Below are 72,089 nucleotides of genomic sequence, written 5' to 3' on the forward strand. Positions count from 1 at the left end.
CGCAACACCGCTGCATCTTATTGTGCGCCCGCCGGGAGATCACATGGACGCAATCTGCCGGCTACAGAAGAGAGCCACCGTTGCCGCCTGGTACCGCACCGAGGATCGGGAGCTTCGCGCTGAAGATCGGGACCCACACTGAAGATCGGGACACCGGAGGGTGAATATTACGTTTTTTATTTTTTTATTCGCTTGGCAGGGGGCAGGCTGTATACCTTATAGGGGCAGGTTGTATACTTTATAGGGGCAGGCAGTATACCTTATGGGGGCAGGCTGTATACTTTATGGGGGCAGGCTACATACTTTATGGGGGCAGGCTGTATACTTTATGGGGGCAGGCTGTATACCTTATGGGGGCAGACTGTATACTTTATGGGGGCAGGCTGTATACTTTATGGGGGCAGGCTGTATACCTCTTGGGGGCTGGCTGTATACCTCTTGGGGGCTGGCTGTATACAACATGGAGACTGGCTGTATACTACATGGAGACTGGTTGTATACTACATTGGGACTGGCTGTATACTACGTTGGGACTGGCTGTATACTACATTGGGACTGGCTGTATACAACACGGGGACTGGCTGTATACTACACCCTCGGCTTATACTTGAGTCAATAGGTTTTCCCAGTTTTTGGTGGTAAAATTAGGGGTCTCGGCTTATACTCGGGTCGGCTTATACTAGAGTATATACGGTAATAATTTTACATGCTTTGCGCAGCGCTGCGTAATCTGTGTGTGCTATATAAATAAAGAATTATTATTATTATAATATATCCAAACGACCGAAACAAAATAGGGGATTCATTAATAATTTTCATTTTGAGTTAATTTGAAAATTAAAAAAAAAAAGTACTATAACTGACAAAATGAAGCCTTTTTTCCACTTTTAACCCGAAAATAAATAAAAATGAAAAAAAAAGTTTAAACTTTCATTACCTTTTTATCTAGTTCTATGTGTCCTAAAAAAAAACCCAGCAAAAAATTTTAAGGTAACATGCAAAAAAAAAGTTATGGCCCTTAAACTGGCACATACAAAAATTTGCTAAAAATGCCCGGTCACTACAGCCTTTTCAGGCCGCATCACTAAGCGGTTAACACAGTGTTTTGTAAACGCAAATGTTAACAGCTGTTGAATTAGGGAAACCTCTCTTCAGCTGCTGCAATGCGTTTTATGTGAGCTCAGGCAATTTCTTCCTACAGCAATGTGTAAACTGTTACAGTTGGAGGACATCTTCTGCTGCTTTACTTTAACTAGTTCCTAACAACATAACACATATACATGAGCAAGTACCAGAAACAATGAGGTTCTAGAAGTTTCATAAACCCTTATCAGTCAGAGAGTACATGCTTTTTATGTTAAGACACACAACAGCTTTATCAGCTTCGGTGCGTTTTTCACGCGCATTTTTTAAGTCAATGGGAGACTCGAGCATTTTTCAAAGGGACCATGGTTCGGGAATAAAATGTTTTATTTAATTGAAAAAGAATGTCTTCTGATAAGTTAGCAGATGTATGCAAACATCTACAATCTATTCTTCACTGTTCCGTGCGTATATTATCTCCCGACAAGTTAGAAGATGTGAAGAACAGTGAAGAATAGAATAAAAACAGTGAGCACAGGATGATTTAAGTGAAAAACACAGTGAAGAACACAGTGAAGAATAGATTACAGATGTTCGGCACATCTGCTTACTTGTCTGAAGATACGCGCAGAATGGTGCGAACAAAATAGCATGTGAAGAACACTATATAATATACATCTGCAATGTGTTCTTCACACACATATATAGTGTTCTTCACATGCTATTTTGTTCACACCGTTCCACGCGTATCTCCCGACAAGTAAGCAAATGTGCCGAACATCTGTAATCTATTCTTCATTGTGTTCTTCACTGTGTTTTTCACTTAAAGAGAACCCGTCATGCAAAATAACCCCCCTAAACTAAATATATTTTCATAAACTGCCATTAGAGAGCATTGTCTCTATACCTTCAGTGTCCCTCTACATGCCTGTAAACCTAAGGAATGAGGTCCTAAAGCTGTATGCAAATGGCCTGTGAAATGTCCAATGAAGCATTAGCATATTCAAGCTGTCCACTCTATTCATGAGTGGGAGGCACAGCCACACCCCCAGTGCATGACTGACAGCCTGTATAATGATGTGAGGCTGTATAATGATGTGCTTCCTGGTGCTGGTGGCCACGCCCCCTGCAGCCTGTGTGTGCATGTGTGTGTATTTAGGAGGGATACAACAGCTCCAGGCAGCCATGTTACAGCAGAACATGTCAGATTCATGTGTAGCTGATGTCTGTGTCTCTCACCTGTATATTAGGAGGATGCAGCATGTCAGCAGATGCAGCACACACTAGCCATGCTTTACTATACATTACACACAGACATGAGCAGGGGGAGGAGAGGGGAGGGGTAACAGGGGTGACATCACTGCCTCTGACCATGTGACCAGCCTCATTTACATGATAAAAAATAGATGATTTTACAATGAATAATGTATGAAATAACTAGATAAAGGCTGTGATGGGATGCTTGTGATTTGCTCCAACAGGTAGTAGTGACAGGACTAGTGGCAGAGACCTGATGACAGGTGTCCTTTAAATGATCCTGTGTTCACTGTTTTTATTCTATTCTTCACTGTTCTTCACTGTGTTTTTTAAATTAAATGCTCGATCTCGAGCAGGGGAATTATTCATGTCACCTAGCAACCCATCCGTTTAAAACGCATTGCACTCGCATTGCTTGCGAGTGCAATACGTTTTTGATGCGTCTCCATAGACTTGAATGGGGTGGGAAAAACTCAAAACAAACGCAAGCATGCGCGTGAAAAACAACGCAAATGAGGAAAGACCCATTGGAAACAATGGGACAGAGTGTAATGCAAGTTCTACGCGTTAAAAGCATGCGCAGAACTCGCGCGTGAAAAACGCTAGTGTGGAAGGGGCCTTACTTCAGCAATCAAATCATCCATGAATGCATCAGGTTCTCTGTAACAAATACAATGGTTCAGCAGCATAGTGGTCCTTTACACCTCCAGCCAGAGTGTCTCTCGCAGAGCAGCCAGCCAGGGCGCTTGGTCCCTCTCCTAAATTGTCAATGGGCTTTTTGATGTCATTAAGAGACATTGTTATGTCATAATGGTGCCTTGTAATGTTATAATGGGAATGTGAGGCAATATGATGCCATAGAGAAGCTTTGTGATGGTACTGTGCTATCATAAAGAGGATTCCGGTGTCACAAGAAGGCTCTGTGATTTCATAATCAGCATTGGAATTTCATAAAGAATGGTTGACATCAATGTCATAATGGGGCTTTGTCCTGTCAACCTGGAAATTTTGATGTCATGCTTAGGCATAGTTATTTCATAATAGGTCATTGTGATATCACATAGAAGGGCACTCTAATGATACAATGGGCAACGTGATATAATTTAAGGACAATTTGAAATCATAATGGGGCACGGGGATGTCATTAAGTGTCATTGTCACATTGTCAAATCGAGTCATAAAGTTTCAAATTAATGTCAACATTGGGCTTCTGTGGTATCATAATTAGGAATTGTGATGTCACATAAGGACACTGTGATATAATCATGAGCATTTTGATGTCATAAATGGGGCAAATGATGCCATAATGGGCAATTTGATGTCATAATGGTGCATAGGGCTGTTACAATGTAAATTCAATGTTAGAAGGGGCATTAAGATGGCAAGATTAGGCATAGGTATTGTGGAATGACAATGGAAGACTGTGATGCCATTGTAATGGCCCAGTGATGCCACAAATTGGCACTGTGATGTCATTAAGGGGCATTGTGAAATCATAATGGGGCGTGGTAATGTCACATTACACCATGGTGAAGGCATTGTAATGTAATCATGTGGATTATTATATCTGAATGTCATTATGAGCAGTGTGACATTGATAAAAATAAATAAGGGGCATTGAGATGGCATAATGGGATATTGTAATGTCATAAAGGGGCATTATGATGCCATCAATTGTGATGTCACAATTCGAAATTTAGGACACTATTATGCTATCATGAGGCACTGTGATGTCATAAGGGGAAATTGTAATATCATAAGGGGCAATATAATGTCATTATAGGGCATTGTAATATCACAATGTGGCATTGTGATGCATTAATGGGCATTGTGATGTCAAATAGGGCATTGTGATAATTTGGTATTATGATATCACATAGGAACATTATGATGTCAGAATGATAAAATGTGATGTCATTGAGCATTCAGATGTCATAAATGATTATTGTGATGTTATAAAGTGGAATTTTAAGGTAATATCATACTGACCCCTAGAATAAAGATAAAATGTTACTTGAAACAAAAAAAATTGCTTGTAAATTAGTAAGTCGTCTGACATAATAAAATAAAAGGACATTTTGAAGATAATGAAAATATAAATCAGACATATGGAAAATGTAAGTAACTAATTTTGGTGATAAAACAAATCTTTTCAAAAGATATAAAAGCGACAAATGTCAGATGCGTCTTTATTAAAAAATCTAGAGGTGGGCTGTAAAAAAAAAAATATATATGTGAACTCACTCAGCTTCTCTGGCGCTCCCGTTCTCCCCGCCACGGTCCGTCAGAGCCGTGCCCCTGTTTGTTTAGGCCGTGCCTAGCATGCCCACCCATCCCTGTTACAGCGCCAATTTCACTATTAGCATGGATTTTTTGTGGGTTTTTTTTCTTCACACCATTTTCAAAGACATTAAAAAAAAATCCAAAAAGGCTATGGTTATTTATCAATATACCGAAATTCACAGAAGTAATGTTTAATGTTTTATTGCTGGAATGCAGCTAAAATGCAGCATGCTCAAATCCTTCTCGATAGTTCCAAAAAAAAAAATTATTTTAAAAAGTGACAAAAAATGCTGTTAAATACTGCAATAATCTTGGTAAAGCACTTGAAATTTATTGCACTTTTTATGTGTATTTTTTTAAAGCTGTGTGTAAAGGGAACCTGTCACCAGGAGACCCATTTTTAGCACTCCCCCAGTCCCCACAGAGCATAGTACATACACTGCCAAAATGTTTTTGTACAAAAATTAGGTTTTACAGAAAAAAAAATATGTTGTATATTACCTTTCAATACCATGTGCTGTGTTACTAGGCACTCGTCACCTGGGAGTGGCTATAGAGGAGCAGTTCCCCCTCTTCAAGTGATGGGTGTTTTCATATATTTGAAAAGGACACATGGAGGAGCAGTTTCCCAAGGGTGGGTGGGGGTGGACGGACTGCTACTTTAAAGCCACTTCCAGTGGACGAGTGCCTAGTCACACAGCACATGGTATTGAAAGGTACTATACAACATATCTTTTTTTTCTGTAAAATCTTTTTTTTTTTTTCATACAAAAACACTTTGGCAGTGTATGTACTATGCTCTGTGGGGACTGGGGGAGTGCTAAAAAATGGGTCTCCTGGTGAACCTGTCATCAAAAATTGGCCTAATAAACCACTACCAGTTTATTGTCAAGCAGCTGATTGCATTTAGATCACGTTTCTTTCATGGCCTAGCTTGATGGTAACATCCAGAAAATCAACTTTGAAGTGAGATGTAAGTAAAATGTATAAAGTCAGGGAGGTTAATACTGAAGTGAAGCTCTCCATGTCTTTGAACAACTCCTCCCATGTGATTGACATTATGCGCTGGACTTCAGAAGATACGATCAATTATGTCCCTGGACGTTCTAAGGCAGGGAAAGTTTCAGTGTTAAACCAATTTACATCTTGATTCAAAGTTGCCACCACTCCAGGCCATTAAAGAAACATCATCTAGAAGCTGCTCAGCTGCTTGACAACATATTGGTAGTGGTTTATTATGCCCATTTCTGATGACAGGTTCCCTTTAAGTCTTCTCACTATATAAAAAGTAGTTTGGCACAATAGTTTGGTTACACAGGGTAATCCACACTTCATACTGCATTTGGTGTAGAAGAATGAGGTTTAGGGCAGTGGCAGGCTGATGCAGGGGAGCCCTGCACGGATTACCTCATAGTAGGAGACATATTTCATCTCTGTGCAGACTCCAGCACGCACCATTGTCTGTGAGGCTCGGCACGCAGTGTAACCTAGACAAGGCGCAGGCAGCATCCTGCCCCAGCCGGCCAGAGCCGGGAGTGCTCCTCTATTAGGAGCTGTACGGTACGAGGGCTGTGACACATCAGGTCCTCCTGCCACTGGGGTTTAAAGTTTCAGCAGCAGCTCTGGAGAGTGAAGAGTGCCCGGGCACCTGACTGCTGAATGTGGGGCGGAAGAGCCTGGATGGAGTGCACACCCTGAAGAAGAAGTTGTGACTTGTCACCCAGGAAGCCATGCCTTATTGCTGTGCCCTGCTCTAGCTGCAGACTACAACCTCCCTGGCATCTGCCCCTCTGCCCCCTGACACACAGCCATGGCCGACCCCACACTGGACCTCAGAGATATAGAGATCAAGCTTGGGCGCAAGGTGCCCGAGAGCCTGGCAAGGTCCCTGCGGGAAGAGCAGAAGGATGCCCCGGACATGCAGTGCCCGCTCACCCCGACCCAGTCCAGCACCCTAGAAAGACTGGAAACTAAGCTCCAGCTCCTGAAACAAGACATGGTGAGTGTCAGCACTGGCACATGCCTGGCATCCACCCTAACAGGTGCCAGGCTGCCCATTGTTACTACCGCAAATATTTACTAAATTGGAATGTTAACATTTTCTACTTCTTGTCATTTGTAACAAATTGTAAGCTCTCTGTTTGCTGTCAGTGAATGGATGCATTCTTATTTCCCCGCTCCTGAGAAGATACCATCCTGACTATCTTCTAAATACATAGGACCAATAAGCTCTTTGCTGTTGCTGGTAGTTTGTTGCAATGTATCAGTGCAGATAAGACACTTGTCATATAGACTTTTCAGTAAGAACAATGAAATTCTCTATTCGCCAAATACATGCCAATAATTGCTTATGTGCGTTTAGTGGCAGTTCAAGGGCAGTGTGAGTTGGCTCCAACATTTATCAGGCAGTTTAGTTTGGATTGGATTGGTTATTCTGGATATTGTAGTGACACATAATATATTCTTATGGTGACCGCAAAAGAGAGACAGGAGACATCTGCTACAGATATTCCCCAGTTATGTCAGTTGCCTTGTAATGTCATTGATAATAAACTCAACTTAGTCCAAGCAGATTTTCCACGTGCAAATATGTGAGAAACACTGTATTTGTGTAGAGGGGCTCCTGGGGTCTGTCTTCATCCCTTTCATGGTATCCAGCGGAGGAAATATTCCCTCTCACATACCACTGACACAGAGCTGTAGGGATACACTGGCATACAGTGCCCATTAGCACGTGCTACACAGTGAAAAAAAGTTATGACAGCCCATACCAGGCAAAGGACAAATTTACTGACAGCAAGCAGAGTTCTTATAGAATGTTCCAATTTACTATCCGGAAGAACAGCTGCTTCCATGCTTTATGTTGCCAGGGGTGACTCGGGGTAGTCCCCTTACCCTTCTGATATTGAGGACCTTTCACACTGTTAGGTAAAGAAGAAAACACCTTTAACCCCTTAAAGCACAGTTTAGATTGCTATACTCAATAAACTTTGCCAGTTTGGCACAAAGGAGAAATAGAGAGACTCAGGTGGACCATATGTATTGGTAACACAATATCACCTACAGGAGAGATGCCCACCACCAGTAAGCACTGGGGCAGCACATATGGCGAGTCTTTCCCTCAGCCTTCAATAAGGTATTAGAGGCAGCATCATATTTCTTTTCACAAAGACTAAATGAACTGCAGCTATTCAATAGGTATGACATCAGAGGACAAGCATGACAGGGGCAGGTCATACATACTGAGTACTTTACTATTATATAGCTGTGTATACTGTAGATATATCAGCCATAACATTAAAACCGCAGGAGACAAGTGAAGTAAATAACATCCTAGGGGTGAAGTATCTGTGGCACTTTGAGGCTGCGTTCACATGTTGCATCTACATTGCATAAACAATGTGTTTACAAATGTTAACAAAAGGTAGAGGACCCGGGAGCAGCAAGGAATTGTCAGCTGTACTCACCACTACATGGCCTCCTGCACCAATGAACGCTTCCATTAGACTGTCAGCAGGGTGCCCTATGGCCCCAGGCTTTTCCACCTGATCTAGGCTTTTGGTTGAGATAAAAGTGGCTGCTCTTTATGTACATAATCAGTAGTGCTACAGATGAGAGGAGGGAACTGCTAGAGTGACCAGGAAACCAAGGCTGGGGAGTTGGTGGCCATTTCGGTGGAGTTGGAGTCAAAACTTGGTGAAATTCAGGAGTCAGAGTTGGAGTTGGAACTTTGGTTCACCAACTCCGCTGCCCTAATTTACAACCGACAGTCTAAATTTATCACTATGTCACTATTTATCACCGTGTCTGATGCTGGATGATGAACCTGGACTGGTGTAAAACTATTCGTACTTTGCACCATCTATTCGGTGGTCTAGTTTACACCAGATAACTGATCTAAAGTTTTAGAGCATCTGCTAAATTTTTGGTGCATGGATTGCTCCCAGTGAGGCCACTTCCCCTTTGTGGTACCAGTAAAATAGTGCCTAAAAAGGCCTAAAACCCTTAACAGATGTGACACAACCCATTTCCATTGCACAAATAACACTTTGAACTCTCTCAATTGTCATCATTGTGATCCAAAGAGGAGCAACTGAAGCAGAAATAAAAAGTTTATGCTGACTATGATAGAAAGGCTGTTAGAAGACATTACATTTTGCTGTGTATGGGACTAGGTAGCCATAAACCAGCTTCTTCAGTAGATACATAAGCTTTAGATTTGGTCCATGAAGCAGCAGAAGTAGGGGCACTGGTCTGATAAATCATGTTTCCTTATGCACACCCTATGCAATGTTATGTTAGGAAACCTTGGGGCACATTTATCATACAACGGCACTATGTGCGCCAGTTTATGATGGTGCCCCACAATAAGCCTGGCGGGGCATTTATATACCAGGTCTGACCTAGCATAGAATTGTGCCCTAGCCTGTACCTGAACGCCGGCACCGTCCCCTTCCTGCCCAACTGTCTTAGAGGGCAGAGTATTCGCAATTCCCGGCTGTGTGCAGGGCATTCATACCTTTTAAAAATGGAGTAAATCGGGCTTGTGACTTATGGTAGAGGTGGTTTTAGAGCCTATTGATACATGGGGGGGGGTTCTATTTTGTTTTTCTATTTTAGCTTCATTTTAAAGCAAATCTACCATTTTTATGCATTATGAGCCAAACATACCTTGAGAACGCCGTAGCTACACCGATGCAAAAACATATCTTGTTTAATCACTAAGCTGAGTGGTTTTGCTGACAAAACAATTATAAAATTATGATAATGAGTGTCTGTTGCTCTTGTGGCTGCCCCAGCGCTCTCCTCTTACCCTAATTATCCACACTTCTTGTCCTGCCCAGCATAAGCAGAGTATAACCTTACTATATGACCTTTGCAGGACCAGATGTTTTTTGGTTATGTCCTGACGTGTAAAACCATAAATTTAAAAAGACCATTCTTTCTTTTTCTCATGACTGTATGTAAATCTAGTCTAGGAGTTATGTGATGATGTTCACCATGAAATATTTAAGCAGAATGTTTCACATCCTCCGGATGCTTTTCCACATAAATCCCATATGAACAATTCTGTATGATGGGGCCTGGTTGCTCTGGTGAGAAGGTTTTCTCCATATCCCCTACAAACTTTTCCCAGGCCTGAAAGGGTGCTAGTTACATATTCATAGTCATTCAGTCATGTTTTCTATGGTCTTTGTGTTTGTCATCGACTATAATGCCCACTAGGAACTACTTTTTATGTAGACTCTACTACTAGGAAAACGTCATCAGTGAATGTACTAAATGAAGCCATAACTTAAAAATGACAAGTAGACTATAAAGTATGGCACATGTACAGTATCTGGTAACCCCTCTGGATTACTCAGTGTTTCCACAATTGTATTGTCACACTCTGCCATTATAATCCCCACACCACCTGCCGCTAATAATAATACAGACAGAGCTAAATGGAAATGAAAGCGGCAGAGCATAGCATCTAGATCACTGAGCTGAACATTACTAATAGCACTGTATTATTACTACTTCTATTACAGATTAATAAGAGGAGCCAAGACCTTTTTCAGGCACATACATTGTAAAATTGTAAAACCTGACCCATTAAACTACCAACACTCTCAGGTAGAGTATGATATATCCTTTCAAGAATTCCCAATTTTATATAAAATTTCATTCTGTTACCTATAAATAATACTCCTTCATGTAATGTGAAAAAGAGCAGAGAAGAGTTATATTTTGCCTGATATGAGTCACGTTTATAGGCTGCGAGGGAGCAGCACTTCATACGCTCCTTTCTTAATTTCAATAGTACCTAGAGGCATGCTTTTGGATCTTTCAGATCATATTGAGGATTGTGGTTTTGTGATCTTTTTATAACTGTGTGTATCTCAGGTCCTGTAGCTCATAGGGTGACAATACTGATGTGATCTGAAAGGTGAGAATTGTATATGACAACAAAAGCATGTTTCTAAGTACCATAGAACCAAAGATAGAAACTTCTGAAGTGACGCTCCCCCTGCAGCCTCCAAACTTGATCAATATCAGGGAAAATATGACTCTCCTCTGCTAATTTTCAGATTGGAGATTTTTTTATGGGTAATTGAACTAGATTTCATATAAGAGACAATTCCATACAATCGCTTTAAGGGTACTTTCAGACCAATGTGTGCCTGTCAGTTTGCTGCAGAGGAAGAGGAAGAAGCACTGCTCACCACCCCCCTCTCTATAGAGCAGCGCAGATCTGGCGTAGTAACACGACAGGACAAAAAAATAGTAGCCGTGTACTATATTTTGTTTTGCTAGATCACGATGCAGTGAGGCAACATGTGCTCACCGCACATTGACCGGTCGCCATAGGCGTCAATGTGGACCGATATCTGGCCAGATCAGAGTACTGTACATGATATAGCGGCAGTGGCATTCATGCTGAGACCCCCGCTGTTCTTAAGGTTAGCACATCAGTATTACAGAAAACCCCTGTTGCTGTATTCTCACCAGCACTTCTCTGCGGCCCACCCACAGTGTTAAGTCATCTAATAGATGGTTTGATGTAACGATGCCTGTCTCTATGATATCTTTAATACCACCCTTGGGTGTGGTGTAGAAGGTAAGGCAGTGTCTTTTTGCTGAGCGGTCTCTTTAACTACTTGGCTTAACTTTGACTGCCAAAATATTTGCTTGTCCTTTTATTCGTCATGCCTGTTTATATAACCTTACAAAGGGCTGCTTTGGGAGCACAAAATAATGTGGGTGTGATGTAATGCACAACTAAGAAGGTAACCTGCTACAACTGTGGATATATATTTTCACTGCAGCAAACAGAACCCTTTATATATAATGTCTTAGGTAATAACATATGGCGGACAACTATGTTTACCCTAGCAAAATAAAAGAAATCTCCAATCTTAAGCTAGCTGCAGAGGAACGTGTGCAGCCCATGGAAATTGACCCGTATGTTGGCTCCCTAGGATTGCTCACCTGCTGGCCAAGGAACTTGTCAGGTTTTACCCCACTAGACTAAAAGCCCCCTCAGGAAAGGTATGAAATGTGCTTTCTAAAATTCCCTCTTTTACGTGAAATCTCACCTGTTTACCTACAAAAAATCTCCTCCAAAGTCAGGCAAATATGACTCTTCTCACCTAATTTTTTCTCTTAGATAAGTCAGGTTCAGTGATTGAAGGGGGCAGGGCCAGCGTTAGGGGGCACCAAACTGGGCATTTGCCCAGGGCCCGCTGCAAGTGGATTTTTAAGGGCAGGGGATGTATTAATCCTTTAACACCCCTTGGGTGAATGTCCGGGTGAAGATGCTTATCATCTATGCCCTGTCTATCTATTTGTCTAGTTATCTATCTCTCTTATAATTTGTCTATTTCCTATCTATATATCCGTCTTTCTTACCATTTATCCATCTAGTTTTTTGTCTATTTATCTATATATCCTCTATACACCTATCTATCTCCTGTCTATTATCTATCCATCTATCAATTGATCTTCTATCTCTCTTCTACTGTATCTATTTAGCTATCTATACATAATCTACTTTATATTTATGCATCTGTAAATCTATCCATCCTCTATCTATAAATCTATATCATCTGTCATTTGTATCTTCTATCATCAATCTACCTATTATCTATTTCTCCTATAAAATATTTTGGGGCCAGATTTTCAGTTTTGCTCAAGGCCCCACTTTGTCTAAAACTGGCCCTGGGAGGGGAATTTCATTTCAAAAACCCTACAAAGACCAGTTTTGTGTTTGGAGGACCAGGAGCATCAATGCATTAGTTTAGAAAAGGGCAAAGTGTAAAACCAAGGTGAAACAGTTGAGGGGTATGTATCAAGACCAGTGCCCAGTGCTGTGCATTCCTAACTTATATGACAAGGCATGGGCCTTCTTATAATTTAGGTGCACAACCTCGGCAGGCCTCACTACAATTGACTCCAATAAGGGACTGGAGTTCATGAATCCAGGAGATGCTGATGGCCACATTTTTTCTCCTTTATGGCCACAACCCCCTTTTAATAAGTGCCAAGTGTTGTGAAAAACCTCCATTTGTGAAAAATGTTTTTGACAAAACAAGTGGTTTGAGCCTTTTTCTATGTCAAAAAGGCTTTGGCTTTTTTTTGCTGCCACTTACCTGCACAATTATGTCTAGTAGCTTTTTGCTGCAGATTTGCATTGAAGGGGGCTAGTTGGTGGTAGTTCTGTAGATTCTAGTCTGCCAATGTGGCCCTGGTCTGACACAACGATTTCAGTTTAGGGGAAAGAAGAAAACGCTGCAGATTATTTTTCCGCAATGTTTGGATGGGATTAATAGTAATCCCATTCTCTACACTGCTAATGTATTATACTGCGGATTTATTATTATTTGGTATACTCACATCTCCACGTGAACTGGTAAGGCAGGTTCATTGTGATTTGAAACAATCAGCTTCAGACATAAAATGACATGTAACTTGTGTGCCAAATTTCACACTTTTTATATTGATTAAATGAAATTTGTAGGCTACATTATATCGATAACATGTTCAATTAATGGACTGCGTGCACTGCACAGTAGACAGAACTGGAAGCAGACTGCACCTTCCATAATGTAGGGTTTGTGGAGGGTTACTGACAGCTCAGCTGCCATTGACATGATTTGGAGCCAAGCCTCTACAGCCGAAACACAATGGACAGCTGTCTGCTGCTGGCTATGTTCACTGAGTAGGACAGGCTCTAAAATGTTTTCAATGTGCCACGGATCAGTTGGAAAAACCGACATGTGAAAAAATGCATATAAATTAAAGGAAACCTACCACTTCAAAGTGGTCATTTTGACCTAAACCTGCCTTAACCTTGGGGTATGTAAGCTCATGCTGGAGGTGGTCTTGTTAAGGCACATAAATCCACAGTTTAGCCAAAAAATCTCAGTGCTTGGTCACGATCATAACAATGCACGCACCTTGCGTGTGTGAAACATCTCCCCCAACCCTCGCTCCCAGGAGACGGTGACCTTGACCAAGCCCCAATTGCCCTGTGTCAGAGGCCCAGGAGCGCCAAATGGGGTCATTTGCTTTGTGTAAAAATAGATTTTTTTGGGCGTGGACCCGTATAATTACACCTAATGCAACTTTGCAACATATAAAACCCCTCTTTAAATTTATCCTCCCTTTATATTTGGTTTTCCACTTTTATTTAATCTCCCAAATTTATACATAATCCTATCTGTACTCCTACTCCCACCCCTCCTCACATGGTGTGGTCCCTGTTCTCCATCCTCCTCATTCTGTGGCCTCCTGTCCTCCATCCACCTCCTGTCCTCCATCCTCCTCCTGTGGCCTCCTGTCCTCCATCCTTCTCCAGTATCCTCCATCCTCCTCCTGTATCCTCCATCCTCCTCCTGTTCTCCATCCTCCTCCTCCTCCTGTTCTCCATCCTCCTCCTGTATCCTCCTGTCCTCTATCCTCCTCCTGTCCTCCATCCTCCTCCTCCTGTAGCCCACTGTCCTCTAGCCTCTTCCTGTCCTCCATCCTCCTCCTGTAGCCCACTGTCCTCTAGCCTCCTCCTGCCCTCCATCTTCCTCCTGTAGTCTCCTTTCCTCCATCCTCCTCCTGCAGCCTCTTCCGGTGTCCTCCAGCAGCCTCCTCCGGTGTCCCCCAGCAGCCTTCACCTGTCCCCCAGCAGCCTTCACCTGTCCCCTCGCAGCCTTCACCTGTCCCCCCATTAGCCTTCTCCTGTCCCCCAGTAGCCTCCTCCTGTCCCCCAGCAGCCTTCACTGTCCCCCAGTAGCCTCCTCCTGTCCCCCAGCAGCCTTCACTGTCCCCCAGTAGCCTCCTCCTGTCCCCCAGCAGCCTTCACTGTCCCCCAGTAGCCTCCTCCTGTCCCCCAGTAGCCTCCTCCTGTCCCCCAGTACTACCTTCACTGTCCCCCAGCAGCCTTCACCAGTGCCCCAGCAGCCTTCACCTGTGTCCTCCAGCTCTCCCTGTCCTCTGTCCTCCTCCTGGCCCCCTCTTCCTGTGGCCCCCTGTCCCCTCAGGTTCTTACCTCTCCTGGTTCCAGTCATTCAGTCTTCTCCCGGGCTCCGACTTGACTCGCGGAGGGGGCGGGGCCAGCCGGGGCGGAGCTTACCGCCTCACATGACTTCATCATGTGAGGAGGTAGCAGGGGCTGGTCCCGCCTCCTCCTGGCTCCGATGCTTCCGCTGCTCTGCAGCTCTTATCTACGGGGCCAGGAGGAGGCGGGACAAAGCGGGGGAGAGGGGGGGAAGCCGTGACATTCTCCCAACCGCCCGTGACGCGTGTACAGAGCCCAAAAAAAAGGACTGTCACGTCAAAAACGGGACGGTTGGGAGGTATGTTTATGTGCATTAACAAGACCACCTTCAACATCAGCTGTCATAACCCAAGGTAAAGGCATGTTTAGGTCAAAATGACCATTTTGAAATGGTAGGTTTTCTTTAAAGAGTCAATATGCTACCTGTGAAAATCACAGATAGCATTCTGAGAATAAATGATGTGTGAATAAGCACGTAGACTGATTATAGGAAATTACTTATGATACCCGATGCCAGCACTATGATATAAGTTATATATCTATGTAGAGATTGTTTATGCCTAAAGTTTCCACTGCTGTCATATCCACATTAGTGAACACTTACCAGACATGCCAACCAATAACACAGTAAACACAGTAATCTCCAAAAAAAGAAGAACAACTAGTCTAAAAACAAACAGGTTAAGGGGAGGAAGTGTCCCATACGTAGTATGTACCAGATGACAGCATGGCATACACAAAACTGGGCATACTGCTATAAAACAGCTGTACAGTAATATGGTACCTATCTATCTGAGAAGAGGATATATTTGTGATATATATGGTTTACATTGCTTGGAACAAACGCAAAAAGGGGCACCAATTATTATTATAGCAACCAGGAACCATTTAAATTGTTTCAGACTTGCCATGCCAAAGGCAGCATGTATGAAAAGTTATGAAAAATATTTGAAAAAAACTAAAGCTTTTGAAACTCTGCCTTCCTGATTTTTTTAATCTAAAAAAAAAAAACAAGCCAAAAAAACACACATAACACTCTCTTCATTTGAAAATGCCTTTACAGAGTTTATATGCCATAAAGAAAGTGCCAAAATGTAGTCAAAAACAATATCCATATCACCATGTTTTTTGGTCAACCCCTTACCAAAAAAATGTACTTTACGTCATATATACCATAGCCGTATAACTACAGATTTCCCCACACAAAATTTTTTTAAGGAATTGAATCAGAAAAAGAACCTCATTAACCCCTTACTGATGTGTGACGTATCTATAAGTCACACATCGGCTCGCCCTGTATGGCGAGGACTCACAGCCTGAGCCCTCTCGATAGAAGGTGGGTGTTTGCTACAAATTGCACTTAAATCCTGGTGTGAGGGCGCCGCCACATTGGATTTGATCACTGCCCCCTTTCATTGTTTATGACAGTCTTGGGTCTTAGGTGATTTGCACATTGTAATAGATGATGTGTAAAATCCCCGTATACTGCCATACAGGTAGGATAGTAGGGTCTCCCCCAGACGAAGGCTCATTACGAGCCAAAAGGCGCTCCAGGGCAGCAGTCATCTCAGACATTGGAGCTCACTACCACTATATCTTGGTAAGGACTTAATTTTTATGATAGGTGGCCTCTTTACTAATCTTACCGCACAGACTTTTCTGTGAAATACACACTGAATGTAAACTACAGTTTAGTTGGCCATCTCACATACTTCCAGTCGTCCTTATCTAAAGATCTTATGTCTTCCAATATATGTCTGGGTATGACTGTTTTGTCTGTGGATCATTATCCTTGAATTGCATCTGTTTGTTACCACATCCATTTGCTATAATGACTAAATTAGGCATGTTTTATTGTATCAAATTGTGTTAATAAAGATTGGTAAATTTTTAACCTATCACAAGTATTTATAGTCTGCCCTTCCTTCTTCTCCTTGAGGGATACAATTGGGTATATAGCTATAGTTTCTTCTGGCACTGGACTTAGGTAGGAGTGACATGATGTCATAGAGCTGGTGTAGCCTCCAACACCCTCAACTACTGCAGATTGCAGTAGCTTTGAAATTCATGTCTTGATTTTAAAATCAATTCTTGGTATTACATGCAGATCCAATGTGCTTCTGAATAAGGTTAGGGACCCTTGTGTCTAGTAGATAGAGGTCAATTTCACACAAGTATATTACAGCCCCACTTGTACATAGATCTTACATCTGAGCATAAAAATTGGATCTTTGACACTTTTTGCTTTTATAGTTTTTGTACTCCCATCCTGTTTTTCTGTTGACAGATCTTTATGTAGTTGTGTTTTCTGTGGGACAAACTTTACTTCCTAGTGGCACCATTTTCTATTCTGTGCTATGTAGCTGGGAGCTGATAATATTTCTGGGAGGGATGCCTCGTCAGAGACATGTGGTCTAGGTCTACCTACTAACTCGAATTCTATCATCTATTAGTAAGTATGATCCAACTGAGGTGCTGAAAAGTCCACTTTCATTTTGGCTAATAGGAACTGCAGTTGGGCTGGCATAGCAGGCTGTAAGATGAATACAGAATGTTCCCATAGTACATTTTAGTGACAGGGCCCTAGCATACACATCAGATTATCAGATGGCACATGACGGCTTACAGCCCTATAGCATTCAATGGTTAAACGCTGATCCTGGAACATGTTTTCTTTAAGCAAACATTGAACAGTTTGGCATCACACATACACATTAGGGTTAAACCAATGAATGTAACATTCCAGGCACTCATGCAGACTTTCTTAACCCTTATTATTCAGAGTTAAATCCTGTAGCTAAATAAAAAATTAATAGTGAACAATCTGAAACATGCAATTTATCTGCAGTGTGTGCCCTCACTTGTGACAGAAGGTCACACAAATAAAAGTGTCTGTGAGTTCTCCTAACCTTGCCAAACCAACGTCACATAGTTCTATATAGGATGAGAGCCTACATTATTTATTGCCTCTGATTTTGTAATGTTAAACAGAAATGGTAAATGCACATTAAGAGGTATATTACAGTAGATACTATTCAGCATTCGGTGTTACTAAACTTATTACAACAATTTACTTTAGGTGATCACAAAGCCTTAAAGAGGACCTGTCACCAGATTTTGACCACCCTGACTAACAATGCCTTCTGATAAAGGGTTATCCCCATATCACCTAAAATTAGCTGGCAGTGGGGCACTGTATCTTAATTACAGAAGTTTTTCTCATATGAAAAGTAGGCTTCTGACTCATCTCTGGTATCTTTGATCTCCCTTTTCAAACTGGAAGTGAGCCACGCCCCATTATTCTGACCGACAGCTCTGTATCTCTACAAATCACTGCTCTGCCTCCTTCTACTTAGGGACTGTCTGCTATTATTTAACTGTAGACATATGAAGCTCTATATACAGATGGGAAATATTGTGTCAATTTTTTTACACGGTGCCTTGTTATATTCATGTCATTTGACTAGTGACATAATCGCAGGTCTCTCAGCCTTCTAAGAATAGCAAACTGTACACCATTTATGTGATTACATAAAATCACAGCAGCCTCCATGCTGTGACTTCATGCGGTCAGATACATGCATGGGGTACAGTTTGCTATTATTAAGAGGCTTAAGCACCTGAGATGATGTCACTCCGGTCACATGACATGAACTGTGACCAGTAAGGAGGCATAAGTCATGGGGAGGATTAGATAGGAGGGAACGGATGAGACGGACCCGTCCCCCTCTGATGCTAGGTAATATAAGGTGATTTATGGGGATGTAAGCAAAACTATTTTTAGCTAAAAGAAGGGTGTCAAGTTAATAGAGCTCTATAGAAACCTGTCTATGTGCAAATGTGATGACAGGTTCCCCTTAATTGGATTGTCCGTTCTAAGCAAGTTAGCCCCTATCCTCAGTGAGGGTCTCAGTATGGAAGATCACGAGATGACCGGAGCAGCTGGTCTCGCATGCGCATCCATCTCTATGGAGCTGACAGAGATTGCCGAGTATGGCACTTGCCAATCACTGTCAGCTCCATAGAGATGAATGGGGCAGCCTGGGCATGCTTGGCCCTCTTTTGTGGTGATCTTCGGGTACAACAATTCTCTATAAGACAAGAGCGCCTCTGAGCGCCTGTACAATAAAAGTCCCGCCTGGTCCCGTCCTACCATATTGATGTATGGACGAGTGAATACATTTTAGCACAAAGCATTCCAGTGATGTAGCCGGAGCGCCCCAGACTGATTTGCATAATTTTTATAACTGTATATTGTTACAATTGCGGCATATAGAGTTATAATACAGGAAGTCCTGAGGAGCATAGTTCCTCAGGTGCTGTAAAAACAAGAAAGATCTATACATAGATCTATTTTTGGGGATCATGAAAGATGTTTGTCTACTTTTTTAACTTGATGGAATAAACTTGACTGTTTTAAAGAAATGGAATAACAAGTGCTGTAATGCAACCTTTTATATCTACTCTTTGGAATATATGGTCATCCGACAAGATTCTCTAATTCCGTGCATCGGGGGCTGCAGCAAAAGGACTATGAACAGTAGCCCAGTGAGCGGTAGCCTTTTTTGTGTAAACTTGTACAACCCCTTTAAGCTGCAGAGTAATGCAGGGATAGAAGATGAAGGAACGAGTCATGGCTTTTATGTTCAAACACATGCTTTATTGTTCTAATAAGAGGAGGAATAATGATAATAACAGTGGCTTGTTTATGTCTTGTCAAAACTTGACATCAAAGTTTAGTAGCAGGTGTCTTTATTTTATGTGTCTTATACATAACTTAATGTCTATCATATGTCCTTACCATCACATATACTGTATGTGCGCACACCACTACAGACACATTCTTCATGGGTTATATTTTCATTACATGTTTGCCTAGTTGTATTATGTGACTCATTGTCCTAGAGGTATGTCTGTATTTTTAATGTTTCCCTTTGTGGAACATAACAGCTTTATTGTGGTTCTACAGTGGAATAAGATCACTTACATCCATCCTTGTTAAGACCAGATCATGTTTTGATAGCACACCAATTTTCATGCTTGGTTCTTCATAGAAATGCAGTGTTATGCTTGCAGGATACATTCTTCCCAGGCTGTGGTAACATAGTCGCGGTCTAACGTAATATCTGAATAATTACGGACATGCAGTTTCATATGAAGAGAAGTCCTTTCAACAGCTGAACAATAACCTCTTGGTGTCAGCTCTCGTTCGTCCCATTATCTTGTTCATTGGCTCGCATATCTCTTGTCAGGCTTCACCAGCCTCATCAGAAACCTTCCAAACGTATGAGCGCATTTCCAGTCCAAAGTCTTCCATTAAGTATATGCGTCGGGTCAAGGACAGAGCATACACAAAATGTAACACCATAATAAAATTACATTTTAATAGTGGGTATGTTGAAAGTACGTCAGTTAAGGGACTGTAATTGTTGAAATTATTACAAAAAATTCTGCAACCAATGGAGTTGAAGCTTGGCTTACCTAATTCAGGCTTACCTAATTTGGTATGTATATTGTATGTGTGTATTATTTTTTTCTTAACGAATAGTTAGAGCACAACTACAACGGTTACTATGCATTCATTATACTGTTTATGTGTGTATTCCTTTCTTCATAACACCCATGTAACCACTGGGATATATCAGCACCTAATGAATGTTCACAACCAGCATATTATATGCTGTTCTGAGAGAAAAAAAAAAAAAATTATGTTTCCATTCACAAGATAACCTTGGCATACCGTGCGTCAGTGGGGCCCTAGCGACATAATCAATATACACTTTTTTTTACACAATGAACTTTTTTTCATAAATGTGATGTGAACAAATCTGTAGTCATATTTAATTACTGGATGACAGGACTCAGGATGTCAGGAGTGATTAACACTTGTGTTGCATATGTAGTTAGTTAAGCAATTTGTTAAGCAAAGGCTTGATGTTCACATTCAGATAGCATTCACATGGTGCAGTTAATTAGTTAGGGCTAGTGGAGATGGTGAAGGTCTTCTTTAAAAGGGTATTCTCATCTGGGCATTCAAATTGAATTCAATTAATCTGCCATATCAATTTTATGCTATAAAAACATTTACCTGTGTGAAGATAATGTCCCATAGATTTATCCATATGGTCCCTTCATAAACAAGAGTGTTTTTCTTGGATACAACCAACGCTGCAGGAGTGATTGCTCAAAGAAACACTAGGTTATTGCATAGGAAAAGGCCAGGAGATACTGCATGTCCCACAGCCATTGTGTGGTAATGAACGCTGAAACCAGCTGATCGGTCAGGCCTCAATAGCTTATGTGTGGCCACTGTTACAGTACAGAGGTGGTTGTATCCAAGGGCAGCTATCTTGTTTCTAAGGGACAACATGGCTACATTTATATGAAATTATCTTCACACAGGTAAATTTTTAATAACCTGGAATTTAAAGAGAACCTGTCACCGCTGTTTGAAAAAATTAAGTTGCAGGCAGGTTCCCATAGAGCCCTTATAGCATAAGGGCAACCTTTCTTCAGCTAATAAAATCGCTGCACAGAAAAGGAAAAAATTTACATTTTGGTTACCAGGCAGAGATTCTAGCGAGTCGAGGTGGGTGGATACATACGTGAGTCCCACAGCTTGCTCACACCTCCTTTCCCTACGTCATCTGGCGAAAGGGCAGCCGTAGGCATATGTGCTATAATTCAGACCCTTGAACTTTCCTACCTTTTCCCACATTTCCGAAGGAAATGATTCAGCTCACTGCGGAAAGGTTGTACCCGGTGCACAAGTAAAGAAGGCTGAGGCTATATAAGGCTGACAGGAGATTGATGAAAGTACAGCAGGAATCCAGAACTCGAAGATGTACAAATGTGTTCTTTATTTCATAAAAACTGGCATAGCACGTCTATAATTCAGACACATTGTAACAAAAACCGATCTACGCGTTTCTGCATGTAGCCTTAGTCCTGATCTGAAAACATTGCAAAACCACACTTCACAGCACATGATATAATGAAGTATTCACAGAAAATTGCATGTTACAATACAACACATTTTGCCACATTTCAGGCTTCAAACATAGAGATATAAAATTGAATTTTTTGGTGAAGAATAACACGTGGGACACAATTGTAAACTGGAACAAAATGTATTATATATTTTGTAAAAAAAATAAACTGAAAAGTGGGATGTGCAATATTATTCGGCCCAAGTCTCCATGTAAATACACCTTCTCTGTGATAGTCTCTGGTTTCTGTTAAGAGTGCAGAGAGCATCATAAAGACCGAGGAACACACCCGGCAAGTCCATGATACTGTTGTGGAGAAGTTAACAGCCGGATATGGATACATAAAGATTTCACAAACTTTAACCCCTTCCCGACATTTGACGTACTATTACTGCATGGCGGGAGCTGCGTTCCCGCAATATGCAGTAATAGTACGTCAAACTTCTGGCCCCGGCTCCTGAATGGAGCCGGGGCCAGAAGCTGCGGGTGTCGGCTATATATTATAGCAGCCCCGGGACTGCCAGTGCCCGGGGCTGCGCGATCTTCTTCCGGGTGCCGGGTCCGTGCCTTCTGGCAGGACCCGGCTGTGACACATTGAGCATGCTGCGCATGCTCAGTGTGTCACATAATACAGTGTAATACATCTGTATTACACTGTATTAGGTGAAGAATAGCTTGAACAAGTGATCAGTGGATCACTTGTTCAAGCTAACCTGTAAAAGTAAAGAAAAAAAAGTTAAAAACACTGAATAAACACAATTTTTAATAAAAATAATTAATTAAATAGAGTTAAAGTCCCCTAAACACAAACATTCCCTATACACATCTAATAAAGTAAAAATACCTGAAAATCACCAAAACCCCCCACATATTTGGTATCGCCGCGTCCGTAACAATCTGTACAATAAGTCAGAAACATTATTGGACCTATACGGTGAACGCCGTAAAAACAAAACCCGAAAAACTCGCCAAAAATATAAATTTTCATAAAATCCCTTCACAAAAATGTTCTAAAAAGTGATCAAAAAAAGTTATGTGCCCCAAAATGGTACCAATTGAAAGAACAACTCAACACGTAAAAAATAAGGCCAAAACTAGCTCTGTCAACCAAAAAATATTAAGGTTAAGTTCCCGAAAAGATAGCGATGCAGAAACAAAAGAGATTTCCTCTATATTAGTTTTTCTCCAGTAAAATTGTAAAGATAAATGAAAAACTATATAAATGAGGTATTGTCGTAATCATAGTGATCTATAGAATGAAAATATTATAGTATTTTTAGTGTATGGTGTACGACCCCCAAAATATACAAAAAAAAAGAAACCCCAAATTGACAATTTTTTCCTCCATACATTTTCCTCCATACATTAAAGAGTTAATAAAATCTCATCGAAAAGCTACAGACCCACTAAAATGAAGTATTTGTAAAGTGCATCTCATGTCGCAAAAAATAAGCCCTTATATGTCCAAATTGCCAAAAAAATAAAGATTGTATAGCCAATAAAAAGTGCCAATGCATAATCTGCTCTGAATGGCGCAGCTTCCCTTCGATGCCCTGGCGTGTGCTCATACAGCAGTCACCACCACATATGGGGGATTGTTATACGCGGGAGGGATAGGGTATCAAATTTTGAGGAGCGTTTTGGAATTTTATCCACTGAGAATTTGTACATTTTATGAAAAACACATTCATTTAGCCAAATAAAATGTAATTTCGAAATTGCATCCGATTTTGTTTTAACCCCTGTAAACCAATTAAAGGGTTAACAAACTTCATAAAAGTTGTTTTACGTATGTTGAGGGGTGTAGTTTCTATAATGGAGTAATTTATGGGGTTTTACTTTATGTAGGCCTCTCAAAGTGACTTGAAACCTGAGCAGGTCCCTCAATAGCAGGATTTTGCTTTTTTTATGAAAATGTGAAAAATTGCACGTGACGTTCAAAGCCCCATAACATCTTACAAAAATAAGAGTATGCATAAAAAACCACGGAGGTATAAAGTAGACATTCAGTGAATGTTAGTTATTACGTTTTTTGGTGTTATGACTCATGTGTGGAAAAAGTAGAAAATTTTGAATTTCGAAAATTGCTAATTTTTCCAAATTTTCACCAAATATCTGATTTTCTCATAAATAAATGCAAAACATACCACCAAAATTTTTTAACTAACATGAAGTACCAAGTGTCACGAGAAAATGATTTCAAAATCACTTGGATATGTTAAAGCGTTCCAAAGTTATAACCATTTATAGTGACACAGGGCAGATTTGAAAAAATGGGCCGTGTCAGGAAGGTGAAAAGTGGCTTCAGCGTTAAGGGGTTATACATCCCATGGAGCACTGTGCAAACGATCATATTGAAATCGGAGGAGTATCAGACCGCTGCAAATTTACAAAAACCCTCCAAACTTTCATCTCAAACAAGGGGAAGACTGATCAGAGATGCAGCCAATAGGCCCATGATCCATCTGGATGAACTGCAGAGATCTACACCTGAGGTGGGAGAGTCTGTCCATAGGACAACAATCGGTCGTACATTCGACACAAATCTGGCCTTTACGTAAAAATTGGCAGGAAGAAAGCTATTTCTCAAAGATATCTATATAAGTCTTGTTTAAAGTTTGCCACAAGTGGGAGAGACACTAAACATGTGGAAGAAGGTGCTCTGGTCCGATGAAACCAAAATCGAACTTTTTGGCAACAATGCCAAACGATATGTTTGGTGTAAAAGCAAAACAGCTCATCACCCTAAACACATGTCAAACGTGGTGGTGACAGTATTAAGGTTTGGGCCTGCTTTTCTTTAGCAGGGACAGGGAAGATGGTTAAATTGATGGGAAAATGGATGGAGCCAAATACAAAACCATTCTGGAAGAAAACCCGTTGAAGTCTGCAAAAAAGCCGAGACTGGGATGTAGATTTATCTTGCAACAAGACAATGATCCCAAACATAAAGCAAAATCTACAATGGAATGTTCCACAAATAAATGTATCCATGTGTTAGAATGGCCAAGTCAAAGTCTAGACCTGAATCCAATCGAGAATCTGTGGAAAGAGCTGAAACCACTTGTTCACAAACGCTCGCCATCCAACTTCACTGGACTCGAGCTGTTTTCGAAGGAAGAATGGGCAAGGATTTCAGTCTCTTGAAGTGCAAAACTGTTAGAGACATACCCAAAGTGACTTGCAGCTGTAATTGCAGCAAAAAGTGGCGCTACAAAGTATTGACTTAAGGGGGCCGAATAATATTGCAAGCCCCACTTTACAAAAGTTTCAAATATCCAATAAATTTTGTTCCACTTCACAATTGTGTCCTACTTTAGGTTGATTCTTCACCAAAAACTTTACATTTTATATCTTTGTGTTTGAAGCCTGAAATTGGGCAAAAGGTAGAAAAGTTCAGGGGGATGAATAGTTTCGCAAGGCAGATTTTCTGGTGTATTTGCTGAGCATATACATAAAACATGATGTGTCCAGAAAAATGCGATGAGGCAGCACTCCGGTAAGTTTAAAGGTGGTCTTTATTCACCCAAGGTAATATAAGGTGCAACGTTTCAGCTCATCTATAGAGCCATTATCAAGCAGGCTCTATAGATGAACTGAAACATTACATTTTTCTGGATATTTGATCTTACAAACCTGCGGATCAGGCTTGTTGGAGGTGTGCACCCACCTTTGGACTTGATCCACCATACTCATTGTGCTGCTCCACAATCGGACTGTTTGCTAAAACATGATGTGAATGTAGCCTTACACACATTAAAATGCACTCCGCCAGTTTTTTGGCTGATTTTTTTTTTCCTTGTTGTGCCTTGTATGCCATATTTATAAAGTGTCAACACTCACACCTTTTTTTATTTTTGATTTCTCAATTTAGGCACAGCTTGGTAATCCCAACATGGTTTTAGACACTTTTTTTGGCGCACAAATAGATGAGCTAATCTACCAAGTTCTATTTCACCTTCATAAATGTGGACACAGTTCAGAGCCCTTTCGGTTGTGTGCCAATTCATTAACCCCTTGCACCACAATCTAACATCCCAGTGTAAATTACAGCTTAATCTGTGCTCTGAAAACATGGACTCTGCACCACAATTCATGAATGCCTCCCATACTGTTGAGCGCTACAAAAAAAAATGGTAATATGTGAGGAATTCAAACATACCCCACAAGTCTTTCGTGCTTGGAACATGTTTTAAAAGGAAAACAATGTTTGCAGAAAATTGCACTGAGGATAACCAAAGTATATAATTTTACATCATCTTACACAATTGTAACCCTAATAAATAACTGTATATCATTGAACTGAAATAATGAGATAACTAAGGCCGTTTTCAGATCGGTGAACTGTGTGATCCCTTGTATTAAGGATGGCAATACTCAAACCTCCTGTGGTTCATGAGAACTAAGAAGTGGTGAACTGTAGGAGAGCTGGATGTAGTGGAAGATGGAATATTGCTACCAACAGTAATTTATTACAACCTTCTGAAAGCCACTAAATATTATTGCACACGATATGGCATATGTGTGTGTTTTGCTGTCTTGTTTCTTATGGGACAGTCAGTGGGTGACAATATTTCATACTGACGAACTGTCCACAAAATGTTTTCCCCATTAACTTTGTAAAAATTAAGCCTAAAAGGATAATTATATCAGTTCCAGTATTTTATAATTTGTTGTCCCTTTGTCTTAGCCCTTTCAGGACTGGAGGTGATTTGCCGAATGAAACTTCAACATTTGTTTTGATGTATTTAAAAAAAAAAATTAGGGGTTAAATGATTTTTTTCATACCACCAACTGTCCCTGAACAACCCCTTCATTTTATACAAAAGAATGTGTGTGAAATTTTAGCAAGCAATATTCTTATCAAAACACCTTCCGCACATTAGAGGGAAGATGCCTTTTTTAGTTCAGTGACATGAGCAATAGCATTTACAGCCTGAAATAAAGATTTTGATTCCTCAACACAAGTAACATTGTCTGGGTCAAATTACTCGAAGAACAAGTTTAATAACACAATTAGAGCCAGATAAAATTGTAATGTGTTTAAAAAACCCTCTAAATCAGCAATGTCTTCACATGTGTCAGTGACAGCCACACATCACTGGCAACAACCGGTGTCAGTCTAGGGACTGAGATTTTTTTTTGTTCCGCGCAAGCTTCCTGGTACAGGACAATACTGTCTGATGCTCGGATTTGATTGTTTATACTGAAAATACCAATGCCTTGCTCTGCAGACAGCCCGAGTATCATGTTTATTTTGTAGAAGTAAAATGTTTTGCCTCTATTCTTTAAGGGGTTGTTTCAACTTTTATTGTTATTCCTATCCACACAATAAGGGCTAACTAACTAATTGGGAGGGGTTACAAGAAAGGGAGTCCGGTCCTCACTAATAGTTGACAAGGCATCCTGCCACTCCATTCGTTGTCTATTGGAGTGACCGCAGTTGCAAAGGACAGATGTTTTCCTGTAAGAAAATAATCTAAATTATGTACGTTATTCTAGGGCTGCAGAAGTTTTTCACTATTTAAAGTGTAACTCATTTGAAATGATTAATATCATGTTGTGGGAAATATGTTTATCATTTTTATAATAAACCGGGTTATACTCCCCATGTTAGATACAAGATAGTTTCTGTAGGTATCTTCTTAACCCCTTAACGCCGCAGCCCTTTTTCATTTTTGCGTTTTCATTTTTCACTCCCCACCTTCAAAAATCTGTAACTTTTTTATTTTTCCATGTACAGAGCTGTGTGATGGCTTATTTTCTGCGTTACAAATTACACTTCAAAATGTTGGCATTTAATATTGCATGCCGTGTACTGGGAAGTGGGAAAAAAATTCCAAATTCAGTTAAATTGGTAAAAAAACACATTTGTGCCGTATTCTTGTGGGCTTGGATTTTACAGATTTCACTGTATGCTCCAAATGACACATCTACTTTATTCTTTGCGTCGGTACGATTACGGGGATAACACATTTATATAGGTTTTATAATGTTTTCATACATTTAAAAAAATTAAACCTCCTGTACAAAAATTTTGGGGGGGATTTTGCCATCTTCTGGCACTAAGAACTTTTTTATACTTTGGTGTATGGAGCTGTGGGTGGTGTCATTTTTTGCGGATTTTGATGTCGTTTACAATGTTATCATTTTTAGGACTGTGCGACTTTTTGATCACTTTTTATAGAATTTTGGGGTTTTTTTAAATGGCAAAAAAGTGCCATTTTCGACTTTGGGCGCAATTTTCCGTTACGGGGTTAAACGCAGTGAAAAACCGTTATCATATTTTGATAGATCAGGCATTTTTGGACCCGGCGATACCTAATGTGTTTATGATTTTTACTGTTTGTTTATATCCAGGGCCGGATTAAGGTTGGTGGGGGCCCCTGGGCGCAAAACATGGTGGAGGCCCCCATTGAATGTAGTCCAGACAGGGAACAGCAATCGCTATATACCGCCCCCCAGCAATAACCATATACAGCCTCCCCAGTAATCAGTATATACAGCTCCCCCAGCAACCACTGTATACAGCTCCCCCAGCAACCACTATATAAAAGCTCCCCCAGAAATCACCATATACAGCTCCCCCAGAAATCACTGTAAACAGCCCTTAGTAGTCACTATATACAGCTACCCCAGCAATCACTGTATACAGCCCCCAATAGTCACTATATACAGCTCCCCCAGCAATCACCGTATACAGCTCCCCCAGCAATCACTGTATACAGCTCCCCCCAGCAATCACCGTATACAGCTCCGCCAGCAATCACCGCATACAGCTCCGCCAGCAATCACCGCATACAGCTCCGCCAGCAATCACCGTATACAGCTCCGTCAGCAATCACCGCATACAGCTCCCGTAGCAATCACCGTATACAGCTCCCCCAACAATCACCGTATACAGCTCCCCCAGCAATCACCGTATACAGCTCCCCCAGCAATCACCGTATACAGCTCCCCCAGCAATCACCCCCCCCCCCAATAACAACTATATGACCAATGCATTTCCCACCCTCGGCTTATACTCGAGTCAGTAGTTTTCCCCAGTTTTTGTTGGTAAAATTAGGGGTCTCGGCTTATACTCGGGTCGGCTTATACTCGAGTGTATACGGTACTTGTAAATTACTTGTAAATTACAATGGCTGCGGTTATGAGCCAATAGAAAAACATTGGGATGTGTGTTAGCTCCAAGAAATATATTTAAAATAAACTACTAATCTCTGCCTATACTGTTGGTTTGACAACCTGTATTCAGGACAGGTGTAACGCTTATAGCCTTTTACTCTCTATAATCTGTACTAACTTTTTAACCATACTTTTACCTTTCCAGCACTCTCCCTGTTTATATTTTGCAATTATGACCACCCCCACCATCACCCTAATGGTGTCTCCACCCTTGGATGTGTTGTCCTTGCAAAGAAGGATATGCTTGAGTAGAAATCGTGGTCAAAAATAATGCCGACAACTTTTGGAGGGAGGGGGATATACTAAAAAGTAATAGTTTCGATGATCATAGGTGCATAATACCATAGCCAAAAGCTATATCAAGAATATGACAAAATTGCAAAAGCATCTTTGCGGAAAGCAAGTGTATGTAGGTCACTTTGTAAGCATAACTGCACCAGAAAAAATGAATATTTATTAGGTTTACTTTAATTAGTGTAAGTGATAAGATGGTTAGAAAACAGGTAATTAAGCTGTGTTACGAAAAAAGAGAAAAGTACAGATATAAAAAAGCGAATATGTAGCAGGGTGCATAGAAAGGCACTCTGGGAAATAAATAGTTTCTTGTTTCTGCGCATTTCTAATGAGGCCACTGTAATTATAGTCTACTTAATGGAGCATCTTAAGCGATGAGAGACCTGTAGGCTCTCCTGAAGACAAGTTCCCAGTAGCTGCTGCTTTAATAATGTTGGTCAAGATTTGGATCATTTCATATGTAGCTTTAATAATGGCTTTGTATATTCATATTACTCTGAGATAAAATCTTTTGAAATTGCTATGTATTTACCAGATACAATACTACTAGGAGCAGTGCAAAAGAAATTACTATAGTTTAAATATAAAAATTTAAACTGAAAGATTTCTATGAATCAAACCGTCATTTAGTGCGCTTGCAAATGCAAACTGGGAGACTACTACTGGTTCATTCTGGTTCACTCCTCGGTTTCCTTTACAATAAATTTATAACATTGAAGAGAGATGTGAGAAAAGATTCCACCCATATGCTAGTTATATATATATATAAGATGACACCTCTTTTAACTCCTGAACAAACAAGAACTTTCAGGATCATGGTACTCGTGTACCCTACTAGGAAGAGGGTAACCCATCTAGATGATCACAGCTGATTACTCCTTCCTCTAACAGTAGACGTGAGGTGTAGAGCCGATTATCAGGCCTTTACATTGCTTGTAATGAAAAACTCTGGGCTTTATTGACTGCAGTGAAGATTGGTCTGAGACATAGGAGAGCGGATAGAAATAAGCTGGCACACAGAATAGCTGCTAAAAGATTAAATCACTTGTCATAGGGTTGCCTTGCACAGTAGCATAGGAGATACACAAGGTCTTGTGTCCAATAATTTTGTTGCTGCTTGACTTTTTTACTGTTTCTTCTAATTCAAGAAGCATCAGTGTGGAGTGTTTATACTTGTCTTGGTATCCTTCAACGAGACCATTATATGTTAACGGGAAGGTTTATTTTGGAAACCCCTTTCTGGTTAACAGTTGCCAAAGTGTTCCTCTGTCCACAGAGTGTGGCTTTGGTGGCGTTAATTTTCTTCTGTGTTTTGTGTGTTGGTATTGTTTGACCCACGCCCTACGTTCCTATGCAGCCCAGTCCTATCCAGCAAGGGTCACTAGGGTGATAGACAGCCGATCCAGTCAGCTACTGGAGGCAGGTCCAGGAACTCCAGTATATACCTGCCCCGTTCTATCACCCTGCTGGTTCTTTTAATCTCTTTATATCTTATCCCTATTTCTGTGTGTTATTACTTTGCTATTCTGTTTATCCAACCTCTGTTATGTTTACTCAACCTCTCTCTAGTAATTAGATTCTGTGTCTTCACCACCAACTTGGTTTTGACCTGGTTCTGTCTGACTCTGCTTATTTGTCTGTATTTCTGACATCATCTTACCCGTCCGCTCCACCATTCCAGCATACCAGGTTCTTGATAGTGGGTTCACCCTTATCAGTACACTATATCTGTTTTATGCAGATCTGTAGCCTGCAGGGACATCACGGGGTGAGTTTACCCAGTCTGACAGCTTGCCCGAAGTCTGGCTGTGGTTGCGCTATTTGTTGAACAGGTATCTGTCTCGATTGGGACAAACCGGGACCTCTGGGGCATTACAAAGCAGTGTTTGATGTCAGTTGTTGGTGTGAATAAGAAGTAAATCCACTAGATAAAAAGCTATTAGAGAGACAGTATTTGTGGGTGAATATGTTTTAGCTCCAGTGATAAAATCTATAACATACTGGGTAAAATTATTGTGCTGATACCATTTGTCTTAAAATATGAAAGTAAAACTTATGTTAACATGGTATTATTCTTACTTGTGTTTACAGATCTATCTCCGAGCAACTGATGTGAAATTAATGAGACAATTACTCATCATCAATGAAAACATTGAGTCTATCAAGTACATGATGGAAGAGAAGGACATCATCACAAGCCAAGGAAGTAGCCTTAGTGGGAGCCTTTGCAGTTTACTGGAGAGTCGGGACAGCTCCTTGCAGGGAAGCTACACCAGTTTACATGGCTATAGTGATGGAATGGATGAAATATCAGTGGGTAGTTACTTGGATACACTAGCAGACATTGTCCCAGGACACTGTACCCCAGATTTTGACCAATACAACGATGTGCAACAGAATACTGACGACTTTCAACCACTATGCAATGATTCAAACCATCAGTATGATGAGTATTATTGCTTCAGATAAAACTTGTACATCATATTTGTCCATATTGGACAATACAAGCATTTTCTTTATTATTGTTGTAGGTCAGAGGTCAAGTTAATAAGATGTAAACAAGTTTTATGGGAACTGTATATGTTGTTTTGCTACAGTTTTTCCAAATATGTTGAGTTGCTATTTATTAAATATCTTCTAATTTCACATATTTCATAAAGTGATTGAATGCTGCAATATTAACAATCTGTTTTATAATAAATCAGGGAAAGGGTTTTGTGTTACTATAAAACTGCCACACTTTTCTATGCTATCTTGGATTGATTTGCATTTTCTATCTGTTTTTCAACAAAATAAAGCACAGTGTCACTAAGCAATATACTCTTCCTATGTTGTTTTCTTTTATGCTTACTCACCTGGAAAGTAACACTAGATATACAGGACCGTGCGTCCAATCCATTTAAACGTAGAGCATGCCTTGTTTTTCCTGGATCAATCATTTGGGCAGATTTATTACAAATTCTGTCATAATTTGCACCACAAAACTGTCTGCACCTCAAGGCTTTTAGGCAGTTTTCAGAAACTTAAAGAACTAGTACTACAAAAGTAGTGTGACCTTGGAGGGAAATATCCAAGTGCCAAATGTTATCCATCAATCTATTATTAATCTTGTTGCATAAACTAAGCCAACTTATCGGAGCTGCAAAGTACATCTAGACAGAATATTACTCCAGATTTTTCATACACCATCAGACACTGTGATAAATCTGGTACATCACCGATTTGTGAGTCGTTGTATGATGAAACTAGGCGCCACCGGATACATCAGTAGGCTCCAACCTCCTTGTGTATCTGGAGGCCAGCTGTTCTAGTGTACAATTCTACACCAGGTCCTGCCTGCCATAGAATTGTGCTATTGCCGAGTATCATTTCACTTGGAGCGTTCACAAGCAGTGCACTGACGCAGGGGAAAATAATTCCCTGGAGGTTCACAAGGCATTGTATTTATTTCAGAGCTTGTAAGCAAAAATTGTAGCTTTGCACAACAGATGTTTACTATGACTTGCACCTTATTCACCCCCCCCCCCCCATTTTTTAGCAAACTAGCAATTTTTTAGGGGCAATTCTATACCTCCCATAGGCATACTCAGATTGCAGCTCAGCACAGTTTGTATAAACAATACTCTAATTTACACTCATTAGCTATCTGCAGCCATTTTTCATCTAAAGGGCAGGAAGCTAGAAGTACGTCATCTCTATGGCTGTCTTTGTGTATATTAATAACCATGTGATTCCGTAGCTAGATGGAGCAGAGGAGAGAAGGCTGAGGAAGGGGTCACTAGCGCATGCAGTCTCAGATCAGTAAAAGCTCACTGATCACATGCTTCTGGTCATCCAATTACATACCAGGAATGGTATGTAGCAGTGCTGTTTGTGTTTGAAAGTTTATTATAGTAGAAAAATGTATATATGAAAGTGTGAATGCACAAATAAAGCCAAAGTTCAGGTCTCAGGTTCAGGTCTCCATCAGTTCTAATGAATGGATCAGATCTTGCACACACAGCGCAGTGTATATACAGGGAAACCCTGTTTGAGCAGATCTCTTTGTACAGGAAAGTGGCGGTCTACAAATAGGGGGCAGCTCCCATAGAGTATAATGGGCAAAAAAAAAAAAAAAAAACAGTGATTCAATTTAAAAAAAGCCTTTTAGGGAAGGGGTGGTCTTCCGGAGACAAGAGTAGATTTAACAAACACATGTGTTAAAGGGGTATTCCCACGAAGACAAGTTTCTTGTATATGCTCAGGATAACAAAATAACACATTCTCTAATTCACTGTTATTAACAAAAATAAAGCATTTCACAGATACAAGTCCAACCTGTTTCCATCAGTCCTGCAGAACACAATTTCAGTTGTCCCTAGACACGACCCAGTAACTTCTGACTTAGGGTTGGGTGACCGCCATCTTGGATTTCTGTGTGACAGAATGCAGATGAGATTTCTGTCTCTCTATGCTATGTGCCTGTAGCCACGCACCCTGCAAACAGCTCACATACACTCGCTGATTCACTTCCTGCCAGGAGATCCTGAGCAGATAGAAACTACAAGGAGATAAGTGATCAGGGGAAGAGGGAGGCAGGCACATATCTGTGAGATGTAGTAGAGCTAAAAGTGTTAAAGTGTAAAAGTCTTTTAGCCTCTGTCAGCCTTTGTGTAATAGGCATCATGCATCTCAAACATCTCTGATCAGTCTCATCTCTCTATGTGTCAGTGTGTTAGTACAATGTTAGTATCCAGATGAAAGTGTATATACAGCAATACCCTGATAATCTTACCACATTGTCACCCCACAGAACTAGATGGATTATAATGTGTCTGCTTAGAGAGTTCCCGTCCACAACCTGGAATTTTGCACTGAGCAGCCTAGGGATTGATAAGAGCTAAAACAGCAATAAAACTGAGTAAAATTGTAAAGTAAGGGGTTAAAATTATCTTTATTGTTTTAAAATTATCTTTATTGAAATGAATTTTCTTTCGTGGGAAAACCCTTTTAACACAATGATAACACACGTGTTGTCATTGCCTTGACAACTTACCACCGAAGCCACTTTTCACCTTCATGAAACCTTCCTTAACAAACACACATGTAAACACAATCTTAACATATGTTAACATTGTGTTAACACTTGCATTTTATAGACACAATGGGGCTTTCCGACGTTTTCAGGGATCGCGCCAAGGATTGCATTGCACACGATCGGATTGTGTCTCAATTGCGCCGGCTTTCACGTGACACAAATCGGGGGTGGGCTGTCAGATGATCCAACAAATTCAGACAACGCGTGGGATTTTACATTTAAAATTGTGTCTCAAGCCAAGCACTTACATGCACCGGGAAGAAGTAGGTGAACTCTGGCGGACATGATCGGGGAAGCGACACATGCAGGATCTCGGGCGCAGTATCTTTGTGAATGGCGGCAGCTGTGCAGGATTGGTGGACAACCCACCTCGGGGATCGCGCAAGGATGGGTATGTAAATGTGTCCGAATGTTACCAGCTATTTCATTAGGTAAATACCCTCTCAGCTGAATACATCTTTTTCTTTGATATAGTATATTACTGTATGATGCAGTGCCCCAGTGCTGTGTCTTCCCTGCCTTGCTCTGCTCTAGATCTCTGTACACACTGGAATTACTAAGTGGTTCTTGACTGGTGTAGATTTCAGCTATAACATTCTCAAGTATTATGGCAAATAACAAATTTAACGGGTTGTATTGTCCTCACCACCACATGCTCTGTGCCCTGGGACATACGTTAGAAGTAATGACCCGTCTTCGAAAGTAAAGTTTGGTTTCCCATTCCTGAAAATTTAGCTTTTATGTGTTACTATTCATTTGATTCACTGGGGGTGAATGGATGGTTTATATGCAGGGTAAAACAAGTGTTGATGTAGTTCCTTTAGTCTGAGGATTGTTCTTGTTTTATCAGTCATACTCCCAAGAGTCAAGTCCTGTAAACATCCTATCCCTTTAATGGTATGTAAGTCACATGTTTTTTTTCTTCTTAGTTTTAGCTTGGCTTACTGCCTCACCTTTGTACGGCCAATAATACACATTTTACTAACTCATTTTTTTTCTCTAATTTAGTAATGCTCAGAAAGACAGCAATACTAAAAGATAACTAAAAATTGACATATGAGAATTGTTTACAGCTGTCCAGTTTTCTCCAAATAGGTCACTTCCTTTCTCACAGAGTGTTTATTTTTTGGCTTACCTTTTAATTGTAAATTTCAGCTCAGCTGCAACAGAAAAATATTCTAGAATTAAAGATTTCCATCTGATAAAATGAGATAACTAATTTAGTTATCACAGAAAATGGGCTGGTGCGTCTATTCACTTACGCTACAAATGGAGTTAATACATCTGGATAAAGTGTTCAGCCAGTTATATTTTTCACCGCTACATCTGTAGTTTTGTTAAATCTAGAAAAAGAGTGACAATCCAGTGAAAAATCTTTTTTTCCATTGCCTTTAGTTCAAGAAGTGAATTCCTCTCCACTATAATAGTTTTCCGTTATGGCTAGTGTCAATATGTTGGATCTTTTAATTCCTCCTCTGTCAGAAATCAATGGTTCTTGCTAATATACAGCATCAAAGGCATATTTTTGAACAATAAAGAAAGGAGCAATCGCAGCACTCACCCGTTGGAAGTTTCTTTATTTCGATTTCAGAGTAAAATCAGTCCGACATAGTGCAGCCAAAGTGGGGCAGAGGTAGGAGCAGGGGGATCAAGCAAGGCGACAGCCGTTTCGCGCCGTCCAGCGCTTTCTCTAGCTGTCGCCTTGCTTGAGCCCCTGCACCTACCTCTGCCCCACTTTGACTGCACTATGTCGGACTGATTTTACTCTGAAATCGAAATAAAGAAACTTCCAACGGGTGAGTGCCGCGATTGCTCCGTCCTTTATTGTTCTAGGATATCTGCATCTTTTACGCTGAGCACCACCCTTATGGTTGTTCATGATCACTTTTTTGTACCATCTCTGAAGACCTATACACACTGCCGGTCTATTGGGAGTAACGATAGTGTCCCTGTTGTGTTCACTACTTCTTGTTACTTTTCAAAAGGCATATTTTTGTTGAATTTTATACAACATGTACCAAAAGGATAACCAGAAATTTAGCTTTAATCTTATTATTTTCCAAAACTAATAAAATCCGGCTGAGTCTATCAAAATGTTAGACCATTTGTTAGACCATAAAATCATCATATTTACTAAGAACAGAGCAAACTAAACTGCGTGCAGTTTGCCTGTGAAGTGTGCAGCGTGCAACAGATTCTGCATGAATCTGGTGCCCCTGCACTGATCTGACAATAGAGCACGACTTTTTTATTCGGTGCTTCTTTAACATGGGGCTTGCAACACATTTCTGTAGGACTTTGCATGTTAAATCTGGTGTGTGGTCCGACTGGGCATCGGAACGCCCCCTTCACTGCAGAAATTGGCATAACGCATAGTGCAGCTGTGCCACAAAACGGTTGTGTGCGACATAAATGTGGCTTGGCACTTCTTAAATACCTGTGCAAGCAGTGTGCACCAAAAAGAAAGTGCAAAAATTGTGCAAGTTGTACATAGTTAACCCTTTTGTTGGTTAAATTTTGTTTCTGCTGGTGACTACCTGCCTCTGCCCATGTCTTTCTATAGGCCAACAAAATAATATATGCTCTGCAAATAGTTAATAGGAAGAAAATACATGATCTGTAGTGCAAACCCTCCAAACCTCACTCATTAACCTAGAGGGAAATTCCATGAGTCTGTGTTTTCACTTTAGGGATATTTATTTTCCTCTTACTATCTTATTGATATATTTCTGGAACTTTTGCAGACAAATTGCTTACACAGCTGATTTTGCACTTCAGTTTGGACTGGACAATGAATAAAATATTACAGTAAATACAATTAAATACTTACAGAAGATTATTTTGTAAATGAAAAAATACTGTGAGTAAATAATGAAGATTTTTGGTAAGGCAGACTCAGGGGACAGACAGTGGGTCCTGATGTCCAGTTCCCACCTGTCCCTTCCTATTCCCTGACCCTGCTGGGTAGGGGGAAGACACTAGAAAATCATCCCTCTTTATGTCTCAGTGCACACATGGAACATGACACACAAACAAAAAACACAATAAGGCGGAGTGAACAAACCAGGTCAGAAACAGTGGGATGAAACAATGAAAAAATCCAATAGAGAAGTGAGAAGTACAGGCCAGGGATCAGATACTAGAAGGTAAGTAATTGTGAACAAGGCTTCACAGAAGTTTGACCAGCAAAGAGTGGAGCCTGTGCTGAACACACATAGGAGGCTTGGCTCTGCCACAGGTGGAAAGAGTTGCATAAAGAAAAGTCGCACACCACAAAAAGTCGCACAAGTGAGACTTAACAGGCAACTCATGTATCACAAAAGGAAAAAGTTACATTGCAATGATTAAGTAGATCAACTTTAGGAAACTTGAAAAAGTGTCAGCCGAAAAACCATGATACATGTGCCCCAATGTCTCCTACCAGCACGGATAGGTTAGGGCAGGAGAGCCCACTGTTGAGATAGGTGCCACTTCCAGAGTTGATACCTGCAACAGGATACCCCAGTCTGGAGGTAGATCCCTGAAGCAGGACAGGGATCAACACCACATGTTTTGTATATACTGCAGTCAAGTATGTGTTTGTAATATGTTTGTAAATTTGTCAGGGACTGCAAATATGATAGATTAGGAATCATTATGAAAAACTTATGCCTGGACATAAACACTACAGTTTTCAACCTTTTCATGTTGAAATGACTGCTTAAGCTGTTAATAAGAATAATGTCCCTTTAAGTGCTTCTAGTGAAAATGAATAATCTTATTAGAGTAATACACTGTTACATAACATGTATTAATTGTTGCCTGCACAATGGTTTATTTTAGTACAAGCTGCAGTCTTGTGTGGACAGCCTTTCATCTCTTCCCAGGAATAATTAACATTTCAGTCTCAGTTGCACCTGGTTATTCATGTTCCAATGACATGTATATAACATCTGGAATGGATTCCATTTCACATAATCCTTCCAACTGTTTCCGTCCCATTTCAGAGATAACTGCCCATTGTTAAAGCTCTGGCTTCTACATAAGGCAGTCTATAAACACGCTCCCCTCTTTATGTACTAGTTACACTATTTACAAAACTGTGTAGCAAAATACATTTTTAGAAAAATGAAGCCCTATTTTTATGAGAAGATAGTTAAACATATTTCCACTCCACATCTTCTACTTGTGAACATAGCCTTAAAGGATGTTGTACTATTTACTGTTATAAAACATATAATTTATTCTTATAATGTTATATGGAATACCCACTCTTGTAAATAGCGAGGTCTTACCCAGAGGTTATACCCCGCTGATCACATAGTTATCCTCTATCCAATGAATAGGGGACGGTTTCTTTAAAGGGAACCTTTAAACCACACCTAGTATCATTTAGGTCACAATATATAGGTATTCCTTTGATGCCTTTATAGCTTGGATTCCAGCCAACATTCATCTAAAAATCATTTTTATTAATTCCCTCTGTTTCTAAAGATAGTCAAGGAGGCGGGGGAACTCTGGCATACAGTCAAGCTATACCGCATCCTAACTGCCCTGACACTGCTAACCTGGCTCCCCTCTGGGGACCATTTCTTCTGCTAGGATCTGACACACAAGTAGTGTGCCTGTGAGCTCAGCATCAGTTCTGCGCATCTCCAGCCAGTTTGCCGCGGCTATGCCACTAAAGGGAGCATAGCTAGCCATTCCAGCTGATGAGCTAGCTGATGAGCTTTTTCGCTATGCATGCTTTAATGGCACTGTCTACGCAAAGTCTTGGCAGGAGGAGAGGATGAAGTCGCCGGAGAGAGGACAAAGTTAGGAGTGTCAGCTGCCATAAGAAGGCATGGGAACTTGACTGTATGCCAGAGCTACCTACCTCCTTGACTTTATCTTTAAAAACAGAGGGGATAAATAAAAGTAAATTTTAAAGGAATTGTATCTAGATTCCAAGATATTGAGATATCAATAATTAATACATTTATATACAGCGGACCCCAAGTAACATATTCCCGATGAAGGACTTAACAATAATAATAATAATGCCACAGATCGAGGTAACTTGCTTCCAGGCAGGACCGAGCTGTAATCTACTGCAAATGTGCAGCATGCTCAGCAGATTACATACAACAGTGCAGGTTGGCTCAATGGGGCTATCGGTTTGCGGATCGCACTTTTGTCGGATTTTCAAAATTTTAGGGATTTGCACCTCTGTGACAGGTATTTAACTGGGGATTGTGTCGCATGAGATCGGATTGTGGCGCAGCTGTGCTGGATTTCATGCGACAGAAATGAGGGGGGGATCCGACTGATTTGGACTGATCGCAGGATTTAAAATTCAATTTGTGTCGCAAGATAATACATTTACATGCACCAGGAAGAAGAAGATGAACTCCGGCGGACCTGAGCCGGGAAGCAACAGATGCAGGAAATCGGGCGCACAATCTTCGTGAATCGCGACGGATGTGTTTTCCGGTCGAACAATTCACTTTCGGGGATCGCGCAAGACAGCTATGTAAATGTGCCCCAATATGTGTTTGACCAACAAACCAGTGAAAAAAAAATGTAAAAACAAGTTATGAAGTTTTTTAATAAATCTAATAATTGAAGTAGAAGTCACCAAAACACCAGCATTTCCCATATGCTTCTAATTAAGTACAAAATCACGGAAAAAACCCTCATATTTGGTATCGCCACGTCTGTAAAATCTGTAAAATAAATCAGAAACATTATTGAACACGCTCAGTGAACACAGTAATATATAAATTTTTCTATAGTACAACTGTAAAAATATATTAAAAACTATATAATGGGGTTTCATCTTAATCAGTGATCCATAGAATAAAGATAACATATTGGGGCTTATTTACTAAGAGTTGTGGAACGCACTTTTGTCAGAGCTTTGACAGGTATTTAACAGGTGTCTGGAATTTTGTTGACGTGATCGGTTTTTGGCGCAGATGCGCTGGCTTCAATGCGACAGAAAATGGGGCTCGTGCCGTTGGACTGATGCGGACTATTCACGACACCTAACTTTCAAATTGTGTTGCAAGACTGAGCACTTACATGCACCAGGAAAAAGAAGGTGAACTCCGTCGGACTTGAGCGGAGAAGCGACACATGCAGGATATCAGGCACATGTTCTTAGTGAATCGCGGAACAGTATATTATCGACAGACAATGCATTTTAATTCAACTTCGCGGACCATGTAAGTAAATGTGCCCCATTATTTTTATGTTATGGAGAATGACCCAAAATAAAATGCAAAAATATCTGAAACCAGATTAATAAAATCTCATCAATAAGCTTAAGACCCACTAAAATAAAGTATTTCAAAAGTGCATCTAATCTTGCAGAAAGTAAGCCCTTAAATTTCCAAATTTCCCCCCCAAAATAAAGATTGTATAGCGTTTAAAAAGGGACAATGCAAATCTGCTCTAAATGGTGCACTTTACCACCATTCATTTTTTTTACCTTTGTGAAACAATAAGGGATAAGAAACTACATAAAAGTAGTTTAACATACATTGAGGGGTATAGTTTTTTTTTGAAAAAAATGGGTTCATTTAAGGGGATTTTATTTCCTCTTTTTTTGTGGTGTTGTTTGATCTTGTAAATGACGCATTTGATTTGGTGGGGGTGCATTGTGTCCGTGTCCCCTATTACTTGTATCGGAGGTTATTATTAAGGCCTCTCAAAGTGACTTGAAATCTGAGCAGTTCCCATTTTGCATTTTTTTTTATGAAAATGGGAAAAATTGCACCTAAAGTTCTAAGCCTCATAACATTCTACAAAAATGAGAGGACACATAAAGCAGACATTTGGTAAATGTTAGTGATCAAGTTATTTTGGTGTTATGACTTTGTGTCAGAAAAGTAGAAAATTCTGGAATTTCGAAAATCACAAATTTTTCAAAATTTTTGCCAAATATCCGTTTTTCATAAATAAACTCAAATCATATCACCCAAATTCTTCAAACAACATGTAGTGCAATGTGTCATGAGAAAACAATCACCTGAATATGTTAAAGCTTTCCAAAGTTATAACAACTTATAGAGACGTCAGAGGTGAAAAAATGGGCCGTGTCAGGAAGATGTAAAATAACCAAATGGTTAAGGGGTTCATTTTCAAACAGCCCCCCCCCCCCAAATTGTTCACAGTGGATGACCTATTAATTTATATACAGTTCACTTAATTTATAAGCAACACCCCTAATCAATGAATTCATATACAACACCCTCAAAGTAAAAGGGTCCGCAGAGCGCATTTTCGTTGGGTCTCCCGACGATTTCCATTTTGCACCGATTTTTGTGCACGCAATCGGATTTTGGCTCATCAGCGCCGACTTGCGCGCGACAGAAATAGGGGGCGGGCCGTTGGACAACCCAACCGATTTGGACACAGCGCGTTATTTAACATTTAACAATGTGACAATCGGACCCGAATCCTCGTCGGACAACGCACCGCGGGATCATGACAGGACCTGGTAAGTAAATCTGCCGCAATTAATTTATTATTATCACCCCCTGCACAGAATTAATGGGAGTATATGGACCAACAAAGGGCAACAGATTAATTTACCAACAACAAAGAAAGAGTGTAAACTATTCCTAAATTGTACATGTTGCAAAAAATTTCAGGTTTTAGCCCACAGGCTTCCAGTGGATGTGCCAAACCTTTATAAATGGTCCTTCCACCCTTATGTATCATTTTGGCCCTCATGATATTATGTCATCATGTCTTTTATTAAGGTGTAATTTATCCTTCAACTAATCTGGTTACTGCTAACAATAACTGAGAACCTTCATAAAGAATAGTGATCATATTGTTGAAACAATTCCATCTGGTCAGAGGTCAGCACATGATTTTCTGTGCTAAGATTTCTCATAGAGAAACTTTGGAAAGAGAATACTCAAATCCATCAAAATTAGGATATCTGATGCTTTCAGTCCTCGGCTAAGATAAAGAGAGCATTTCTTTGTGCTTCATATTAGATCAGAAAATGATTTCTGTATTACAAGAAGTAGCCAATAACAAGAAACATAATAAAGGGCTACAATCGTAAAAACCACATAAATTACAGAGAAATGTTGTGCTGAATTTACAAACACATTTAAAGTAGAAAACCTTAGATTTTATTTTAAATGGTGGACAGATGACCTGCAAGTTTTGTAAGGGCATGACTTGTGTGTTGTTTGTAAAGGGCTAAAATATTCCATAGAGTTGTACAGACAGATTTTTTTTTGGGTCTCTGTTCGCATTGGGAATATAAATCAAATTTATGATTTATGGCTACATGATTTCGAATTTTAAAAAATATTTTTTTCCCTCCTTTGTTAGTAAACTGTATGGTGGTGCTGTTCCTCACTGTATGGGGGTAGTGTTCCTCACTGTATGGCGGTAGTGTTCCTCACTATATGGCTGTATTCCTCACTGTATGGGGGTAGTGTTCCTCACGGTATGGGGGTAGTGTTCCTCACGGTATGGCAGTAGTGTTCCTCACTGTATAGTAGTAGTGTTCCTCACTGTATGGCAGTAGTGTTCCTCACTGCATGGGGGTAGTGTTCCTCACTGTATGGGGGTAGTATTTCTCACTGTATGGGGGTAGAGATCCTCACTGTATGGCGGTAGTGTTCCTCACTGTATGGGGGTAGTGTTCCTCACTGTATGGTGGTAGTGTTCCTCACTGTATGGTGGTAGTGTTCCTCACTGTATGGGGGTAGTGTTCCTCACGGTTTGGTGGTAGTGTTCCTCATTGTATGGAGGTAGTGTTCTTCACTGTATTGGGGTAGTGTTCCTCACTGTATGGGGGTAGTGTCCCTCACTGTATGGGGGTAGTGTTCCTCACTGTATGGGAGTAGTGTTCCTCACTGTATGGGGGTAGTGTTCCTCACTGTATGGCGGTAGTGTTCCTCACTGTATGGGGGTAGTGTTCCTCACTGTATAGGGGTAGTGTTTCTCACTGTATGAGGGAAGTGTTCCTTACCGTATGGCCGTAGTGTTCCACACTGTATGGCGGTAGTGTTCCTCACTGTATGGCGGTAGTGTTCCTCACTGTATGGGGGTAGTGTTCCTCACCGTATGGGGGAAGTGTTTCTCACTGTATAGGGGTAGTGTTCCTCACTGTATGGCGGTAGTGTTCCTCACTGTATGTCGGCAGTGTTCCACACTGTATGGCGGTAGTGTTCCTCACTGTATGGCGGTAGTGTTCCTCACTGTATGGGGGTAGTGTTCCTCACTGTATGGGGGTAATGTTTTTCACTGTATGGAGGTACTGTTCCTCACTGTATGGCGGTAGTGTTCCTCACTGTATGGGGGTAGTGTCTCTCACTGTATGGCGGTAGTTTTCCTCAATGTATGGCGGTAGTGCCCCTCACTGTATGTCGGTAATGTTTTTCACTGTATGGGGGTACTGTTCCTCACTGTATGGTGGTAGTGTCCCTCCCTGTATGGGGGTAGTGTCTCTCACTGTATGGCGGTAGTTTTCCTCACTGTATGGCGGTAGTGCCCCTCACTGTATGTCGGTAGTGTTCCTGACTGTATGGGGGTAGTGTCCCTCACTGTATGGGGGTAGTGTCCCTCACTGTATGGCGGAAGTGTTCCTCACTGTGTGGGAGTAGTGTTCCTCACTGTATGGCAGTAGTGTCCCTCACTGTATGGGGGTAGTGTTCCTCACTGTATGGCGGTAGTGTTCCTCCCTGTATGGGGGTAGTGTCCCTCACTGTATGGCGGTAGTGTTCCTCACTGTATGGCGCTAGTGTTCCTCACTGTATGGGGGTAGTGTCCCTCACTTTATGGAGATAATGTTCCTCACTGTTTGGCGGTAGTGTTCCTCACTGTATGGGGGTAGTGTTACTCACTGTGTGGAGGCAGTGTTCCTCACTGTATGGGGGTAGTGTCCCTCACTGTATGGGGGTAGTGTTCCTCACTGTATGGGGGTAGTGTTACTCACTGTATGGGGGTAGTGTTACTCACTGTATGGGGTAGTGTCCCTCACTGTATGGCGGAAGTGTTCCTCACTGTATAAGAGTACTGTTCCTCACTGTATGGGGGCAGTGTTCCTCACTGTATGGGGGTAGTATCCCTCACTGTATGGGGGTAGTGTTCCTCACAGTATGGGGGTAGTGTTCCTCACTGTATGGTGGTAGTGTTCCTCACTGTATGGGGGTAGTGTTCCTCACTGTATGGCAGTAGTGTTCCTCACTGTATGGGGGTAGTGTTCCTCACTGTATGGGAGTAGTGTTCCTCACTGTATGGGGGTAGTGTTCCTCACTGTATAGGGGTAGTGTTTCTCACTCTATAGTGGTAGTGTTTATCACTCTATAGGGGTAGTGTTCCTCACTGTATGGCGGTAGTGTTCCTCACTGTATGGGGGTAGTGTTTCTCACTGTATGGGGGTAGTGTTCCTCACTGTATGGCGATAGTGTTCCTCACTGTATGGCGATAGTGTTCCTCACTGTATGGGGGTAGTGTTCCTCACTGTATGGGAGTAGTGTTCCTCACTGTATGGGGTAGTGTTCCTCACTGTATGGCGGTAGTGTTCCTCACTGTATGGGGGTAGTGTTCCTCACTGTATGGGGGTAGTGTTCCTCACTGTATGGGGTACTGTTCCTCACTGTATTGAGGTAGTGTTCCTCACTGTATGGGGGTAGTGTTCCTCACTGTATAGGGGTAGTGTTCCTCACTCTATGGGGGTAGTGTTCCTCACTGTATGGCGGTAGTGTTCCTCACTGTATGGGGGTAGTGTTCCTCACTGTATGGGGGTAGTGTTTCTCACGGTATGGGGGTAGTGTTCCTCACTGTATGGGGGTAGTGTTCCTCACTGTTTGGCCGTAGTGTCCTTCACTGTATGGCGGAAGTGTTCCTCACTGAATGGGAGTAGTGTTCCTCACTGTATGGGGGTAGTGTTCCTCACTGTATGGGGGTAGTGTTACTCACTGTATGGCGATAGTGTTTCTCACTGTATGGGGGTAGTGTTCCTCCCTGTATGGGGGTAGTGTCCCTCACTGTATGGAGGTAATGTTCCTCACTGTATGGCGGTAGTGTTCCTCACTGTATGGCGGTAGTGTCCCTCACTGTATGGCGATAGTGTCCCTCACTGTATGGGGGTAGTGTCCCTCACTGTATGGGGGTAGTGTTCCTCACTGGATGGGAGTAGTGTTCCTCACTGTATGGGGGTAGTGTTCCTCACTGTATGGTGGTAGTGTTCCTCACTGTATGGGAGTAGTGTTCCTCACTGTATGGCGGTAGTGTTCCTCACTGTATGGGGGTAGTGTTCCTCACTGAATGGGGGTAGTGTTCCTCACTGTATGGGGGTAGTGTCCCTCAATGTATGGCGGTAGTGTCCCTCACTGTATGGGGGTAGTGTTCCTCACTGCATGGGGTAGTGTTCCTCACTGTGTGGCGGTAGTGTTCCTCACTGTATGGAGCTAGTGTTCCTCAATTATGATTCGATTTCGAATTAGAAAAAAAATATATATAATTTTTCCCTCCTTTTTTAGCAAAATGGCCACGAGCACAACATGTTACATGGGGCTCTGGGAAGAAGAAAGGAACATGGCAGTACTGTTCCTCACTGTATGGGGGTAGTGTCCCTCACTGTATGGGGGTAGTGTCCCTCACTGTATGGCGGTGTCACACATCCCCAATGTGTTTAGTTACTAACTAAAGATGTCAGATGGTGCGGGTCCCTAGTCTTCAGCAATATCTTATGGCCAGATACAGCTGAAGACCCTAGGGAGAAGGTAGAAGTGGTTTATTAGAATTTCTGCCTTCTCCTCTCTTCACCGCATAGCGATATACTTGTGAATACAGGAGTTGGCTCTATAAACCACTGCAGTTCTGGAATAATCCCCCAGGGTCATGAGTTTATTTAGAAATAAACATCAATATTTTCCTATAAAATAAAAACGAATTCTCTCAATAAATATTTTATAAATAAATTATATTCAATGGTCATTTTGAGTTCATTTAAAAAGTGAAAAAACATATACTATATATTACAATAAAAATAGTTTTTTTCAGATTTTTGTAACTTTAAAACTAAAAGAAACTCAAAATGAAAAAAGGTCTTTTAGCTTTGAGGGGGTATAAGGTGGCATGATGGGGCTGCACGGGATGAGGGGAGATGAGAGGCTACAATATGAGAAGGAGATAGGGGACCCACAATATGAAGAGGGGATGGGGCGCCTACAATACAAGGAAGCAATGAAAGGCCACAATATGAGGTGGAGTTGAAGGGGCTACAGTTTGATGGGGAGGTGAGGGGCCAACAATATGAGGAGTAGATGGGGGGATGATAAAAGAAGGAGATGCCACAATATGAGGGGGAAATGAGAGTGACCACAATATGAGGGCGAGATGACCAAGGTGTAAGATTTTAATTTTTAATCCACCTAATGCTGGACCCTAAGTCCATATTTACACAATGCGATTGAATTGCAATTTTTTAACATGGCAAAACCCAAGTTACGACTTGCCAAACACAAGCACATGTGCTGTAAAGAATGTACAAGTAATATGTCAATGTAGTATTTGGTGGGCTCCTAGAATCAATTTTACTGGTGGGTCCTAGGACCCGCAGTCTGACCCTGAGTTGCATTATTTAAGAATAAGGCAATGAAGGCCATCCGCAATTGTTTGGATTTATCAGATGAATGGAATGCCATCAGAAGATATGTTGCCAGTGTGCTGTTCAATACAGAATGCCCCTATGCTTTCCCTAAAAAGTCATTAAAAAGATAGTCATGTAAATAGATCTGTACATTTTCATTGATTTGAACAGACATTATTAGTGTCTGTTTTTTACTTATTTAAAGTAATTTGAAGATACCGGTACCTTCTTTAAAAATAAATCTATGTAAAAGATTTATTTCACCGTGGACAGCCAACAATAGGGCAGGAGGGCCAGGTTGGTGAATTAAGGCAGCTGGGGTCATACTTGCTGCCTGAACACACCAGCTGTCTGAATTATACACGGCGACAGTATATCCATTCTCTTGCAGGAAGAATCACACATCATCCTGGAAGTTTGGCCTTTTGGCCTTTAAATGTTATGGGGGTCATTTACTAAGGGCCCGATTCGCGTTTTCCCGACGTGTTACCCGAATATTTCCGATTTGCGCCAATTTCCCCTGAATTGTGGCGCAGGCATGCACGCGACCGAAATTGGGGGGCGTGGCCGAACGATAACCGGATGGATTCGGAAAAACCGCAACATTTAAAACAAAAAATGTGTCGCGAAAATAGCACTTACCTTCACTCAGCCCGGCTCGGTGTATTCCAGTGCGTTCCAGGGAACTTCAGTGCAGCAGCGCCACCTGGTGGACGTCGGAGGAACTGCCTTCATAAATCCCGGCCGGACCCGAATCCAGTGCAGAGAACGCGCCGCTGGATCGCGAATAGACCGGGTAAGTAAATCTGCCCCTATGTGTGAGCTTAAGTTTCAAAATGGTGTCAAAAATGGAGTTGGGGTTTAATAAATATTGCATTTATAACTCCAACCACCATCTTTACTACCCATAAGTAGAGTTCATATTGAACATATATATTTCATTCTAGAAAAGGTTTGTCAGCCAGACAGACAGTCTTAATATTTTCTTGTAGTCATGTATAATTAAGTGTTCCGAATTATTTATTTAGTGTGGCTACCAAGATCTGATTTCTCCTCGAATAGACAACTCACAATGATGTGTAGAAAAACCACTTTATAAATTGGTTCTTTGGATGTATAGAATTTCAGTTAAATATTTCTAAACACAAAAAGTGCAATAATGAAACTAATAGCCCCAGTGTCCAGGAGTATAAAAAGTACAGACATAACCAGGCAACCTATAATCAGTATATATAGTTAATCCTATATATAAAAGACATGTGTCGTAACCACTGATAAAGTATCAGCAAAAGATTAATAATACATGATCAAAGATAAAGCCATAGTTACCTAAGTGACCAATATAAATTTTTCTGGAAACTGGAGGCAAGAAGAATCCCCATGCGTTTTGCCTGTTAGAACAGGCTTCCTCAGGGGTAGTATACAGTACAAGGTGCTAGGAATATACATAGTGTGAGTCTGACACACTACAGTTGTGATGTGCGGTTCACGAGGCCTGCATGTGCGCCAATCACCAGAAGAAGCAATATGCGGTTCACCCGATAGTCACGCGTGCCATCTATCAGAAGTGACAGAATAGCCACTTCCTGCTAAGTGATCCCTAAGATTACAGCACATGCACGGGCAAAAATTATATGTCTGACGCAGATAACCTATCCACCACTCATACAGGGAAATCATTCAAGCTATTACAAGGCACACGTGCCAATAACGATCAGAAGAACCAAATCGGATCGCAATAATAGATTTCCACTACTGAATATAAGGTGGCAAATGCAATAGTGCGATGCAAATGACTTACGTGACATACTTGCATAACAATTATAAAGCAAGAATGAATATAATTAAGCAATTATAAAGTGTGAGTGTGCAAAGTGGAGTATAAAAAATACAAGAAATTATATAAATACGATTTAGCAATAAGAAGTCAGTCCTAAGAATAAAGGAATATATATATACACTCACCGGCCACTTTATTAGGTACACCATGCTAGTAACGTGTTGGACCCCCTTTTGCCTCCAGAACTGCCTCAATTCTTCGTGGCATAGATTCAACAAGGTGCTGGAAGCATTCCTCAGAGATTTTGGTGCATATTGACATGATGACATCACACAGTTGCCGCAGATTTGTCGGCTGCACATCCATGATGAGAATCTCCCGTTCCACCACATCCCAAAGATGCTCTATTGGATTGAGATCTGGTGACTGTGGAGGCCATTTGAGTATAGTGAACTCATTGTCATGTTCAAGAAACAAGTCTGAGATGATTCCAGCTTTATGACATGGCGCATTATCCTGCTGAAAGTAGCCATCAGATGTTGGGTACATTGTGGTCATAAAGGGATGGACATGGTCAGCAACAATACTCAGGTAGGCTGTGGCGTTGTAACGATGCTCAATTGGTACCAAGGGGCCCAAAGAGTGCCAAGAAAATATTCCCCACACCATGACACCACCACCACCAGCCTGAACCGTTCCTACAAGGCAGGATGGATCCATGCTTTCATGTTCTTGACACCAAATTCTGACCCTACCATCCGAATGTCGCAGCAGAAATCGAGACTCATCAGACCAGGCAACGTTTTTCCAATCTTCTACTGTTCAATTTCAATGAGCTTGTGCAAATTGTAGCCTCAGTTTCCTGTTCTTAGCTGAATGGAGTGGCACCCGGTGTGGTCTTCTGCTGCTGTAGCCCATCTGCCTCAAAGTTCGACGTACTGTTCAAAGATGCTCTTCTGCCTACCTTGGTTGTAATGGGTGGCGATTTGAGTCACTGTTGCCTTTCTATCAGCTTGAACCAGTCTGCCCATTCTCCTCTGACCTCTGGCATCAACAAGGCATTTCCGCCCACAGAACTGCCGCTCACTGGATGTTTTTTCTTTTTGGGACCATTCTCTTTAAACCCTAGAGATGGTTGTGCGTGAAAATCCTAGTAGATCAGCAGTTTCTGAAATACTCAGACCAGCCCTTCTGGTACCAACAACCATGCCACGTTCAAAGGCACTCAAATCACCTTTCTTCCCCATACTGATGCTCGGTTTGAACTGCAGGAGATTGTCTTGACCAGGTCTACATGCCTAAATGCACTGAGTTGCCGCCATGTGATTGGCTGATTAGAAATGAAGTGTTAACGAGCAGTTGGACAGGTGTACCTAATAAAGTGGCCGGTGAGTGTATATATATATATATATATATATATATATATATGTATACTGTAGGGAAGAGGCAGCACTCCGGGGTACGTAGAAAAGGGTGAAGCTTTATTCCATGTGCAACGTTTCGGCGTTTAAGCACGCCTTTTTCAAGCATAAGGTGCAAAGTGCATGTCCAAACATATAAGGACCAAGCAAGCGGCTGATTGGTCAGGATACAAAGTGACAGTGTACAAAATACGAGCCACCGAACATTTATGAATGAAGAGGAGGAGACGTGGGCGGGGTCGAGATACCGGTGGGAGGACTGCATTTTTATGATTCTCTACTATGTCTGTTTACACTATTGTTTGCACTAATTATGACACTTATGTTATACCCACTGATGTATATAACAATACCCTATGTATCACTTTAAATATGCATCGATTTTTATCATGTATTTTGTACACTGTCACTTTGTATCCTGACCAATCAGCCGCTTGCTTGGTCCTTATATGTTTGGACATGCACTTTGCACCTTATGCTTGAAAAAGGCGTGCTTAAACGCCGAAACGTTGCACATGGAATAAAGCTTCACCCTTTTCTACGTACCCCGGAGTGCTGCCTCTTCCCTACAGTTTACTAAACGGACCCTGGCCAAGGGACCTACGGCTGCTGCACCCTCATTTTCCAGTGCTGCTTTGGACTTTTCTTTTTTTATATATATGTATATATATATATATATATATATATATATGTATATATATATATATATATATGTATATATATATATATATATATATATATATATATATATATATATATATATATATAAAAGAGAAGTCCAAGGCAGCACAACCTGTTTGTCTGGATGCAGAAATCTGTATATCCGTGGCAAGGATCCGGTAATATATTCAAGGAAGGCAGCAGCACTCCAGTAGATGAATTAAATCAGGGTGATCTTTATTTCAGGTGCTGCTGCCTTCCTTGAATATATATATATATATATTTATATTTACATATATAAACCAAGGGAGAACATGCTTGAGAATGTCTAGAATGAAAAGATGAAATGTCGCATCATTATGGTAGAATAAATATATATATATATTTGAATAGTGCAAACCAGAATGAGTGTGTCAGATTCTGAGGACAAGAACGACAACATCAAACATGTAAGTATCAATACTAAAAATGTAGGCGGTCCCCTACTTAAGGACACCCAACTTACAGACGACCCATAGTTACAGACGGGCCCCTCTGCCCACTGTGACCTTTGGTGAAGCTCTCTGAATGCTTTACTATAGTCCCAGATTGCAATAATCAGCTGTAAAGTGTCTGTAATGAAGCTTGTGTCCAATGATTTACGTGGGACAGACGGGACAAGAACTAAGAAAACGAGTACAACAACACCTCATTCGCGTGTTTGACCGCTGCGTGTAAGTGGTTAAGACCCACTATAGGAGGAACATCAGGTCACGGGTGTTACAGACGGGTGTCAGCTGCGATATGCAACTGACCCCCATTCTGTACGGTGAACGTGAGCAGGTACCTACTGGGCATCATTAGGTCACTTCCCACCACCCCGTATTCGTCGGACATTCCGGATCAGGGATCGTGACATGGACAGGTAAGTAAATATGCCTCATTGTGCACATAAAGAGACGTGTTAGTGCTTAGTTGGAGTTTGAGACACATTTAATACAGGAACTCAACAGCATTATAGTGCACGCTATATGTAAAAGCTGAACCTTATAAAAGATGGTGTACACTTCCAGAGCAGTGCAGGGTGTACCAGATAATTGAAGACCGTCCGCCAGTATTCAATAATCAGGCACACCCTGCCCACTCGAAAGGCAAACTGCACTTAGTGACATGATGGGTTTTTGATTTTCAGGATTAGACTGGGTGTTTGGGTAGGCAAATTGCAGTGAAATACTGCAAATTGAGAAAAGACTTGAATACAGGAGTGGGAGGATTATTTTAGTGTGAAATAAGGCAGCAAAATCTGAGCACACAACAGAAGAAACAAATCTGTCTAGTGGTCTGCATGTCTAATATACTACAAGTTATATTTGTCTAGTCATTCAGCTGTGCACATATGTTTTCTTTGGACAATTTGGGTTAAAAGAGGTCAAACAGCTGAGTCAATTGATCAGGAACTTCCACAAAGTTGGCCTAGCTAGGATTTGGCTTTTGTTTGAAATTTCTCCCTTCATGGTCATTGAGTTTGTTACTGGGAGGTCTTTGGAACGCTTTAATACTGTCAGCCCTTTAAGGATTTGACAGCTGTTTTTAAGCATAATAATATTGTTTAATTAGTCTATGTTTTTCTGACTAAGAGTCATTTTATTTTGTTTTCATATCTTCTGTTCTGACAAAAAAAAATAAATGTAGCTCCTAAGTTATATTCCATTCACATGTTTTTATCCTGATATGTGCCAATATGTCTGGTAACTGTCATTTCATTCGGCCATAATGACTCAGGGGCACACTGATTCAGGGGCAATTTGAATTTTTCTCCTAACCGCCTCCTTTCCTGAGATATGAGCCCTGGTGTCTGACTATTCAATCTTTTGCATAGTCAGAGAGGAGGAGCTGTAACACAGGTGGGGGTGTGTCAATATGCTAATATTCTCTTTCAGCATCCAATCAGCAGCAGCAGTTACACGCACCGAGCAGTGAAGGGAGAGTGCAGCAGGCAGAATGTTCTCTGACACCGTCCGCGGCTGATTGGATGGTGAAAGAGAAGATTAGCATATTGACACACCCCTACCCATGCTGCAGCTCCTCCTCTCAGACAATACCGAAGATTGAATAGTCAGACACAATGGCTCATATCTCAGGAACGGAGGGGGTTATGGCGAAAAATTCCAATTGCCCCAGAATCAGTGTGCAAGCCTCTACATTCTGGTATGTTACATTAAATAAGTTTGTTGTGGTGAAAGGTTCTCTTTAACATGTAGCATTGGAATTGTTTTGTTGAATCTCTAGATTCTAGCTATCTATACTAATTCTGCAGGACTCTTCTTCATGATTGAATTACACATATTATATTTTGTTATGTAGTTTTTGAGCCACACAAAGGTAGAGGAAAAGAGGAGATATATTATTGCTGCTTATGTTAGCATGCTTCCATTAGGGCCACCCTGTGGCAGTGGCTCAAAAACTCCATTTAAATGGCTGTGTTAAAGGAAATCTACCACTTTACTAAAATAACAAAAACCTACACGTACTCAATTACACTCCTCTTCATCTTGATCCCGATGATGGTCTTCGCTAATCTTGACACGCTGGGATCACCTAGAAAAGACACTAATAAAAAGCAGGCCAGTGACGGGATGTCCTGCGCTCCTGGCCACTAATTAATCACAACCCCAGTACCTCCTTCTCCCATGGTGGGTGAGGAAGAGACCTCATCCAAAAGGCGTGCCTCTTGCGTGATAGATGCCTCCCTCTCCCTTGTTGCATGTGTGCATGATTAGCAGCCCGGAGCACATCTCGTCCCGGAACTCCTCCCTGCTTTTTAAAGTGGTAGAATATTTTTTATAATGATCACATTGGATTTCACACCCCTTCAGTACAAAATAAAATTCATCTGGCAAATTCTACATCCACCTCTGAAGGATGGCAGAACAGCATGCCATCAATACACTGAGATCATGTTGATTTACAGTCAAAAGGGCTATTTTCTTTGCTGTAACTCCAGGATATTCAGCATTAAACTAAACTGATCTGCAGTTCTGAATGTAATGCTGAACTTTTCTTCAACTCTGTGGCATATGATGGGAAACAACTGTCTTATAAACTCTGAATGTCATGAATTCTCGGAATTCCTCGGGAAGTGCAAACTGCTTAATGTGAATCTTATATTCTCTCTTCTATAGGAGTTTTATATGCTCCATATCCAATTTAATCAAACTGACCAATGTTTGTCTATCTATTGTAATGCCTAGTAGTATTTGTTATGTACATATGACAAATGATTCATCCAGCATTTACATTCCTTATTGGATAACGATTGGAGTTACATATCACCTGCCATCATGTTCGACAACTACTGCAGACATCTTAACATGCATAGTAACAGTTATAAATGTAATAAAATAGTAATAAGTGTCTAAAAACACTTCCTGTTCCATTTTATACCAGACCATAGTCAATTCTGAACAAAAGGCTGAAATTGAAAGAAAGGACTGATTAGGGTAGAATGGGTTTTTTTGTTTACATAATAAGCAATATGTTTATTTAGTTTATTTATTATTTTGTTTATGTATACTATACTACGTACAAACACCCAAAATATGAACATTGAACACAACATAGAAAACATGATCCCTTTTTAAATACATTTTTTGTAGAGGTACACCCCTAATCTTCATGTGCACATAATCTGAAAGGGAATCAGTCACCATGATTTAACTACCTGCAATAACTGCTATGAGATGTAGGGCTCTCTTATTATCTAGCTGCTCCTTCAATTCCAGAACTTCACTTTAGAAATATGCAAATGCACCTGTCATGCTTTGGCAGAGCATCTCAGGGCTTCGGCTCCAAAGCTCCACTGCAGGAGTGACATAGCTGAAGAGGGAGGAGGAGAGAAGGTGCTGGATGTTTACAGTGTAGCAGTGGTATTGCTGTGGAGCCTAATTTGCATATTTCTAAACTTAAAGGGGTAGTCCCACAAAAACAAGATTTTTTAATATACTCAGGATAACAAAATAGCACATTCTCTAATCCGCTGCTACTAACAAAAGTACAGCATTTCACAAATATAATTCCAACCTGTGTCTATAATTCCTGCTGTTTACAACCGTAAATCTTCTGTCTATGGTCGGATTCTTCTCATGAATAGCTTCTCTTGTGTCTGCACACTGCAGTACTCTTTGCCTCCTGCCCCCCCCCCCCCTGCATTATAAGACCAACTCAGACACAGGCACTTCCTGCCAGCAACCAGCATTGTTCAGAAACTTAATCTACTACCTACAGACAGATAAGGGGCTCATTTACTAAAGGTCGCAGATCTCACGTTCGTTGGACTGTTCGCCGTTTTCGGGGATTGCACGGCTTGGACAGATATTTAACAAGCTTCTGTGCTGGTATTGTGTCACATGCATTTTTTGGCGCAGCTGCACTGGCTTCCATGCAACACAAATAGGCGGGTGTGCTGTTGGATGATCCGACGAATTTGAACTGAGCGCAGGATTTAACTTTCAAATTGTGTTGCAAGCTTATGCACTTACATGCACCACTAAAAAGAAGGTGAGCTCTGTCAGACCTGAGCGGGGAAGTGACACATTTATGATATCGGGCGCACCACAGTTCATTATCGTCGGACATTGCACTTTCGGTGAACCCCAGTGGACAAGTTAGTAAATGAGCTCAAGGTCTTTGTAGCAGAGCTGCCTGTGTGTTTTATTGATTAGGTGAGGGAACAGAGCTAACACTGTGTTTTATTGATTGGGTGAGTTAGAAGAGCTGAGAGTGTCATCTTATGGATCTCAATATCTCTCATCTCTGATATGTCTGATCTCTCTTTATCTATGTGTCAGATACTAGTAGAATGTTCAGAAGCTAAATAAAGTGCAGATAAACTCTGTACTATGACAATCTAACCCCCGGAAGAAGGCAACGCCGAAACATGCGTTTGGGTCAGGTCTGTTCACAGGTTTCTCTTTTGTAATGTACTGTGATGTAATTTGCACTTTGCTATTATATGTGTGGTGGGTGATATGTTTCCCTGAGTTTTTCTATTATGCACGTGTTGCAAACACTGTAAATCCGTGAAGTATGGCTCAAACAAGTTATTTAATGGAGCAGTTGTTTTAAACTGTCCTGGGACAGATGTATATGGAATGGATTCGCAGGCTGGTAATGGGGCAATTAATTCCACCTCCCTATTGGGCTAGATTAGGATTTGTGTTGCTCAGCACATTGGACACAGGTGGTGGGAGCAGCCTAAACAGGCTGCATAAAGCTGCTGAGCAGAGCTGAGAGAGAGGGCTCTGAAGAGAGGTCTGGCAGAGAGCACACAGCCCTGACTTCCACGCATGGACAAACTATGAGTTAGGGGTACTCTCTGTTTAGCAAGCACCCAGACAGGTAGGATTTTGTTTACGTTTGATGCCTGAATGTGAAGGCTGCTTTATTTTATACCTGCTACTTGAATAAACGCAGACGAGACCTGTTTTGGATTGCACTTTGGTGTCACTGTCTTGAACTGCCTCACAAATCTCTGCTTCCACAGTCTCTACTTCGCCAAAACATCTGCACATGTTATACATATTCTGGGTATCCTCATGACATTTGTACTAAAGAACTACTCACTACTGCACTATTTTTAATACTGTACTCATTGAGGACCCCAGGCATATTTACAGCTTAGAATTACACTCACCGGCCACTTTATTAGGTACACCATGCTAGTAACGGGTTGGACCCCCTTTTGCCTTCAGAACTGCCTAAATTCTTTGTGGCATAGATTCAACAAGGTGCTGGAAGCATTCCTCAGAGATTTTGGTCCATATTGACATGATGGCATCACACAGTTGCCGCAGATTTGTCGGCTTCACATCCATGATACGAATCTCCCGTTCCACCACATCCCAAAGATGCTCTATTGGATTGAGATCTGATGACTGTGGAGGCCATTTGAGTACAGTGAACTCATTGTCATGTTCAAGAAACCAGTCTGAGATGATTCCAGCTTTATGACATGGCGCATTATCCTGCTGAAAGTAGCCATCAGATGTTAGGTACATTGTGGTCATAAAGGGATGGACATGGTCAGCAACAATACTCAGGTAGGTTGTGGCGTTGCAACGATGCTCAATTGGTACCAAGGGGCCCAAAGAGTGCCAAGAAAATATTCCCCACACCATGACACCACCACCACCAGCCTGAACCGTTGATACAAGGCAGAATGGATCCATGCTTTCATGTTGTTGATGCCAAATTCTGACCCTATCATTCGAATTTCGCAGCAGAAATCGAGACTCATCAGACCAGGCAACGTTTTTCCAATCTTCTACTGTCCAATTTCGATGAGCTTGTGCAAATTGTAGCCTCAGTTTCCTGTTCTTAGCTGGAAGGAGTGGCACCCAGTGTGGTCTCAAAGTGGCCTCAAAGTTCGACGTACTGTGCATTCAGAGATGCTCTTCTGCCTACCTTGGTTGTGACGGGTGGCGATTTGAGTCACTGTTGCCTTTCTATCAGCTTGAACCAGTCTGCCCATTCTCCTCTGACCTCTGGCATCAACAAGGCATTTCCGCCCACAGAACTGCCGCTCACTGGATGTTTTTTCTTTTTCGGACCATTCTCTGTAAACCCTAGAGATGGTTGTGCGTGAAAATCCCAGTAGATCAGCAGTTTCTGAAATACTGAGACCAGCCCTCCTGGCACCAACAACCATTCCACGTTCAAAGGCACTCAAATCACCTTTCTTCTCCATACTGATGCTTAGTTTGAACTGCAGGAGATTGTCTTGACCATGTCTACATGCCTAAATGCACTGAGTTGCCGCCATGTGATTGGCTGATTAGAAATTAAGTGTTAACAAACAGTTGGACAGGTGTACCTAATAAAGTGGCCGGTGAGTATATTTAACACCTCCCACATTAGTGATTTGTGGGAGTACATTTGGATTTTCATTCTATTAATGTATCAGTCTGGTTTACACTATGGATCTCTTTCCTTTAATTTTTTATGTGTTTTTATATTTAGTATATAAAGTATATTTGGCATGAATTTGTATGAGTTTGTTTTTTATGGCAATCTAAGCACATTGTCAGCACACAGCACCTCATAGAGGAATCATGAAGTGTCTCCTTAAAGAGTCCCCGCCCACACTCTGGATTCTTACACTGACCTGTCTAGAGAGTTATAGGACCAAAAACATCGGATTAACATTTGAGAACTTTCTTTCATGGGAAAACCCCTCAAACTTTTGTCACAGAAGGAGCAGCTGATGGGAGGCACCGATGTGTACTGTAGGCATGGCCCTCTGTAACATGGGAGTTAGTTGGGTCTGGATTCCCTTTAATTCAAAGACACCAGGCAACATCCATAGTGTACCTCCATATGCTGTGATACAGAGGTTTCCAATGTGTTCCATAGTATGCTTACTCGTCACTGCTTTACAGGCCCTGTCCCGGCAAGCAGCAGTATTATAAATGGCTGAGGGTGTTTTCTGTTTTACGTTTTTTACATCTGTTTCCTCCTTCGTTTTAGGCCTCATACACAAGACCACACAATGGAGTACAATCACTTTGCAGTGAGCACACAGTGTCTCACCTTTATGCGACCAAGCCAAAATTGCGGCCTTACATGAATCCCCCAAAAGTTTGTCTGAGGGGCCTTAGTCTGCAGGTTTCCTTATTGAGCAGTGTATGCTTATATACTGTGCCATCATACACAAACAACTGCGTTTACCATCTAGAGGTTAGCCATTAATGGCTAATACTTGTTTATTGCTTTTCATTCTCCTAGGCTTTTCTTTTATTATTGACACAGCTGGAATAAGAACAGTGTAATAAAAGGAGTTCATCTCACTTACATTACACAACTGCCTGCAATGCGGCTCTTCATTTTGTTGCTTCAGCTGCAGTAAACAATTAGAGGAATAGTATTATTTTCATCTAAGGTCAATGATTGGAAATGTTGACAAAATATAATATTTAATTTATAGGGCAATGTACTTATTCAATTTTAGCCACTAAAGGGGCAATTATTTCCCTTGATGGTGTAAAAAGTTCCAATCTTTAGTGATTGGAAAATTGAAGATGTTAAAGGGTTATGAAATCATCAGAAATTAGCCTTACACAGGGGGTTATTTTACACCACATGCAGGCAGGCATTTTAATAAATGTGTTGTATCATGTACCAGAGCTACTTCTATCAGGACTATCGTATTACTTATACATATTACTTATTACTTATATCTTATCATTCATTGTTTAGACGACCATCATTTCATAGAAAATCATCTTAGCTTTCTTAGACATGAATTTGACTTGCAACTATTTGGCATATGCCAAGTTATACAGATTTAACTGTTACATTCCACCGATTGGCGGAAGAATCTTTTCCTTCTTGTATGCTACAAATTTCAACCTGTCCCTAATAGAAAAGCATTTGGTCGATCCTTAAAGGAAATCTACCACCTCGAACCTTTAAACCAAGCATACCTCCTTCTTGTTGACTGCACCCTGAAGCAGGGTCTATTCTATATTACCCATAGAACCTTGTGCTTTGTGAATAAAAACGTTTTTTACATTATGCAAATTAGCTCTGAGTACTTTGGCATTCTGTCTGCTTCTAAATACACACACTTATCCAGAAGGCTTCTCTGGTTCATAACTTTTTAGTCCAGTCTCCGCCCCTTTTGGGTCTGTCCACTCTTTCTATAGGTGTTACTCTAAACGTTTTGGTGTTGCCGGAGTGAACTTCTCTGAAGTGTTTGGAAGCTCTGGACGTAGTAGCTGTGTTCAGAGAGGAATCCGTATATCCATCCATCTGATCCTACATAAGTAACATTGCAATCTATACATCTGATGAGGTATACAATGTGGTTCGACTCACAATTTAAAACTTTTTTTATGTTGTAAATGCGGTAATTTGCAGCTGTAAGTAACTTCTATAAATTTTCAAAGGCTGCACCTCTTGCCACCACATTTGTGGCTACCTGTGGTATGTAACCAGGTCATTATTCTGTCCATTATGGAAAAGTTGTTGGGTGATCCTACCTATAGAACGGGCGATTCTTGAAACAAACTTGCAACCTTTTTGTAGTAAAGTAGCCAGGTCTTTATCCTGATAAAGCAGTGGTAGTTGTTTCTTGATTATTTTAGTTATTTCATGGTATTGTCTCATGTATGTGGTACTGATGACAATTTGATTAATTGACTGTTGTTTCTGGTGTAGTCGATTGGATTTCTTGTACAGAGTATCTTATCTTGTTCTTCTTTGTATATTTTCCATTGTTCTTTTCACGTTATGTTTATTATATCCCCTTTCCCTAAGACGTGCAGACATAGACTTAGCGGTATCCAAAAACATGGTGTCCATAGAGCAGATTCTCTTAGCTCTCATAATTTCCCCCTTGGGCAAGTTAGATGCTACATGTGGGGGATGATGTGAAGTGGCATGAAGTAGGGTGTTCCTTGCCAAAGGTTTTCTGTATAGATTAGTTTCTATTTTGGCTGTATGCAGATTGCCTATTAATAATATCTCTAGAAACGGAATTTCTGTAGCAGAGAAAGTAAAAGTAAATTTAAGATTGAAATCATTATTGTTTAGATACTGTACAAAATCTGAGATGTAATTGTCTGGGCTTGTCCATATAAGTGGGTTGTTGTCTGTTAAAATTGTGAATGGGTTGTTGTCTGTTAAAATTGTGAATTCTTCATACCATGACCATATATATGTCCGCCAAGGACGGAGTGAATTTCGAGCCCTTAGGGCAACCTTGTATTTATAGGTAGTAGTCGTTGGCGAACATAAAAAAATTATTTGAAAGTAAAAACCACAATGTTTCAAGAATGTATTGGATCAATGTTTCAGAAAAATTACTGTACTTATTCAAATGATAATGTGCAGCTTTGATTGCTTGGATGTGAGGTATAGACGTATAAATGGCACACGTAACCCAGATGTGATTCTCAGACCAGGTGGCATTATCTAACAAAACTGTCTTTTATGTATCCTGGTGCTCTCTGATCAAAAGGTTGGAGCATCGTGTCCAGCCATTGTGACATTCTTTCCAATAGGGAGTTCTCTCCCGAAATTATGGGTCTAAATGTAGGTTTTTGTGTTTTAGGGAGTGCATAAAACAGAGGATCTTCTGGGTATTTCCCTGCGGAGACACAAAAAATGCCTAGTGTGATGCCTTCCCTAATCAGTTTGAGTAACTTTTCCTGTATTGTTTTACCAGGATGATGGGTTAGTATTTTGTAGTATCCTGTAACATAGCATTGATTTGCCTATAATAAAGTGTCTTGTATAGGATAGCAATTGATTCCCCTATGTCTGAATTTGTTATTGTGATAAAGGCACTCTGTTGTAAAATGTGAATGGCCTGAAATAGTTTTTTAGAATGATGCTATCTGAAAGAATTTTTTATCTTCAATATGACGCCAACAAACTTTGGAGGTTGGGTATTAGTCTGGTAGTGTGGGGAAGGGCATTCCAGAGAATTGGTGTAGCTCTGGAGAAATGAGTGGGATGTTCGAATTAAGGGAGAAATTCATCTAAGATCACAGGCAGAGCATTGGTGGGGCGACAGACTGAGAAGAAAGAGGAGAGGTAAGGAGGTTGTGCAGAGCTTTGTGGATGTGGGCGATTATGAGTGTCTGTCCATACAGTGTATAATATGTTGACAGCTGTAAAAGTATGATTAATTGGCCATTGGACTAAACTACTATTGCCCTTACAAAATCATTATTCCCTAAATACTTGGCTATGGAAAACATTTGTTCTAACATTTGTTAGAAAACTGGCATTTTTGGGTATTTTAGATTTTAAAACATTGATGTTAAAATTTGCCCTCTCACGAGCTGTCTGGGGTTATATGATGTTATTCATGCTCTATTGCCAAATGGCAAACACCACTACTATAGCAGAATGATGATGAAATGGAATTAAGTCATGACATTCCAGGAAGTGGAAAGATTCACTAATGTAAGGAATCAATTTTCTATTGGATTTTAGGTTTGGCACCTATTTACTTACAGATTCCAAAATGTATAAGTCAGCGTTTGGCAGAGGATATCACTAGGATTTTACAGCTTTTTTTCCTGCTTTGCAGCTCTCAAATAATTATAAAGTACAAAAAAAAATATATATATATAGACATACATTGGGTTCGATTGTGTTGACCGAGTGCTGCAGCCGAGAATTCTGGGGGTCGTTTTTAGACATTTGTTACAAGTTTCACATACATTTTTGGTCTTAAAATCTGTCTGAGGACAATCTGCATCTCATGCATAAATAGGGGTTTCAACTCAGAACCTAATACTCGCTTAAACTGAATGATATTTTGTTGTAGAGAGCTTTAGATTCAAGACTTTCTGAATAGACTAAAAGAAAAAGGTCCTATTGTTTTGTTTCTGTGTGTCCATAGAAACCGGCACCAAACAATGCCCGAGTAGTCTGATAATGGATTTATACTCCCATCTACATACAGTACATTTGGTAGATAACCTAGAAGTAGGCAGAAACACAACTGCAAGGACAGACTTCTCAGAGTCTTGGTGGATTAATTTTTCATTTAAAATGCAGCTAAATAATTAGAAAGATGGCTGTAGATGGCTTTAGCCTTAAACTGGACCAGTCAAAAATGCAGTGTGATATGCAGCCAGTATATTAAATATTAGGTGGATATGTTTTAGAAAAGTTTTATTTGAGGCATATACGTGAAGTAGGCAGTCTTACTGTAAGATTACACTGAAAGGGGTTGTCTGGAGGTTAAAAACGTAGCTGTTTCTTTCAAAAGCAGCTCTATTAGTGACAATGGATCATGGCAGTATTATAGCTTGGCTTTGTATAAATGAATGGAAATTAGTTGCAATACCATACTCTACCCATCATCAGGAGAGGAACTGTTATTGGAGGAAAGCAGCCATCTTTTTCAACCTCCAGGCAACCCTTTCAATTAATAATAATCTTTATTTGTGTAGTTCCATCATATTCTATAGCACTTTACAAATCATAGGATAGATATACAAATACAAAAAGACATTAGAGAGTACAAACATTCATATGGAACAATTGGAGTGAGGGCCCTGCTCACAAGAGCTTACATTCTATGAGGATGAAGGGGGTGACATAGTAGGTATAAGAGCTTGTATAATGGTCCAGCCGCCATCTTATATACAAAGTCCAAAGTCAACTAGACTGCAGAGAAGCCTGTAATTCCGTATGCACAAGGATGGTTGTCAATCAGTAAACAGAACCTCCCATCAGAAGCCCAGAATTAGCAATAATATATATCACATGTTGCCTGCCTTCCTTTTCACATTGACATTGACATTTGCTGTTTTATATTTTTGACTCAGAACATTGTTTTTACTTGCTCATTCTGTTGACCTTTTTGAATCATTGTCATTTACCAAGATATTAGCAATTGTATATTTAATGACTCAGTCCAGGTAATAGATAAAATGTATAATCTCAAACTGGGTGTGTCAGGGCTGTCCACTTTCCCATGTCCTGTTTAACATCTTTATAGAACCTTTCGCTCAAGCAATCAGATAGGAGGATTAAATTAATGTTAGTCTGAATTAGTCTGAATGTTAAGGGGGTTGAATACACAATCTGCCTTTATGGCAATGATATAATTATTTCTTGTGAATACTTAGTAGAGTCCTTACTTAACTTGAAAAAGATTTTTTTTTTTAAATAATCGAAAAAATGAAACAAACTATAGTAAATTATTGTTGCTAAACAGAAGCTCAACCATAGATCTTAGGGAGAAATTTTTTGTACTAATGCTCTTCAGAAGAATTCCGATTTCTGGGTGTATATATTGCGTCCTCCTTAGAAAGCATTATTAAAAAGGATCTCATAGAATTGAAAGAAACCTACCATTTGATTTGATGAAGTGACTTACCTTGAGAATCCTGTAGCTACACTGATACAGGATCATAATTTGGTTAATCCCTGAGTTGAGTGGTTTTGCGGAAAAAACAATTATAAAATTCAAGACCTTGGGAAAGCTGGCTGCCTACATAAACACATTACACATAGCTTAGTCATGAGTTAGTCAAGATATGAATAATCAACCTGAGCTGGATCACTCATACACAGCAGCTGGGAGATGGTGCAGCAATTGATTATTCTGCCTTCAGGCACAACTAAGGGATTACATCATCCTGTGCAGCAGTGAATAACTAATGTGCTTAGAGAAGGGCTGAGCCAGCCACAGACACTACAGCTTCATTATCATAATTTTATAATTGTTTTATCAGCAAAACCACTCAGCACAGGGATTAACCAAGATATGATCCTGCATCAGTGTAGCTACAGCATTCCTGAGGTATGTTTGGTTCATAATGCATCAAATCAAATGGTAGGTTTGATTTGTGGTCAAGACAAACTAGTCTACACGTTTTCATAAAACATCTTATTCATGGCTTGGTATATTCTGTTTCCAGCCAGTTTTTACATTACCTGCCTCTTAGCTCATGTGACATACTCCACCAATCATAGACTGTCTGCTACAATCGCTTTTTGGACACAGTTGCTACAGGTCTTCATTCACACATATACATTTCAGGTTTGTCTAACATTATATAAAATTAGTTCTATGACATTTTAATACATGCTGTTGTGAAATATTTAGCTTAGGATTAAATAAAGAACAAGATGTAACCTTATTGCCCATTGATGTTATCTTTGCGAAGTATGATATCCCTGGTAATAAATTCTGCACCTTTAAGAGAATATATTCCTTTAAAAATTCATGCAACATTAAAAAACTTAAAAACTGATGATACATTCCAACCAAATTTTTGATGTTGGAATCTAAACAGTGGGAGAAATTTCATTAGCTTATGTTGATATGATTACAGCAAATCTTCCAATTAAATTAACATACATGCAAAAATGGGAAAATGAGATTGGCAGAGGAATCCCCACTGAAAGATTGGCTTTCAGCCATAAAAGACAGACAATATAATGTAAACTGTCTTAACCACAGTGAATGTCTTTTTAAAATCTTGGTGAGATGGCAACTGTTCCCTAAGCATATCGCAAGGATCTGCACAAATACAGTCAGTTTATACTAAAGGGGATGTGAGAAAACTGCAGACCTTTATCATCTTTAGTGGAAATGCCCACTTTAAAAAAAAAACTTTTGGGCACAAGTGGCAGGCCTAATAATGGGGATCTGTATGATCACCCTTCCAGTTTCTCCAGAGATATTTTTGCTCAATATAGTGTTGAATAATTTAGCGCCTTTTACTCTGGGAAGAATGCAAATATGTTTTCCAAGGTGTTAGATGGAAAACAATGCCTCCTTTTGCTACCTTGAAAGGCAATCCTCTTAACACCAAGTATGACCTACAAGAAGTCTAAAAACATGGTGTGGGATTAAGCCAAGCCAGTATATCTATTCCAAAAGGAACTGACTCCCAACTGTAGACCGCACTGTTTCGACCTGGTTGGGACTCCTCAGTACACTGTAGGGAACTGGTTTGGCTGTGTGAGAGGCTATTGACTAGGGTCAGACAGTAGGTGTTCTCCTTAAGGAGAGATTGCCAATTAAGGCCACCTTAAAAGCGCGTAGAGACTTAAAACCCTAGTGGAGCATCTGTGTCTTTAAGTCTCCACACGCCTTTAAGGTGGCCTTAATTGACATTAAATTAGAGAATGTGTTATTTTGTTATCCTGAGTACATTTAAAAATCTTGTCTTCGTGGGAATACCCCTTTAATAGAAAACATCATATCAGTGATGAATGGTTTAAAATACAGGAAACTAATTATGTGGGAAAGCAGCATTATTAGCTCTAAGAAAAAAAAATGATGATGGGCTGCAACCATTGGCCAGGAAATTGAGAAGAGGCAGTTCTAGGGCAACTATGGGTACTTTTTTAGTTATTTTCTAGTAATTGTCTGGAAGTGTAATTAAGCCACTGTTTTCTTTGATTCCTTTACTTTTTCTATTTTTTCAAGAGTTACACCAATTTATTGTGTAATTAATTATGAATAATAAAGTTTAAAAATAAACAAAAAAAACTTCGGTGCAAATTTAAAATTTTGCTATATCCTGATACATAACTTTTTCATACTACAGCATACAATATGTTATGCTATGTACTGTTATCATTTGCGGGACATGATAAGGTTTTCATTGATACCATTTGTGGACCATTTTGGGTAGAATCTTTTGATCACTTTATTCCATTTTGTAGGAGTAGCAAAATGGCAAAAAAGTGGCTATTAGGACATTTGGGTGCTACTTTCTGGTTTCACAACCAGGGATAATCTGTTTGATATTTAAAGGGCATCTACCACCAGGATGAAGGACTGTATGCAATTGAGCAAGATGGGGCCCAGGCTCCATAGGTGTTAATGAAGCCAGGTGCCCCTCAGGCTCATTTGCATACAATCCTTCTTCATCCTGGTGGTAGATGTCCTTTAAATAGATGTGGATTATTGTGAAGCGGAGATACCCAACATGTTTATGATTTGGTTTATTTTTGTATTAGTTCTAGGGAAAGGTTTTTTTTTTTTTATAACACATTTTATTTGAATTTCAACCATACACATAGAAAACTTTACATAACAGGCTTGTCAACCACAGGTGAGGCAGGAAAGACAATGCATCATCAACAGTATTTATACAGTTTGGATTCAATCATGACCAGTACATAGCTAACAGAAGTATAAGAAAGTAGGATAGTGCATGGGGAGAGTCCTTCTTAAACTTGACCCACAGTCCAAATACCTGGGGGATGTGCAGGGAAAGGTTTTTTAATTTTTTTACACTTACTTACCCCCCCCCTATTGGTCTCTGCCCATGAACCCTCTCTATACAACCGTTCCAGACAGGTGCCGTAATAGTATAGAAAGTGTCAGGAACGGGTTAACATATTTAAAGAAAATGTAAGTTTCTTCTTTTTTCGGGTCAAGCTGTTTATCCCTAACAATTTCCCTAGATCTCGGGAAAAAAATTTGTAAGAAAAAGAAAAAAAGAAAAAGGGGCTTTCAGTATATAACATTAAAAAACAGATCAGCGGAATAAATTGGCAGGTACACTCAGTAACGCGTTGTTACCCCTTACCTGTCAACATCTGCTTAAAGGATATATAAAGTATTTTTAACCCTTATACTTACTATGCAAATTAAATTCTGTGTTGAGTTTAAAACCATATAGCAGAACTCATTAGCGTCTCTGCTTTATCATGAAATTTGGAAGGGCTATAATTTAATGTGGAAAACTCCACCACATATTAAAGAATGAAAATTAAAATGAGATTCCAGATTGTTGTCTTTTCTTCAGCTCCAAGAAAAGTTGATCTCTTTCCAAAAGTATTTCAGAGATTTTATTTGAAGTTTTTTTTTTTTTTCCACTGGGCTTAACAGACTCTGGCAAATTTACATGAAATGTCTTCTAATCTGAGGAATGAAGTTGGGCTGAGGTTGTGGAGTATTCTCTAGTAGTTTCTTGCTGAATTGATGATTAGGATAACATGCTAATGCTGGAATTTCAAAGGACACCATGATCTCATAACAATTTAGATGGTGCCGATCCAATTGACCCCTTAGCTGTTCTTACCTAATGGTGCAGTCTTCAATTGTCATCCAGTAAGGCTAGTAAACTTCTCTTTTCATAGCTTAGTACTATATGCAGGTAAGCCACAACAAGTTACTGGGTCACAGATTCCAAGTGTTCATCAAAGTAATTTATTTCTGGAATCCTCTCTAATATAGGAAATATAGTTTCTAGTTTTCTATAGAATCAGACAAGCTATATATATATATATATATATTTTCTCAGAGCAAATATTTCACAATGCTATAAATAGCAGGCACATGATTTATCTGCACACCTTTCTGTTATATCTGTCCAGTAAGGCATGAGTCCCCAGGCTGGGAAGGTATAACAATCCAGTAAAAAAAATGTAATGGATCAGCCAAAGAGGAAACATTTTAGAGTGTTTTCTTTTACTGAATATTTGTCTGTACTGTGCAATATGGCTAAAACAGCTCCACATTGGACTTGTTTAGGACACTGCCCCGAGGGTCTTTTAGTTTGCAAAGATGCAATTTTCCACACGCAGGCCATGCTGCCAATTTTTTAAAAACATTTTTAGAATTAATCTACCATCAAAATAAAGCATGGAAAGACCAGGAGCACTTACTTATAGACCAAGGTACTATGACTGTGATGCTCTTCTTAAGTTTGTTATCCATGGACTCCTTCCTTGTAAAATCAACATTTACAACTCTGCTTGGTTTATCATGCTTGATTTCCAGAAATGCCATACTTGTTCACTCTTGTGCAGTCATAAACTTCAGACATTATACATGCTAACTGAGGCCTGTAGACTCTTGGTTGCAAGCTCTTGATATTTGTAATTGCTCTTAACATTGCACGGTCTGACCTTTGAGTAGATTTGCTGGAAAGCCTATGCTATGAAGATTGAAGGTCCTGAATGTTTGCTGCTAAGGAATAAATTTTCTCACTGAAGAATGAAGGATTTGGGAAAATCATTAAATTAATGGCCTTGTAACCTTTTCCGGGACTTCTCCACATGCCTGAAAGCTCTAAGCCATCAAACAGATTTGAGGAGATGGTTATAATAGCTGGTGAATAACAAATCAAGGACACCTGACTAATTCGTACCCTCTTAGGCCTAATGTGTGCTGGCCATGGAAACAAACCTGTATTTTGCACAGAATGGGAGTCCTTGCAACATACAAAAATATGATCGGAGGGAGTCATGCAGTGCATGTTTCAAATTGTGGTATGGTAATTATATCTCAGGTCCTACTACCTTGTTGTTTGCATATGTGTATGTGCCGCTCATTGGCGTTTGTAGGCTTACCTACTCTGTATTACCTATCTTTTCCAAGTTTATTTTTGTCCTATTCATTTTCCACATGCATTGTATTTTAGCTTTTTTAATTCATTCGATTTTTGTGCCAAACTAATTTCTTGTAAATTTGTGTGTGTTTAATAAAGACTATATTTTTATCTATATATAGTATTTAAAAAATTTTTCTTGGTGCGTTTTGACTTTTTGATATATACAAAAATATGATGCAAGGACTTACTGTATGCCAAATTACAAGCGGCTTTCCACATGCTGCTCAGTTCTTGTACAGCCATCCTAAATTCAATAAAGGACCATTTGTTTGTTTTTTTTTTCATCATGTCTTGACACCAAAGAAATTCAAAGAGGTTATACTTAATATTTCTCAAGACTGTAGAGCATGAAGGCCAGTTTCTCCAAATGAATCTCATTAACATATATTAACATATATACTCGAATGTGAGCCTAGTTTTTCAGCACAAAAACAGTGCTGAAAACCCAAACTCGGCTTATACTCGAGTAAAAAATATATATCAAAACTCACCTTTCAGGATTCCCCCACTGCTGGCTATATACTGGGGCAGGGGGCTGGCTATATACTATGGAGCAGGGTCTGGCAGGCTATATACTGGGGAGACTGTGACCAGGTTTTTGTGGTAAAATTATGGCTTCTCCATGTTTGACCACTCCTGGTTAACTAGCCTAAGGAGATGTGAGCTGGGCCCAAGAAAGAAAAAAAAAAATTGGGTTCAAGTCAAAGTAATCATTCTATTTTTATCAGGCATGTAGAAGAAAAAAGAAATGGCACTCACCACCTTGAGATCTTCTTTAGGCATGTATTTTATATAATCACAAAAGCATGGTGACATGCCATTCAAGCAAAGGAGAGAGGAGGACAAAAAGTGCAAGACATAAAAAAAAAAAAAAACTTAAACGGCAGCCGTTTCGCGCTAGAATGCGCTTCATCCGGTACCTTTGTGTGTAAAAAGAAAAGTGAGAGCTCATGTATTTATGGTACACCTGGGTCTACCTCTAAAAGAAAGTTTGCTTGTAATTGGTCATTAATAGAGATGAGCGAACATGCTCGTCCGAGCTTGATGCTCGGTCGAGCATTAGGGTACTCGAAACTGCTCGTTACTCGGACGAATACTTCGCCCGCTCGAGAAAATGGCAGCTCCCGCCGTTTTGCTTTTTGGCGGCCAGAAACAGAGCCAATCACAAGCCAGGAGACTCTGCACTCCACCCAGCATGACGTGGTACCCTTACACGTCGATAGCAGTGGTTGGCTGGCCAGATCAGGTGACCCTGGGATAGACTAGCCGCTGGCCGCGCTGCTCGGATCATTCTGTCTCTGGATGCCGCTAGGGAGAGAGCTGCTGCTGCTCAGGGAAAGCGTTAGGGTGTTCTATTAGCTTACTGTTAGGCAGGAGTGATTCTCAAAGAACCCAACAGCCCTTCTTAGGGCTACAATAACGTTCTACTTTTTTTATTTTAATTTGCATCTTTTACCATTTTGTGAGGAATTAGCAGGGGGACTTGCTACCGTTGTGTTTAGCTCTTAGTGGCACACATATCCATAGCAAAGACCGAAGTGGGAAAATTCAGTAGGGGTTGGATTTCTATTAGGCAATAACTCAGTGTCATCTCATCTGGCATAGTACTGTGCTTCCTTTGATACTTGGCTAGAAAATAGCCATAGGAGAATACAAACAGCTTCTTGAAGCCTACAGTAGCGTTCTATATATTTGATTTCTGGTTGATCTGCTGGTGACTGTAGTTTCTGCAGTGCATGTACTTGCCAATTCTGAGCAATTTGTAGTGGGACTTGCGACCGCTGTGTTCTGCGCTTAGTGGCGCACATATCCATAGCAAAGGCTGAAGTGGCAAAATTCAGTAGGGGTTGGATTTCTATTAGGCAATAACTCAGTGTCATCTCATCTGGCATAGTACTGTGCTTCCTTTGATACTTGGCTAGAAAATAGCCATAGGAGAATACAAACAGCTTCTTGAAGCCTACAGTAGCGTTCTATATATTTGATTTCTGGTTGATCTGCTGGTGACTGTAGTTTCTGCAGTGCATGTACTTGCCAATTCTGAGCAATTTGTAGTGAGACTTGCGACCGCTGTGTTCTGCGCTTAGTGGCGCACATATCCATAGCAAAGGCTGAAGTGGCAAAATTCAGTAGGGGTTGGATTTCTATTAGGCAATAACTCAGTGTCATCTCATCTGGCATAGTACTGTGCTTCCTTTGATACTTGGCTAGAAAATAGCCATAGGAGAATACAAACAGCTTCTTGAAGCCTACAGTAGCGTTCTATATATTTGATTTCTGGTTGATCTGCTGGTGACTGTAGTTTCTGCAGTGCATGTACTTGCCAATTCTGAGCAATTTGTAGTGAGACTTGCGACCGCTGTGTTCTGCGCTTAGTGGCGCACATATCCATAGCAAAGGCTGAAGTGGCAAAATTCAGTAGGGGTTGGATTTCTATTAGGCAATAACTCAGTGTCATCTCATCTGGCATAGTACTGTGCTTCCTTTGATACTTGGCTAGAAAATAGCCATAGGAGAATACAAACAGCTTCTTGAAGCCTACAGTAGCGTTCTATATATTTGATTTCTGGTTGATCTGCTGGTGACTGTAGTTTCTGCAGTGCATGTACTTGCCAATTCTGAGCAATTTGTAGTGAGACTTGCGACCGCTGTGTTCTGCGCTTAGTGGCGCACATATCCATAGCAAAGGCTGAAGTGGCAAAATTCAGTAGGGGTTGGATTTCTATTAGGCAATAACTCAGTGTCATCTCATCTGGCATAGTACTGTGCTTCCTTTGATACTTGGCTAGAAAATAGCCATAGGAGAATACAAACAGCTTCTTGAAGCCTACAGTAGCGTTCTATATATTTGATTTCTGGTTGATCTGCTGGTGACTGTAGTTTCTGCAGTGCATGTACTTGCCAATTCTGAGCAATTTGTAGTGGGACTTGCGACCGCTGTGTTCTGCGCTTAGTGGCGCACATATCCATAGCAAAGGCTGAAGTGGCAAAATTCAGTAGGGGTTGGATTTCTATTAGGCAATAACTCAGTGTCATCTCATCTGGCATAGTACTGTGCTTCCTTTGATACTTGGCTAGAAAATAGCCATAGGAGAATACAAACAGCTTCTTGAAGCCTACAGTAGCGTTCTATATATTTGATTTCTGGTTGATCTGCTGGTGACTGTAGTTTCTGCAGTGCATGTACTTGCCAATTCTGAGCAATTTGTAGTGGGACTTGCGACCGCTGTGTTCTGCGCTTAGTGGCGCACATATCCATAGCAAAGGCTGAAGTGGCAAAATTCAGTAGGGGTTGGATTTCTATTAGGCAATAACTCAGTGTCATCTCATCTGGCATAGTACTGTGCTTCCTTTGATACTTGGCTAGAAAATAGCCATAGGAGAATACAAACAGCTTCTTGAAGCCTACAGTAGCGTTCTATATATTTGATTTCTGGTTGATCTGCTGGTGACTGTAGTTTCTGCAGTGCATGTACTTGCCAATTCTGAGCAATTTGTAGTGGGACTTGCGACCGCTGTGTTCTGCGCTTAGTGGCGCACATATCCATAGCAAAGGCCGAAGTGGCAAAATTCA

General features: G+C 40.6%; 1 protein-coding gene across 1 annotated transcript; it reads left to right on the top strand.

Moving 5' to 3' along the window:
• The first annotated feature begins 6,112 nt into the window (after nt 1-6,112).
• Nucleotides 6,113-31,934, top strand: LURAP1L (leucine rich adaptor protein 1 like). The gene is made up of 2 exons (XM_072152656.1): nt 6,113-6,622; nt 31,216-31,934. The coding sequence occupies exons 1-2, from the start codon at nt 6,434-6,436 to the stop codon at nt 31,591-31,593; spliced, it is 567 nt and encodes a 188-aa protein (XP_072008757.1). The 5' UTR covers nt 6,113-6,433; the 3' UTR covers nt 31,594-31,934.
• The last annotated feature ends 40,155 nt before the right edge of the window (nt 31,935-72,089 follow it).

The sequence above is a fragment of the Engystomops pustulosus genome, chromosome 1 (assembly GCF_040894005.1).
Source record: "Engystomops pustulosus chromosome 1, aEngPut4.maternal, whole genome shotgun sequence".
NCBI classification, from domain to species: Eukaryota; Metazoa; Chordata; class Amphibia; order Anura; family Leptodactylidae; genus Engystomops; species Engystomops pustulosus.

Excerpts from the sequence above, each read along its gene's own strand:
- LURAP1L (XM_072152656.1), top strand. The coding sequence starts at position 6,434 with ATGGCCGACCCCACACTGGACCTCAGAGATATAGAGATCAAGCTTGGG. Across the intron at positions 6,623-31,215 it reads AGCTCCTGAAACAAGACATG|ATCTATCTCCGAGCAACTGA; the intron begins GTGAGTGTCAGC and ends TTGTGTTTACAG.